General features: G+C 37.3%; 1 protein-coding gene across 1 annotated transcript; it reads right to left on the bottom strand.

The window, feature by feature from the left end:
• Positions 1–239: 239 nt before the first annotated feature.
• On the bottom strand, positions 240–29758 carry OTUD4 (OTU deubiquitinase 4). Its single transcript, XM_026698107.2, has 21 exons — positions 29100–29758; positions 26032–26115; positions 24712–24762; positions 22013–22059; positions 19665–19737; positions 19426–19507; positions 17586–17724; positions 15814–15853; positions 14151–14268; positions 13971–14035; positions 12937–13037; positions 11147–11271; positions 10896–11067; positions 8445–8604; positions 6522–6660; positions 6125–6180; positions 5964–6044; positions 4917–5046; positions 4193–4456; positions 3901–3941; positions 240–2618 (listed from the first exon to the last, which is right to left on the bottom strand). The coding sequence occupies exons 1-21, from the start codon at positions 29265–29267 to the stop codon at positions 1458–1460; spliced, it is 3297 nt and encodes a 1098-aa protein (XP_026553892.1). The 5' UTR covers positions 29268–29758; the 3' UTR covers positions 240–1457.
• Positions 29759–50481: the final 20723 nt, after the last annotated feature.

The following is a 50481-nucleotide window of genomic DNA, read 5'->3' as shown; positions in this document are numbered from 1 at the left end:
TTGGAACAAAGGACAGAAGAGCTAAATTTGTTGAATTTTCAATGCACAAATTATTTCAGCTGATGACAAAATCTTTGTTTTTCAAATGGTACTTTTTTTAACAAAATTTAAGATTTCTTTATGTCTTAGTGATATGAGCTGTAGGTTTAACTTTCAATTAGTTTCAGTCCAAAACTTAAATCACTTCTGGTTATATAGTACACATAGAAATAGATGCATAAGCCAACAGTTCAAATCTGTATCAGAAAGGGCAAATATTTAATTATGCAACATACGTATAAAGGGAATTTACCAAGTGTCACTCAATTCACCTGATTAAAAAAGTTATGGTAAAAGTATCACATTTTACACACACACACAGAGAGAGAGAGAGATATGTACACAGAGACACAACTCTACACAAATTGGTTTTGGACATAAAAATGAAATAAAGGTTTGCAATATTTTGCAATACCAAAGGAAAGCACACAGATTGTAATTAGAAATCACACACTATAATAACTATTTTTTTGAAAATCACTTTTATAAACCAACGCAAACATTCAACAACAAAAGAAAAAAGCTTCAACCCACAGTACAAGACAAATGCAGTTTAATCTATTTCATGCATTCCCCCCATAGTTCATTTAGGGAATTTTCAGTGCAAAACTATCTTAAAAGTTCATTTGTAACAGGTGTAAAATTATTTTGGAAATGCACGGAATCTACTTTTGTCTTATATACATATTTTCTCATAGGCACTATTAGTCATTCCTGCGTTAGGACTCCTTGGAAGAATTTGTCACCAACTGAGTATACTACCCACGTGATATACGGAGATTCTTGATTGTTTTTAAGTAGTTCAAGAAATACACATGCGCGCACACACACACACACAACCACTATGGATATAAAACAGTAAACCATCTTAAGACACAAAAATAGTGATTGCAAAAAAATTAAGGTATTTTAAGTAAAGCAAAATAAAGTCTCACATATTCAAGTTTCACAAGTTTTTTTGAGATGAAAAGCTTTGGATTGGAAGTATATCAAAAATAAGTAGTGATTTGAGAGTTCTCAGATTCAACATACCATATGCAATGCTATACATTGTATTTGGTGCATCATTCTTTATCATCAGATATGAAATAACCAGTTAAACTTTTCACTATATCTTCTTCCTTCTCTATCACAAACTTAAATCTTTATGGGAAAAATAAAACTCAAACAAAAACACAATTTTTATGTTTAAAACACAATCGTGTTTAGTCTTAAGAAATTAAAGCAAAATTAGTTTTTATCAATTACCAAATTAAAATACCTAACCACTTAAATTTCTGAAAGGCCCATCTTTCCTTTGACAAAACAAAAAAATACTCTGATCTTTAACAAAACAGAAATGTAAGCCTTGAGCATATATCTCAGCATTTATATGCATGCTGAATGTCTAGATTTTGATAGTAAGACAACTGTAGCCCTCAGTAACTATCTCCCATGTTTGACCTCCTCTCATTCCGATATGGCCTCCCTCTGAAATTACGGTGATAATGCGAGCCTTCCCCTCTATTTCGAGTAGGTGACCCCTTCCATGGTTCTTCATTTCTGGGATGTTGATATCTTCCTCTCCCAGGTAGATAGCTCCTTTCACTTCTAGGTCTTCTACCACCACCATAAGTTTGATTATAAAATTGTTTTGATCGGCCGCTTCTAAGCATATCAGATACTTCATGCTCATCTTCAGAGCTCTCTTCCCTTGCCCTTGGTACTTTACTTTCCTCCCCACTTGCTGATATAAATGCATTAGATTTGTTACTCTTTTCCTTATGGCCAAGAACATTTTTAAATTCAGATTTTGAAGCTGATGTTTGTCTCTTGATGTCCTGTGTTTCTGTAGGAAGGTGGTTTTGGAGTAGAAATTTTGTTTGGGTAGCAGGTGGGATAGGAGGACTGGTCTGCTGATCCTTAGGCACTCCGGCTGAGGTTTTATTTAGGATATTACATTCATTCTTGATGGCAGTTTTAGGGAGAGGTATGCCTTGGAGATTTCTTTCACCCTTGGTTTCCTGAAGTGGCTCGGCACATTCAACAACTGGAACTGAAGAAGTTTCCTCCACAGACAAGACCGTATCACCTCTCTTGGCCTCCTGTGCCACAACTTGCCTCAGTCCAGAATTTTCAATATAACCTGGAACAGGATATCCATACCAAAATTGAGGGAAAACTGATGCAAGTGGTACAGAACCTAAAAATGGAGGTTGCCCAAAAGGAGGTTGTGGAAATATATTTTTGCCTCCTAGGGACTCCTCATAACCAGTGTGTAATGCTTGTGCTGGATTCTCAGACTCTACGCAGACAAGTCCTTGACTTTCAGGCACTTGGGCAGCATGTATAAACAGGGGCATGGGTGAAGACATAGGATCAGTCTGCAGACTTTGTCCATTCATTCTGACGTCATTTGGTACATGGAATGGTCCATCTATTTGTTCATTTTCATTCTGAGTCAAAGTTATCTCCTGCATCCAAGGATGATGAGAATACATTGCAGCTGGCACCTTTGGATACATTCTACAGGCATTCAGGTAAGCTTGATGTAGAGGGTACAAATAGGAGTGCGGTGCCCACATGGGACAACTGTATGCCTGAAGAAATGCAACAAAGATGATTTTCATTACATTTTAAAAGTAGATTACATCAGATTATTATTTTATAAATTATTACATGCTTAATGCATTGTTTTATTCCATGCATAAAATAATGGTTCTGGGCTGAAGATGTGGTCTTATAAATAATTACTAGTACCCTTTATATTTGTTACAAATATACCAACTATTAATAAAAGCATCAAAAATCCAACAGCACATGCTCTCTATATGCAGAAAAGCCATGGGGGCTATGTTGAGAATATCCAAGTCATGAGGTTTCCATACAATTCACAGCAGTAGACCATGCTATATTCAATATAATATAAAACTAAAGCTTGACTCCTATTGGTTTCCTTAATACCGTTTTGAAATCTTCTCAACAACAATAAGGAAGTGGAAGAGTGTTGCTTTCTGCTGAGATGCTTTTTCAAAACTCTCCAGTCTAGCCTACAACCTTGATCTTTTCTGGAGGTCTCCCAAGTAAGCCCATATAACATTAGCCAGTTTCCAACATCAACTTTATTAACGTGTTCTAAGCATTAGTTTATTATTCTTCCATGGTAATATTTTTTTAAAATTATACATATATGTAAACTAGGGGTAGGCAACCATATGCCTTCAAAATGTTTCGAACTACAATTTCCATAATTAAATGCCCATGATGGATGGAACTAATGGAATTAGTCCCAAATATCCAGAAAGTAATAGTCATCTCCCCTGGGTTAAACAAAATCTAAGCAGCCTAGGATTATGCCACTGCCCTGAGCTAATGTTAAATAAACATGGATTAAAACAACTAGCTGTTTAAACCACTTTTTCCTACAAGATCTTACTTGGTAACTGTTGTAACCTTTTATTTGTAAAAGTGTATTTAAAATAAATCACTATTTTTATTGTAACATATATTGAAAATCTTTAATAAGCCAGAAGTATAACAAAACCTTGGGACATTTTTGTAGAATGCTGGCAAGCTGTTCTGTAGAGCCACTTTGGTATAGTGGTTAAGGTGTTGGCCTAGAAACCAAAAGACTATCTGTTCTGCACCTCCTTTATGCATGAAAGCTGACTGGTGACTGTGATAATCAGTCTTTCTTAGCCCACTTCGTCTCACTAAGTTGTGTGGGAAAAATAGGAGGCAGGAGCACTAAATATGTTCACAATCTTGGGTTTATAATGAGATTATAATAATTAGTTTGCCATACCCTCAGCTAATTATTCTAATTTACAATTTTTAAACAATACTGCACAATTTTACAAAAGAGAGAACGTTGATAGTTACCTTTATACCAAGATTGAAGAAAAATCTGAGGATATTTTTATCTTTACGAAAAGAAAAAAATATGGTTCAGTTTATGCATATAAATTAAAACATAGAAATTCAGCAATCAAAATGTTCATATTTCTAAAGCGTTACAGTTATATTTGATTCAGTAGTTCTTAATGAACTATTGAGACTCAATGAAACTACTACTAAATAGACAGCATTTCTTACTGTTGTCACTACTTAGACACACACACCACACCCCCTCCCCCACACATACTTCATTTGATAAGGAAGGGGCAACTCTTACCATTTGGTAGGTCTTCTCCTGTACCACACAAAGAATATGAAGGAATAATAACTCGTTCCCCCTTTTCATTAATTGGGAATCCAGGGTACAAGGGATCCTGATAAAGATTCAGTGTTTGAGGCATAGGTATTAAAGGCTGACTAACTGCTTGGAGTGTAACTGGAATGGCAGCAACTGGATTGGAGGTTGCCTGACTCAGAGTTGAATCTACTCCAGCGGTTGGTGTTGGTATCACAGATGATACAGGAATTTGGGATGGAACACCTAGGACATGAACAAAGAAAAACACAAACATGAATCTAAGCAACTGAAAAGAGAAGCTATTATTCTCAAATTGTCCAAGGCAGGCAGAGAAAAGTACAAATTCAATCAAAGCTATTATTGAAGATTGTTGTCAGAGCAGAGGGTGAAATGAAGTATAGCATGGTCAATACTTGGATTTTTCAGCTGTGAAATATTATGGCCTTTATGGATAATAATTTTTGTATTACTCTTATAGTTACTTTTATTATATACCGCTATGAATGCATGTGAAATGCAGACATATGTAAATATTAAGTAAGTGAATAAGAAATCCCAAAATCAAGCAAACTTACACACATACACACACGGACATGTAACTTTAATTTCACTTCTGAAAACTGAATATTGGTTAGTATAAAAATGCTAACAATCTTCTATTGTAAAACCAGTTTGGGAATAAAAGGGTTTTCCCCTTGCAAACCTGTTAGTCCATAGTCTGTTGATTCACTTGACCAAGCTGGCACAACAGCTGGTGCAGAAGGCACAGTGGGAGGCAAATGTATTTCAGGAACGGTTGAAGATGGGGTAGCATTCATAACTGATAAAGATTTCTGTAAAAATAATATGGACTTTAAATACTTTTTAAAAATCAATTTTAATATATTTTAAATTAAAACAATCTAATTCAGTGTTAAAATCTGAAAATTAATTTTGCCATTTTATAGTCCCATTCTTTGTTCAGTCCCTTTGAATTGAACCAGTCTTGCCTTTCTGGAAATATGCAGGGAACATGGGACAAAGTATACTTCATGCAAAATATCATTGACAACATTTGCATTCCATGATCAGTTGCATACACATCCTTTTGTAAGACAACTTAAGGCAAATTAACAGTACACATTACACAGTCCTATCATCTTTAGTGAGGACAACTCAGTTTGAAGTAGCTTAATATTCACTCTCTGTGCATGCTTCATTGCTCCACAAGAAAAATATAAAAAAAGAATTCTATTTGATTAGCCAATTTCTTGGAAATGTATATACAGGAAATGTACATGTAGCAGGAAAGAAATAAACCTTCACTATTACTATCCTTGAACAAGGTGATTGTATAAAGCTATAATAAATTGGCTTTCAGACCAAACAGAGAGCAGACCAAGTCAGTTGCTCTGCTTAACTGACTCCAAAGGTTTTCCAACATGGAACAACGCTGAATTTGTCAAATGTCAGAAATGCAATAAAGTTACACGGTTGACAGATGCCTGATGTTGTGGATCTTGGTACCCTTTATTAGACATACTGAATATCCTTAATTAAGGCACATATCTTTTGTGAACAATTCATATTCTACAGATTCTAGTAATTCTGACAGGATTGTTTCAATATATTTAATGGACTGTATTCAAGATTCCAACGGAAGGAATATGAATTTTAGTAATTTGCTTAAAACTCAAGTTTTGAGACAAACTTCAATTAAGGTAATCTTTCCTCTGAAACGGCCACAGAAATTTAAACATGCATCTCTTACCTGCTCAGCTGACGGTGAATGAATATTTCCATTGCTTGAGGGAGATGATATACCTCCAACAGCTACATCCTCCTTAGCGTCCTGCAAATTAGAAAGAACACTTGATTGTGTCCATTTTGCAAAAGAAATGACCAGGATGCATCACAGTGTTCCATGCTTACCTTAGACATTCTGGGATTTAGCTTCTGATTTGAGAGAATCTGCTCAAGATTAGACACTGCAATAATGTGTGAGAAAGCAGCAAAATTAACGAAATCACAGAATACCAGAAAGCAGGTACTGCAACTTTCAGATGTTATGAACTTCTATATCCTCTCTCGCCAATATAGCCAACAACACGGGAACCTAAAATCTAATAAACTAGGTGTATTTTCAGAGCACAGGATTATTCATCTATGTTCTGAAAATACACCAAGATTTTAGGGTCTCCAAGCCCTCCAATCTGTGCTATTCTTTTACTACGTTATCTCCTTTAATGAATAATATTCTAATATCTTTAATATGAAAATATATTGGTCATCAATCCAAAGAAAGCCCAATATCTGCCTTTGTTCATACCTTTCTTATCCTTTGCATGTTTATTTTTTATCACCTGTTCTTCCTTCAGGTTGCCGATTCTTCTCCCGTTAGGAACTTGGGATGTTTGCCATGCAGAGGTCTCATTAGTTTGTGTTGCTACTTGAGACACAGGTGTATTCTGAAATAAGTGAATATGAACCTGAGAGAGCTCCTAATTTTATATGAAAGTCCTGGTCACAAGAGCTACAAAGTCATTTAAATCAAAATTTAGGTTAATATATTCCCATAATAAATTTACCAAACTTCCGAGTAAGATAAGGTAATCTTAGCAAAATTAATTCTGAGTCTTCACTGTTTTTTTCCTCAAGAAAAATAACAGGATTCCTCAGATGTTGTGTTCTAATAATAGTGCTAAGAATTGCAGCCCTAAAAATTATCTTCTTGCTTTAATTTATATATTATTAAAATTCTTCGGTCTGTTTGCCATCTTCATTTGGGCAAAACGGTGCATCATAAGGCAACAACTTTTGAATCAAGGTATCTCAAAGGAAGTAAGTTAAAGAATGATTCCAAAATCTGTGACCCACTACTCCCATAGAATTGAAATTTCAAGGGTCTTCAGATTGGGCAAAGTTGTGGCTGCTTGCAACACGTCATATCACCGTCACATGTTCATGGTTTCCAACACTCCTCGCCAGCTTCCCACAAACAAAATCAATGGGAAAGCTGGCAGAAAGTCAGAACTTGCTCTAACTCCCATTACTCTACTACCTGCCCATAATCATTGCGCTTATCTGTTTAGGTAAGGAAACAACTCTGAAATAATGACCCAAGAAAGGATGGGTCATCCAGTATGCAGTTAAAATCCAAGTCAAGTAATCTTCCCCAAACTGAGAATGAATTATTAAACCTACACTCTCAAAATGAGTAAAAGTCCTTTTGAACTTCCTTATATTGAGTCCCAATCCAAAGCATTTGTTCCTGTTCTGAATATATAATCGCAAAGTTTAATTATCTGCACAATGGTCAAAACTCGAAGAGCTACAATTTTAAGTGCTCTTCTTCCTTAGCCTAGCAAACATTCTGCATCACAAAATTCCCCTCTGATTTTTAAAGCCAGACTGGGGAATATGAGGGAATACTATTTATTAAAACAAAAATACTACTTGGACAGACAAATATCATAAAATACTGAATGTGTCCAGCCTATGAACAAAATCAGGAAGATCAGGTTGTGGCTATGTTCCTTTACTATATTTAACCTCATTGTAATGAGGTAATTTCTATTCAAATTAATGGATCAGTTGAATCTTGTGAATTAGGTTTTTCTTTGTCCCTACAGTAGAAGTTATTAGTGTATGTATTCCTTAAATAGCACTATACCTATCCAAGCTCTTTTGTGTTTCTTAAACGAGAAAAAATGATAATAGCTAATGGCAGACCCATTTTTAGTTTAAGGAATGCAAAGTGTATTGTTGCCAGCACCCTTCTTGCTTATTTGTTTGTTTATCAAACTGATATCTCAATGTGCACTGGATCTGTCTAAGAGTCAGCACTGTTAATAATGAGACCAAGCCTTAACATGGATATTAGAGATGAGTGCAAGTCATTAATATGGGACAGCTGTCCAGTATAGTTACATGAGCTGTGCAGCTCTTAGATGCACTGGCCTCCAATATGTACCTAATTAAGTTGGATGTTGGTGCCAACATTGTCTGAAGGGCTCCCATGTTTTGAAAAGAAAACACTTTAAAATTTGGTTTATCTTATTAAACATCTTAGGATTTGGTGCAGAATGTCTGTACTATTCGAGTGCCATAGTATATAACAGATTCAACTGGCAAAGCAAAACATATCAGATAATATTTCGGTTGTGACTGTCTCTTTCATTATTCACTGGAACAGAATAATGTACTATAGTCGAGAATACACAGAGCCCAATGGCAAACCCAGCATACATACCAAAAGTGCAGGAAAAGCTTCTTCATCCTGGAACTGGATTTCATACAATGAATTAACTTCCTCTATAGCTTGTTTCTCTCTATGTTCCTCTGGAGAAAGACCAACATTACAATTCTTGTCTCGGTGGTCCAATTCTTGCACTGTCTCACAATCTGTTTTTCTGGGGGGGTCGGGGTGAGAATTACATCTATTAAAACTGCAACAGTTTCACCACCCCTTTAAAAAGTAAAGATTTCCTTTGTCCAGTAGGGTCTGACTCTCAGGGGGCAGGGTTCATCTCCCATTTCTTAGCCGAGGGAGACAGCTTTGTCTGAAGACACTTCCATGGCCATGTGGCCACCTTGACCATATGCCAAGATGCACTGAACGCTGTTACCTTCCCACCAAAGTGGTAACTATTCATCTACTCACTTGCTTTCAAATGCTAGTTAGGCAGGAGCTGGGGCAAGTGATGGAACTCTTCTGTCCTGCAGAGTTTGAACCTCAAACCCCAGCTGTTAGCTTTCCAGCTGACAAATTCAGCATCTTTAATCACTGAGTCATCAAACCCCTCCATTATCCTTTTACGGCATGTCAAATATTCATTTGGTCTTGTTTTTAGAAACCGGGCACTGCATATACAATGTGTAGTAGCCAAATGGTGCTTCATCTGATGTTGACTGCTTTGGCCTGCAACATTGCTGGATGAAAAGCTAATCCTACATTTCAAACTAATCTAAACTTTTTATCACTGGAAACTATCTTCATTTAAATATTACTGTTTTAGTTTCTCAACAGAAAATCCAAGGAGAATAATCCTATCAGAAAGTACATTAATGTATCAATATTGCAATATATGTTCATTCATAGATGGTGGCAATGACACAAAGCTCAGCAGTTCTGAAAGATGAATGGCTACAGAAATATACCAATTTTAAATGCTGACTTTCCATTTGTGCCAGCTTTTTTTGGTTAATCATCACCTCCTAGCCATATATTCTTACAAAAGTATACTGAGGTGACATTATGTATGGTTAGCTCTTGGAAAGACACAATGCCTGCCACAAAAAAATTACATTTAATTATTCCATTTGAGGACTGGCAGAATAAGGTTGGTGGGTATGTTTCAATGTCAAAAAATAACTTGATCTAAAAAAAATCCCATCTGGTATTAACTTTAACATAATTTGGAAATGATTAATTGACTATAATTTTGCATGTACTGATAGTTCTCAGTTAACAACCTTTGGTTAACGACCAAAGTTACAATGAGGCTGAACAAGTACTTATGACTGATTCTCAAAGTTCCAGGTGTCCAAGCATCCAGTCACATGACCACAAACTGGGCATTTAGCAAGCACTTCTACTTAATGACAATTGCAACATCCCACAGTCCCATGGTCACCATTTGCAACCTTCCCTGTGCGCTTCTACAAGCAAAGTCAACAGGGAAGCCAGCAGCAAATTTCACAAATCGCTCTGTAAGTCATTCACACACACACTCCACAACAGCACACACCCTCAGCCCTACTGTATCTCACAGGTGACCACACATTCTCCCCCTCCTCACAGTAACCATTTACCTGCCTGCCAATCTGTTTACAGGTCATCCAGGGCTCACTTACAATGTTCACTTAACAAAGGCAACGGAGAGTGACATCACTAAACTATGGGGTCATGTGGCATCACACTTTATAACTGCATCACTTGGCAACAGAAATCCAGTTCCAATTATTAAAGACCAACCATACAATTTTGCATAATCCAAGTTTAAGGTTTCTATTAACAAAATGTCTTCAATCTTTTGATTCTGTCTGATGTCTGTCAGGTGCAAACTACCATGAACATTCACTGAATTTAAAGCACTAAGGAGTTTATTGCTACCTATACACAAGAATCTGGTAAATTAACAGTCCAAGTTAAAGTGGTGCTAGAGAAGGATCAACAAAATTCATGGTGGAGGCTGGTCTCGGGGTCTCTTGTGGCTGCACAATTATCCCAAACTAATGACATGTTTAACCCCACTTTCCAGCTTAGCCTGCTCACCTCCTACATGTCATATACTTACTTCAGACAAGTAGCTTTGGATACTTTCATTTTTCTTCAAGTTTAGCTAGAAATTCTTGTTTCTTCTCATTGCAGTAAGTCCTATCATTTTGGCTGTTTTTGTTAATCTATGACTTTAATAACAGTCTTTATAAAGGGTCAAATTGAGATATGATTACACAGTTCTAATTTATTAGTAAAATAATAGAGGAATATTTCCCTTTGTCTTAGTATTTTGTAAGTTCCTATGAAGTTCTTACACTTTGTAAATAATTCCTTTTTCTTTTCTATCTTCACTCTTAAGTATTTTGAAAAAGAAATTCAAATTGAACCAAAATGAAATGAAATAAAGCATAGAAAGAGCAATTAGTAACTCCTATTTTAAAATGTCAAGTTGTAGCCAAAAAAGTATGAGATATTAGTCACCTTACAGCTTGCAGAGGGCTTCTGCCTTGAGTTTTGTGATGAGCAGAAGATTGTTGAGAAGACACCCCCAAACTGGGCAAGTGATGCTGTCTTGTGATTTGCGTTCGAGGAGATAAAACTGATGTGGTTTTTATTAGCTTGTTTGGATTTTTGGAACCTCTGCAATCTGTATCTGGGAGACACATTTTTCATCAATTACTCCAAAACAGATCAGCAATCAAGTCAGTAGAATTCAAGTTAAAAACACATACCAGTCTGAACATTTTGCCCATGCACTGAAGTGGCTTTCTTAATTTTCTTCCCTGGTACTGTGCTCCAGGTTTCCAAAGGAGTTGCCTGTGGAAGAGGTTTAATGTTTCTTAGCAGTACTGAATGCCTGATGGAAGAAAGAAGAAACAAAACCTCTGTAATAATTTCACTGTTGCACTGAAGGCATTAGTAAAACCAAACAGGCTGCTAACAGAACCTGTACACAATTATGGAACATAATTTTTAATTTCTCTGTATGTGTACTTAATTTACATTTCTATTGCACAACAGAGGTATAGCAGTTTATGGTCTAGATTAGGAACAGGAAACCCAAGCTCTGTTATGTTTAGTTGCATAACAGGGTTGTTTCTGTGGAAGAAAAATGGGAAGACGGAATGTTATATTTGCCATATTTGCAATGTTATATTTGCTGAATACCTGAAAGGTGGGGTATAAATCAAATAAGTAAATCACCTTCAAGTTGTTCATAGTATTATTTTAATACTTTAAGAAGAAGAAAGAATATTAAGGAATGTTAGATGATCAATAATTAAAACTGTCCCTTTTAAACAGAATTCATGTTTCTTTCAAATAGGCAAGAGGTATCCACTCCTCCTCCAGTGTTTCACTGTGTGACACAATGCCACTTCTTTCCAAACTGTGTTTACATTGCTACTACTAACTGCAAGAAGCGCAGTTAAATCCAGTGATGTTTTTACTTAACTTGGGCAACTGAAATACATTCCCATAAGATAAACAATCAGTGCCATTTCCCCTCCTGAATCTAATGGCTCCAATATTTGTTGACTTTAAAAACACATATTTTGATAGGTTTTTAACAAATCTATATTTAATAGTTTTTCGCAATACCTTTTACTATTTATTTCATTTGTACCCTTCCTTCACTGTTTTTATAAATAACTCAAGTGATGGACAAACCTAATACTCTTTCATCCTCCTATTTTCCCACAAAAGCCCTGAGAGGTGAGGTGAATTGAGAGAAAGTAACTGGTCCAAAATAACTGATTTGCTTTCACGCCTAAGGTAAGACTAATACAGTCTTTTGCTTCCCGATGCCTTAACCACTAGTTTTTAACATAGTTCCATCATTTCTTGCTAGACTGCAGTTTTATATCTGCTCTAGTAAATAGGGATGCAAATTACAGAACAATTTTTTAGCGACATAAAAATACTAAATAAATTACTAGAATTTCCCAATAATTGTGCATAAAAAGTATTTCTTTGAACATAATCAATTTAATTAATCATTTTAGTATCTCACATTTATTGTTAGATAATACTATCACATGCAATTATCAACACACTTTACTTCTAAGAGAATATAAATTTAGTAATTTCGTGTATTACTTAAATATTAGAGGGATTTTTAATGGAAATGACATGCCTCAAAAATACATAGTCCTTTCAAGAATCTAATTCAAAACATTCTAGCACTGAATATTATTTATATACAAAACTCCATCCTGCCTTTTTAATGCACCACTTACAAGTGTAATTATCTACAAATCTTTCATATTTCGCAAACCAGGAAAAATCTGACCGAACAGAAACCAACAATATTCCATTTTGGATAGCAAAATGTGTACACTTTAGAACATTACATAGTTCTATTACAGATTATGGAGGGGGATCTTGTGCGGTCATCAAAAATTTTAGGTCTGAGCTCCATAAATGCTTCTAAAATGTGAAGTAAGAGAATCTATTACTTAGATTACAAATTAGGCTATCTCACAGTATTTACTATTCCACCATTCATCCCAAGGTTACTTACTTAACACCAAGTTCTTCCACAAAAACAATAACTGGTCCATCTGCAGACTGGACTTCTTGAATGTGAGCATTGTAATACCTTCCACTGTGCTCTAAATATACCTATGGAGAAAGTAAAATAAATTGTATGCAAAGGAAATACAGGAAAGAGGTTCATAAATTAGGAAGTTTTTTCTAATCCATTCTAATTTTAGTGCCATACAGGTAATTGAATGATGTGGAACGGTGAGAAATTCAGGAGAGATTAAATAAAATATTTGTTTAATGATATAGCACTTTAAACTCTGGAATTGATTGCTGTAAGTTGTGCCAATCACTTTAATTTTTTAAAAAGAAAACAAAGCTAACAATGAATACATGTCATGATTGTACCAGATACAGAATGTCTTTCAAAAGCTGCCAAAAATATTCGTACTCTTTTTAGTCCCAAATTTGTCATGGAGTAATTTGAAACTAAACCAAACATATGGCATCTGCCGTTCTTTATTCCACAGTCCATAAGGCTTCTATGGAAAAAAACCCTCCTTTGACCCAATAGGTTTTTCCGATTTTAAGGCAATCCCAGTTCCTTACCAAGCACAACGGTTAGGAGGCATGTGAAAAAGGGGTCTTCTGAGTGGCTTCGGGCTATGGCATTTAGAAACTATACAATGCTCTGGATGCTCCAAAGTCACTATATCTGGGAGGACTGGGGGTCCTCAAGCAGGCAAAATGAATCAATGAAGATAATGAACAAATGGCTGAATCAGAAACAGAGCACAAGGCAATAAGCCAAAGTAGCACAATGAAATAAACAATGGGCTTATCAACATTTCATCCCAGAGAGGCAGTGCAAATTTAATGTAACAGCAACTTCTTCTATCCCTGAATCATCATGCCCAACCTTGCTCCAGACACATTTCCACCTTGCAAAGCTGCTCTTAGAAGCACATATCCCTGATGGAGGGAAAGTGGTAATCTAAGTGAAACACTATGCATGATGCTGAAAAATGAAAGAGCTGTTAAGCAGAGTTACTCAGATGTAATGCCACCTACTTTACATTTATCTCCAACAGAATACTGCATGCCAGCAGCAATAGAAAAATCTTCTTTTTGCTGATCTGCAAGCACAAAAAGAAAATGCATTATACTATACTCTTAGGCGAGCACAAAAAAAATACTCAGCTTCCTCTGTCTTTCTTCCCAGAGTAAGTGATTTCAGCACTAGCTCCTTACCTATTTTTGACTGCCGCCAGACTTCGTATTCAACATTGTGATAAACTAATGGATTAAGGGAATGAAGAACCTTTCCAGATAAGCTTGTAACATTATGAGATTTCCCATGTTTATGAAGCTATTATGCAAAAAGATAAAAAATACTTCGAAAAATAAATGATTCTATACAGGATATAAAAAGAATTTGAAGCAAATCCAAGCAATAGTATATCGATTATTAAATCAAAACCGTACAAACATACATACAAAATAAGAACATCTTCATGTAAAAAATTTCTAAGTATTATTCATGATTGTTAATAATACAATAGCCCAATATTTATGACTTGATAAGCATATAATGCAAAGCTTAGCAACTGCACAATTCACAAGACTTCACTGATTAGCAACTTCAATATTTCCTTTTCTGATTATATGTGGGTAAGCTATTTTTTTTCCCTTAAAGGCATATGAAGAAAAATGTGCATACCGCAAATGCTCAAAGCAATTTACAGCATAATCCTTTATATGCTGTTTCTACCATTTCATAGATTAGTACCTTTTAAAGTTTAACTCTTTAAATCTTTCACATTAATAGCATCAGCTGCAGTGTATTATTATTTCTCACTTAATAATGGACACAACTTCTGTTGCTAAGTGTGTGGTTGTGAAGTGTGATGTCGCATGACCATTCCACTTACCAGTGTCAGTTCCAGGAGGCCCCCATTATCAACTTTAAATGTGGACCACACAAATCGTTAAGTGAAACAGGACATGATTACGACTTAAAACTTCCTGCCAGATTCCCCATTTACTTGGCTTATGGGAAGCTCAGCAGGGAAGATTGCAAATCATGTTCCCCATGACCATGGGATACTGCAAAGGCTGGAGACCCAGGCTGATTGGATCAGCATCTGGATTGTGTGATCACAGGGACTCCGCAAGAGTTGGAACTTTTAAAGACCAGTCATACGTACCACTTGTTTCACACTGTCAAAAGTTTGAACAGACATTGAATGAGTGATTATTAAATGAGGACCATTTGTACATTCTTGTTCTAATGCCTTCCTATATTCTCAAGATTATACTTCTTTATCTACTTCCCAGATAAAGAATTCTGAAATGTTTTTATATTAATCAGCAGATCCATCTTGTGATATTCCCTGAATTGTATATTGCTCTTTATAATTTCTCTATGGGAGATTGTTTTCAGATATTGACTTTAAAAAATACTCAATTTATTGCTCTCTCCAGCAATGAATATTTTATATATAAATTTTAGAAATTATCATCTGCTTTCCTTTTTTATAATAGTTTTTTCTACGCCTTGTTAAGATGGATCTACTTCCCAAAGGAATGGGGCTTCTTTCCTAAGTCACACACAACATTGTATGACTAGAAGATGAAACTACAGAATTTATTTTATTTTATTATTTATTTTATTATTTTATTTATTTTTACTTGCCAGTAAGGCTCTTGGGCTCTGGGAGCTCTTTCTTACCTACTAAAGATAGTAAGAGTATACCAAGTAATTCTCCTAGAAGATAGATCGTAGCAACTGTGATTCCAAGTTACAGCAGATTGCAAAAATTCAAGAAGTTAATACGATCACCCAGAGTCACACTATATAAGAGGAACAGCCATAGACACTGAATAAATAGGTGAACAGACTGAAATAAAATACCTTCTTGTTGTTTGTATAACTTGTTATAGCCTCTTCACTTCTGGACAAAGGAAAAGATATACAACAGAAACATTTCAAAATCAAGTAAGAACTCTGTTTTCATATAAACAATCATTATTCATGTTTACTCTTATGAAAGAAGTAAACTCTGAGAAGCATAGGGATATAGTGCATTTCACTCTGAGCAGCTTCAATAGAACGATATTCTATTAAGTCAATACTAATCTACTGTCACTGTATTAAACATATATCAGACCAGTTTAATATTAACCTTAAATATTATTTTGGACAGGGACAACAGAGGAAGCTTATGCATCTCAGTGGTTCATCTCACCTATTCATATATAGCCCTCATACCATCAATTAGGCCCCCATCCCCACTCCCCACTGGCAATCTCAAGTTGTTGCTGGTTGTGTGGTAAAGTTCAGTAATCATTTAATCACATTTTTATAGTCACCCACAAAGTGATTCTATGTGGCATATTAATAAAACTTATATATATATATATATATATAATCACTTAAAAACACAATTTAAATTAAAATTGAAAACAAGTCAAAGATAAAATGGCAGCAAAATATAGAGTGCCTCGGCTAATTATCATATAATCACCCAACACTCTCCACTCTCTCCTAGTTCCTGTTTTGAGGGGCTTCCAAAACACCAAGAGGGTTGGAACCAGCCTCAATCTCAGGGGGATGAGAATTTTTAACTCTATCCAGCTCACAAGTTGTAATGCCTTTTTGTATTAACTCTGACACCAACAGAAGAGATACTGGAAATTAAAACAAAGAGGCAAAAATCTCTCATGTTATCTTCCTAAACTGCAATCTTTATATGTGACTTCTGAGTGTTGCACACTCAACACATTTGAAATTCCAACGCATTTGGAAGACAGTAAGTGAAAGGAAGCTATCTATAAGTCTAGCTTTAAGATCATATCCTATGCATGTGTAAACTGGGCAACTAAGGCCTATGGTGTCAGTAAAAACAAAAGGCAGTTGATTAGCTTGTAGTTCAGCATGTTCAATATCACCCTGTTTTAAAATGGAGCAGCAACCTATTTCTTATCTGCAAACTATTAAAATTCTGGCCATACCAAACATCAATGTGCAAGAGCTTAACTATCAATTCAAATGCCCTCTACAATACTATTGATGGGAAATATCAGAGCTCCTGCCTCACCCTCTGAGTCAAAGACACAAATTCTAATTTTATTTTGATATAATGTTGAGAGTGGGTACTTTGCACCAGTAACTGGGTTTTCAAATCAAATCGTATTTGTTGCTAAAATAATGCAAAATCAAATTGTATGTTTAATATGTATATGATCTTACATATTCTTTCTGTATATATCCAATATATCAAGTTATCAAGAACTATGGTTTATGGAGGCACCTAGGCTGTAGATATGAGATTGTATCCTTTATTGATGAGTAGAGTGAAATAAGGCCCTAAGGAACCATACAAAGCACAAGTATTATAAGAAGGTAGAATTAATCTCCTATACGTCATCCCTTCCTTTGACCAAGATTGATTTCTGTAACGATTTAGTTATATTATTTGGCTAATTTATATACAATGGTATTCCTCAATCTGACACCTTACAGATATCTTTGAGGAGAAATTCCCATAATAGTAAATGGGATAATGCATGTAGTTTTGAGGAAAACATACTACTTCCTCATACTGTTCACTTTTCTGTACATAACTGTAGAATAAGTTGTATCTGTCCTACCATCTTAACTTTTAAACACGCAGGTTTACTTACTCTAGATCTTCATCCTCTGAATCAGATTCTTCGCTGTTTCTTCTGCCATTCTTAATCAAATCAGCATGGTTCAGTTCTTCTAAGACTTTATTCACATCAACACCAAATACTTGTTCATACAGCAATTCATATAGAATAGCTAGTTAGGACACAAAACAAATACCAATAGGCATTTATCACAAACATGCTTTAGTTATTATTAAAATAAAAAAGCTCCAAAAGGGACTGATGACAAAACTGAGGACATTTTAAAATTAGGCAGCAAGTATAATTTTCCAGAGGTTAAGCAGCCAGCACCCTTTGAAAATTATTGCAGCAGTTGATTTAGGGAAGCAGCCAGACTTATACATATATTCTGTTAAGGAATCCAGAACTATATTTGTATAACATTTACATTTGATAGGAAAATTTATTCTTATTTTGATTTATAGTACATGCAATCTTTCTGTCCATAAGTCACTCAAGGGTGTTAATATTTTAATATAAAATGGAAATAAAAACAAAATAAAAATATTTAAAATTATTATTTGGACAATCAAAATATTTTACTTGATTGTAATTATTTGTATTTTATTTTAGATTATTAACTCCCTTGAATGATTGATGGGAATGCTGCAAATAAGTAAAATTGAAAATGAAGAAGCAGGTTTATCCTTTCCTAAAAAGGGAAACAGAGACAGCTAATTACTAACTGCAATTTACTAACTGCAATTCCCTATGAAATAACTCTATACCTCTGGGAATAATGCTTTTGTATAGGTTAGCAAAAACATTAACTTCAATTACTCTGATAAACTTCAGCCTATCTTCAGGACTTTTCATTTCCAAGTAGGCAAATTAACTTACGGTTGCAGCAGCAGATCTGAAACCTGGGGTATCAGATCAAATACTCAAAATATGAGTTTTATATCCTGTTCATCTGAAGCATTTCCACAGGTTTCAATTTCCAGTTACCCTATCATGCAGCATTTCCAGGAGCACTTTTTGAAGAACTGGAATTCTCCAGACAGTTCTTCAGCTCCCAACTTATATCCCAAACTAAGCATCTGTGGTGATTCTCAGTCATTCATGTCATGGTTGTCCCAAAGGTGCCTTTTCAAGAGGCAACTGAACTTTTTGGTTTTTTGAAAAAGCACATTTGGGATCCCAAACTGGGGGGGGTGGGGGGTGGCGGGGGGTGTTGGCTGTTCTACCATTACTTATAATCAATTTTACAACATCCACTTGCAAACACATTCATGTAGATAAAGCAAACAACCGAACACTACATCCATTTTTACACTATGTCCATTTTAGGTACGGTACACACATATACATATTTTACTAATAGCTGTGTTTAGATATTTAAACTACAATTTCAGCTACAATATAATTTATGTGGACAACTCAAATGCAGGAACTCATCTTAATATATATTTCATGGATACCTGCCACAAGGACTACTAGTGCACCCAATTCACTGTTATGTTAGTTTACAGAAAATAAGTTATTTTTGTTGCTGTTAATTTTGTCACCTATCTCACAGTGGGGGATACACTAGGCAGCTTACAACAATAAAAATGAGAAATGAAAAGAACTGTAAGCATAACAGTAATAAAATAATGGAACAGTGGAACCTTGGAGGGTAGAATGTTCCAGAGGGTGGGCGCTGTATCAGGGAAGGCACTTATACTGGATACCAATAGTCAGAGTTCTTCAACTCTATCAGCATTTACATTTTGGTTATATTTTTGCCTGTTAAAACAGCCGCACCACATATAGAAACATGCAACTATGTGAGGGATCTCTGATTCCTAACTATGATTACATTTCAAAGTTGATATATCATATTAATACTTACACTGACAAAGAGCAGCCTTGATTGTGTAGTCTATAGGATAGACAATATCATAATGATTGCCATTTGAAAAACACAGCAATATCTAAAAAAGAGCACAAAAATACTTAAGATATAATAGTTAACAAATTTACACACAAATTAAAGACTAGCACAATACTTCCTACATTACTTCTGCAAAAACCTCACAATTCTTCAAGTTATATGCATTTCAAGATATATTACAGTTGGATTCATCTTACCTTGTCGGGAAAGCCATTTTCAGTTATATAAGAAGGAGTGCAGTTTGGTTCCCGATATATTATAAAATCTTTTCTAGAAAATGTATAAGGGGAAATCACAAGTTTTATCATGAAATGGATAATAAATAAAAATAGAATAGACTGATCTTTATGAAACTGTGCATGAATCTTTGTTTAATGAGTTTATATAATTCAGGAAAAATATATTGTGAATTCTGCAATGGCAACACTATTAACTGCAAGACTCAGGTCAAGCCGCAGGAATTGGCAATGGCTCTTAGATGGAACAGGACTGCTTAAGAGAACCTGATATTCTCTCCACTCCTCCCTCATGACCAAAGTTTCACCCATATCTGCCTTAAAATACGTCTGCCTTAAAACTGTCAATTAAATAAGCTTCCTTGGATCTTTAGCACAGTAATACCCAATGCTAAATCTATTCTGCAAACTTCACCAAAGGACCTACCAAATGTGATCAACCCTCAAGAAGCCATGAACAAGCCTAGCAGCACTAATCACACACAACACTTTACATCATGCACATAATGCCTTAAGTTCCCTGATTTCTTAAACAGAATGTTAGAATATACAGGTAGTCCTCAACTTACAACCACAATAGGGCCTAAAATTTATGTTGCTAAATGAAACATTTGTTAAGTGACTTTTGCCCCATTTTACAGCTTTTCTTGTTACAGATAAGTGAATCATTACAGCTGGTAAGTCAAGGACTACCTATAATACATTATGTATTATATTCCACTTTGGTTTTATCCATTCATCTGTTTTCCAGGCAATGTTAGTAGCTTATATATTTGAGCAGTCTAATAAACAGACTAATCCGCTATAGCAGCATTTATATTGGAAAAAAGTTTGTTGATATGATTCTTCCTTTATTCCTACTCTTCTACCCTTGTTCTCCAAGGATCTGGTTGTGAGACCCTGTTTCTGAAGCTAAATCAGTTGGAATTGTTACTGTTTTATTAGTTTCCCTGCTGTACAGCAGCCTCCCTGTCTAAGCAGCTGAATGACATCCCAGAATTGGCAGTAGAGTTCCATAGGCTTCTGATCCTATGGAATCTTCCATTGCTGGGTTTGGTCTCAGAAGCAGCCTGAGTTCATGGCTACCCTGGGCCTATCTCACATCATCTTGAATCCGATTAGAGGCAGCGGTCACACACTAGATATGATTTTTTTGTCGGATTATTGGCAATGTGATCTGATGAGGGAATCTACCACTATTTTCTCCCCACTCTCCTTACATGGTGAGATCACATCCTGCTTTGAGATTCTCTTATGCCATCTGTCTCCACAAGGAGCCCAGACCCATTTGAGAAGTATGTCCCCAGCAACTGATGGACCCAAATGGGTACCAGAGGGATCTGAGGGATATCCCTGGGGCTTTACTACACAGTCCTGCCAAAGCTCTGGTTATGTCCTAGAACCAAAGAGTGGCCAAGGCTTTGGATAGGATAGCCCCTGTGCACCTTCTCCTGACCCACTGCTCCAGACTCTGCCCATGGTTCACATAGGAGCTACAGGTTTTTTAAAAGAGCTAAGAGACACCTAAAGTGCCGCTGGATGAAAAAAGGGATGAATCCACCCAGACACAATTTAAACATTGCTATTAAAGCCTACCAAATGTCATTAACAGTGGCAAAATGCCATTATTTCACCTCCCTTATTGCATCCATAGTGTGTGATCTGGCGACCTTGTTCAGGATCACCCAGTCCCTCCTGGGACAGAAGAGCTCCTAAAGGTAGTCTGAAATGACCATTTTCAGGGCCATGCAGAGGAAATTGTTGAAAACTAACGAAGTCGTTTGGATTCACTTGGAACCCATGCATGTTGCAGGTCTATGAGATGCATGGGGAAAGGTCTCAGCCAGTTATGGGGAAAAGTTTGATCCCACTGAACCTGCTGAAGTGGGATACAATTCTTGATACTATCAACCAACCTATTGATTAGATCCCTATCCCTCCTGCATGGTGAAAGCCTCCAGGATGATGACAGCCAGTTGGATTCAGACACTGACAAATTTTTCATTGCAGGAGGAGATGTTTCTGGAGTCTTTTAAGAAGGCCCTGTTCCACATGCTCCTCAAAAAAACATCTCTTATCCCACCAGTCTGGACAATTTCTATCCAGTCTCCACCTTCCCTGTTAGGGAATATGGTAGAGAAGGTGGTTGCCTGGCAGCTTTATGGGATCCTGGATGAAATGGATTATTCCACCACTACAAAATGAAATTGATCAATTTGTTTGTATTTTTCTAAAAGCTGCCACATTAAAAACATGCATTATATTGGTTTGAGCATTATTCTTTTGAACCTTAAATAATTATTTCTTACTTGAACATAAGAGAAAGGGCACTTATTTCAACTTGTCCAACCCATTCCTATAGTAGAAAGAGAAAAAAACATTTTAAGTAAATAATAAGTAACATGTAAATAATCAGTGAAAATCCCAAAGGTTATTTAAGAACCCTTAAATCACTAGTAAGCAGCAATAGTTAATACTTTGGTTTAACCTTTCTCAATTTCAAATTATAGGAATTATGACCCAAATTGTAATATAACATATCTTGATGGCTCCAGGTTGGAAAAAGTTTAATAAAGCCTCAACGAATGTGCATTTCTTACAACTCACCAATATTAAAAGTTTTTGTAATTCCACAAAAGTTTTCATGAATTTTTAATTCATTTAAAATCAGTTCTTTCCATTTTTAGCATATGCTCCTTATTCTTCCTGAAGCATGGCCGCCTGGTATACAAAATATCCTGTCCAAAAAGTCTTGATCCATAACCTTATAACCTTATTGAATCCTTCAATTCCTGCATGCTTTGCTTACACAGGCAGAATGTATCCTAGCTACCCTTATTTTTGCTCTCCTGTATACTGAGGGGTCCTATCCAACAATATAACCTGAGAACAGAACAGACTGCCTCTAAACAGTTTAACCAGAGAAAATAATCCCTGACTTCAAATTCCAAATACTACCTTTTTATGTGAAACAAGAATGGAAACTTGACAGTAAGGCTTAATGCATAATGAAAAGTATTAAAAACATTGGCCTTGTCTCCACTTCCAATGATGCTGCAGTTCAAATATGCGAAGGATCAGCTGCATTTTTATCCTTGCCCAGTATATAGAAAGAACTCAAGAGAAAGTCAAAAAAGACAAGAGAAAGAAAGACCAAGAGCAAAAAAGAGCAAGAGGCAATATACAAAAATGCCAAAACAGATATGCATTAAATATGCCCCCTCACAGCCTGGCACTGGAGACTTATTAATTACATTAATTTTAAAAACAGTATTCCAGACAGAACAATAGCTTATTTTGTTCTAGCACTAATGCCTTTTATTCTTCTGGCTTATCATTTCCTTTGAAGAGCCAACAGAAAAGAATTATCCCACCATCACCTCAAGGGAGAAGCTCAAAAAGTAGTAACTGAACTTCAATCATTCCAATTTCCATGAACACCAGAGCCAGATTAATATGCTCCCTAAGTGAGTATCACAAATGGACAACCACTCTTCCTATTTTAAATTTACAGAAGCAAATAAAAACTTCCCTACAAATTTTATTCCTCCAATCCCCAATTCTACTTGCAAAACTAGGTGGAGAAGCTATGGGTTGTTCAGTAGGTTGCATAGACAAATTACACGGTGAGGTACTTTAACGTCTCTACCACAACACATATTAAGGCCCGTGATTCTACACTCAGTCCTCAAAGACCTCCTGCAAGGCTTTGAGAATGGAGGCAATAGCACTAGCAATAACACAGACTTATATACCGCTTCACAATGCTTAACAACTCTCTCTAAGCAGTTTACCGAGTCAGCATATTGCCCCCATCGAGTTGGGTCATTTTACCAACCTCGGAAAGATGGAAGGCTGAGTCAACCTTGAGCCTGGTACGATTTGAACTGCCAAATTGCAGGCAGCCGGCAGGCAGCCAAAGTAGCCTGCAGTACTGCATTCTAACCACTGCACCACACAGCCATCCTCAGATTAGAGGAAAAGCTGTTCTATATGAAGGAACTGCCACCCAGAATATCTACTGGACTCCTCTGTTCACCTACTAGATAGATGGGACTTAGTTAAGTGCTCTCTGACCATCCAGATCACACACAAAAACACTATATAGGAAATATGGTCTTGTTAGATTCCCAGGAATTATTAGGCAGGAGTTTTATCCTGAGAATAGATTCCTATACTCATTGCCTTCCTTTGACTTATTATTTCTAATCTTTCAGCAAAAACAGTTTATTCACTAAGTCATTTTAAGTTTCTGACAAGAGAAAAGATATGCCAAAACCCATTTTACTGCTTAAGGAACTATATCTCCAGGAATCACTGATTCCTTAAGTTTTCATATGTACTATTCATTATTTTTGTGTATTGTGTGAGGTTTGTCTTTCTTTTGCTTTATGCAAGCCATAATAAACAAATGGGTATAAACAAATCTCTATTTGCAATAAATGTGCATTTTCTGTATAACTTCAAATCTCTCCAAAACACTTGAAGTAATGGGTACAAATAGTCCTTGATTTACAATAATTCATGCATGCCTGTTTGAAGTTGCAACGGCACTGAAAAAAGTGACATGATCATTTTTCACATTGATGTTGCAGCATTCCTATGGCCACATGATCAAAATTCAGATGTGTGGCAACTGACTCATGACAGTTGCAGGGTCTTGGGATCATGTGATCACCTTTTGCAAACTTCTGACAAGCCAGATTCACTTAACAATTGTTGCTAATTTAACAACTGCAATGATTCACTTAACACTGGCACATAGTAACAAAGGCTGTAAAATGGGGCAAAATTCACTTAACAACTGTCTTGCTTAGCAATAGAAATTTTGGGCTCAGTTATGATCGTAAGTCAAGGACTACCAGTAGTTACCTGTACATTTACTTTTAACCATTATTTGAAAAACTGTTACATGTAATATCCAAAGAAAGTTCATTTGCAAGATTCAGTCCTTAAGACAATGAGATAGCTCAAATGTTATATATGAGGTTAATTTGACAGTACATACCTGTGGATTTTCCAGGCGCTTCAGATATTCCTCAAATGACCCCTCTATAAACTGTAAAGCATGAAAATGAAAAAGTATTAATAGCACTGTGAAACATCCAGCTTTACTCCTAAGTAAAGTTAACAAGGCTCACTTTTGTAAAAAGATTTGATCAAGGATCCTTACTTCTAATCTTCAAATTGTGGAGACTTACAATTTACTCATAAGTAAAACTCCAGAAATTATAGATATAGCTTCTGAGTAGCATCTAGGAATGCACCAGGTCATATACTAACTTCCTTTCCATAATTGCAAGTGGGTAACTCGGGGAGACATTGGGACACTGTGGAAAAAGCTCCAGGCTATTTATAAACTTAGTGACTTTCAGATGTAAATGGACTTCAAATCCCAGGAATTCACTACGGCTAAGAATTCTATGAGATGAAGCTGCATCGCTGCAAGTTCTCAATGTTTATAAATGCTTTACCACAGAAATTTCAAAATTTTGAAATAATGCATATATCTTGGATGCATCCAGTTCTCATGCTTCTATATGCCAAAGTAAATACATTTATCATATTAACACACAGACGTATATAATTATATTGTCAGAATGTTAACCATTTGTACACCCAAAGCATTCTTAAAACCTAATGAGTCATGCACATGTATATAGTATGTAGGAAAGTTTTACTGAACTGCCTGATATTGATGTGGTACATATCACATTGAACTGGATTTCACCTATCATAGTTAAATAAACCATGGTTAAATGAGAAGAGTTTACCCAACATACGAAACCATAAAACATGGTTTAGCAACTACAGTACACTAAACCAAAAAACAGCAAACAGACCGTGGATTTTTCGTGGATATGAAAAACTTCATATCCGGAGTTAGTTTCTTCCCATAAAGCAGGGGTGTCAGTCAAACTGGCAGCCTGGATGCATCATGCACAGGCCACGCCCATCTCAGCTCCGCAAAGGCAAAAAAAATCACAATGTCACCTGACATCACATGACACAATCAAGTTTGACACCCATGTCATAAAGGAAAACAAAAAAATTGATCATCATGATATGGTAATAAATGATTTATTTAGTTTTTTATATTTTAGCTTCTGTCCATTATAAATCACATCATTTGACACAAGGAATAATCAAGAAGTGATCTATTCAAACACCACCCATAGATCCTCTTAGTTGGAATAAAATGACTGCTTATGGCAAGTCATAAGCAAAATTGACCATGCTTTTTCTCAGAGCATAATCGTAGAAAAATTAGATGAGCTTAAAAGGTTCAGAACGGCTTTATTAGTTATCCATAATATAATGTTTTTACCGCTTCAAATTTCTCTCTGTTTTTCCTCAGATAATTTATACAGGCCATCCTAACATCAAGATGCTGCGACTGCGAGTGGAAAACCTGGAAAAAAGTTATTTAAAAAAAGAGTTCCAAACTTATGTATATTTACTTACAATTTAAAATCTAAAAGATTAAAGTTGTTAAATTAGAGCTAGAATTCAGCTTTAATTTATAAATTAAATTGCTTTTACCAATTTTAAAATAAGCTGTCAGAAATGATTATCTTTATTTAAAATAACATATCCAGAAGAAACCATCTGAGTCCAATTTATATTTTGGAAATGATATTTTTATTAGACCAATAGTTGTTTCATTTATCTAGGAAATTAAAAAATAAATGATCTCTTATCCTTCAGAACTGAGGCTATCTATTCAACCACCATATAAGTTAGCGACAGTTATTTCCAGTGAAGCGAAGTAAAAGACCTAATTCAAAGAAACCATGGACTCCTCTCAAACCTGTTATCATTCCACGTAACTAGTCACAGGAATAGCTAGACATAGATATATATTAAATCAATTTTAGCACTTCTCAGATAAATATATGACAGGATTATTAAAATACGAAGTACAATACAGTAATGCAAAATCTTAAGAAACCAATATCTGAAATTTTAAAGTTCAAGGACCGGATGAAGGTGAAGGCACTTAAAAGCTACTTCTTTACAGAATAGAAAGCATGTTGATACATGTTTTGCTTGAATAATGAATCTATGAGCCAGTATTGAGACAGACTGGTATTTAAATGGCTTTGTGTGTGTTTTCAAAGCTGCAGGATATTGTTTTATCAAAGCCCTAAAGACTGCATCTGAACTAAAAAAAACTCCAGCGTCACAATAATGGACAGATTTACTGTTACTTGCTTTTTTGAATATCCTGTCTGATGAACAGTTTTGAAGATCATCAATTTAGATACTCTTTAAGGTCCTGGAAAAAACTTGTGGGTTTTTATTTTGACAGATCAACACTTGTACTGACTAGATTTTATAATCATTTGTTCCTGTAGTCCTCAATGTACAACTATAACTGAGACCAGAATTTCCATGGTTCAAGCAAGATTGTTAAGTATCAATTTTATGACCTTTTTTTGCTACAATAAAGTGAATCACCGCAGCTGTTAAGTAAATTATGTAGTCATTAAGCAAATTGGGTTTCCCCCATGTTTTGCTTGTCAGAAGCTGGCTAGGAAGATTGCAACTGGCAATTACATGATCCTGGGATATTGCAATCATTGTAAATACATGATGGTTGCCAAGTCACATAATCATATGGCTGTGGGGATGCTACGACCTTTGTAAGTGCATAAAGCCAGTTGTAAGTTGCTTTTTTCAGTGCCACTGTAATTTCAAAAAGTTGCTAAATTAATGGTTGTTAGTCCGAGGACTACCTGTATATCAAATCCCTGGCCTGCATTATTTTACAGCCATTTGGAATGCAGCTATTTCCAAAGAATTAGCTATGTTGGCCCATTATAGCAAAATCTGAATCTGTGGCATCAAGGAGCTGGCTGTATCCACAGTCATCCTGATAACTGAGCCAAAAAATTCTATCTAACCATAAACTAGTAACATCCGCTAAAATTTAGTATAATCTGATTGGCTAGATTGTGGTTTAGTGTTGGGTTAACCTGGAAACAACATTTCTCCCTTAGAAACATTTCTTTTATTGACATTTGAGAAGGATCCAGAACTAGCTGACTCACTCTATTGCAGGCTATATAATGATAGGCAATATAATGACATTCACCTATTTGGGACAACTCCCATAATTTCTGTTCACTGACCCTATGCTGGGTTTACAGACTTGGAATTCAAAGCAACTGGAGGAAACACAATTGCTTACCTCATAAATTCCACAAAGGATATGCAAATCAATCCAAGAACTTCCTGATGAATATTAACTTTTTTGGGGAACAATCCTAAAGTATCTCACACCTAATAATTCCTCTCTGATCATCAAGTACCACTTTCATGTCAGAATCCAATGTTAGGTGGGGGGAAATGAAAGTATATCAATATTCTGGAAAAGCTTCCCATTCCTGTCTTTTTTTAAAGTGCCTAGTCATTAGGGTTACAGGAAGCTAGCCTAAATTAAAGCAGCCCTTGGGGCATCTATTTATTCAAAAGGCCAGACATCCTGCAGGCTGCATTTAAATGCCAGTTGAGACCCACAAATACCCTGCAAGTCTGCTGAGCCACAGGAAAAAGAAAGCCAATCCATTTCAGTGAGTTTTGAATTTTAATAGGAAAGATTAAAAACTTTGGATCCTTTGCAGTTTTTCTTGTTTTGCATCTCATCCACACCATATGTATGCCCAATGAAATTATTAAGACTTAAATGGGCCAGAGTGCAAAATACCAAAATAATCTCTTCTCCTCCTCACCTCCCTTTTTTTCTGGGCCAACAAAAATATTTTTTTTTCCAACAGGAAACAAACTTAAACGCCAAAATAACTTTCTGGATGCAAAAGTGAGATTTCAGTCTCCCTAGAACAGGGGCCTCCAAACTTGGCCGCTTTAAGCCTGGAGGACTTCAACTCCTGGCTGGGGAATTCTGGGGGTTGGTAGCCCTCCAGGCTTAAAGCGGCTAAGGTTGGAGGCCCCTGCCCTAAAAACTAGAGTCGCTGCCATAAGGGAGGCCTGGAGGCGGAGTTTCCATCCCGAATTTTCTTTCCCAGGTGGGTTTTTTCCCCTCATAAAGCCGCTGTACTTTAACTGCTCCCCTTTCGCCCTGGAGGGAGCCCGAATCGGAAAGCTTCCGAAGTGGCTGCCGTTTGTGAGAGCCCACAGCGGGCCCCGCACAGCCAACGAGACCTCCTCCTTGCCCGGCCCAGGGGAATTTCGATCCGCTGCGGCCTACGGCGAACCAGGGGCTGGCTTGCTCCCCTCATCGATTTGCCGCCGTTGATTCTCTTCCCCCGCCCCCAAGCCTCTCGTCTCCGGAGAGCGACGGGAATAGTATGAAACAAGTTGGGAGAGGAGCCCGACGAGGCGTCCTCCACCTCTCACTCCGGCCCTCTGACCCGAGCCGGGGCTGCTTTTTACCTGCTCGGCCACCGCTCGGAAGAGGCACGAGCCGTCCTTCGCCACCCGCTTGCGGTACAATCCCCGAGACCGCAAGGAGTCGTCCATGGCAGCCTCGGCAGGGCTCGCCACGCCGTTGCCCAGGCGGTTCTGCTGCTGCTCCTCCTTGCAGCCGGTCGCCGCCTCCATGTTTGTTTATTGCTCCAGAAGCGGCAGGGAAAAGTCTTTCTCCCTTCCCCGCCTGCTCCTTAGTTAGCCCCACATGGCTGAAAAAGAAACTAGATGGCTATACAACACAGGGCGACCGGCATGGAAAGCGATCCGCCGGGAAAAGCTCTCCGAAAGCGAGAGGCGCCGGGCTCACGTTTGCACCTCGCATGTGGGACTCTTGCAAGAGGCGCCGCTTGAACCGCAGACCTGCTGCTTTTTGTTGTCCGGCCTCCTCCTCTGGACACCCGCCGGGCCTCTAACCCCCACTAACCCCAGCGCGCCCTCCCTCCCTCCCCAGTTCAGCTCCCGCCGGCGGCAGCTTTGGCGCGTCCCGGAGCTTCCCCCTCGGAAACGAAACCTGTGGCGTTTCCACTGAAACGGGCAGCCCTTCAAAAGTTTGTTTTCACTTTCAGAGCCAGACCGGCACTCGGAAGGTATGCTGGGAGTTGTAGTTCGACTCCAGCAGGAAGTGGCGGTGGGGGGGAGGGCGATGACTCCGCCTATTTCTTCCCGCCTTGTCTGGCGGGCTTCCTACCGAGGGCGAAGCGGGAGCTGCCGAGTTGTTTGGTGACCTTGGTGTTTGCTGTGATTACGTCCGTCTGATTGATTAGAAGACGGGTCTGAAAAGAGGTGTTTGCTTGTGTACACACCGCGGAGCTTTACATATCCTGCAGTTGCCTTTCCGTAACGTGCACAACTAAGGGTAACTGAACTGTTTGGCTCAGGGGTCCCCAAACTTGGCAACTTAAAGACTTGTGGACTTCAACTCTCAGAATTCGAATTCTGAGAGTTGAAGTCCACAAGTCTTTAAGTTGCCAAGTTTGGGGATCTCTGGTTTAGCTCCAAAGTAAAAAAAAAACAAGGGTCCCGTTCAGTGTTTCTTGACCTTGGCCGTTTGAAGATAAGTGGATTTCATATCCACGCATCTTCAAGTGGTCATGGTTGACAGACACTGATCCAAATACACAGAAGACATTGAATAAAAAAAACAGCTCAGAGCTGTCTTCGTACATTTTTCCCTCCTTCCATTCAGTGGTGTTTTGATTCTGAGAGGTTGCCTGACAAATCCCTGCAGTTTTCTTGGCAAGTGTAACAAGAGGCTAATAGTTGAATATTTAAAATTGTAGTTTTCTTAAGTTTCTTAAGTTATTTTCTGCTCTTGAAAGCATATGTCAAAATTCATCTCGGTTTGTCAGGGATAAATCGAAAGAAGTATTCTTGCTACCTTGAGTTGTATATGGAAAAAAAGGATAAAAGCCTAATAAGTGTATACTGTATAATACTGTATAATAGTCATGGTTATATAATTTATAGCCTAACCTAGGCAATGTACTTAAGTCTGCTGATTGAAAGTATGCCCAAGTGTGTGTAATGGGGCTTCCCTCAAAATATTTCCTATCCTCCTCCTCCTCTATCTTCTATATATATAAAAGCGAAATATTATTCGTGCATCATCACAAAATCTCCAGAACCGTAAAGCCCCCAAACTTTGGCACATATGTTCCTCTTGACTTCTAGGTGCTCACTAAGAAAGGATTTTTTTAAATGACCGTCAGAGCATTAGCATTTTATATATTATTAACACACTCTGATGCTAAGGAGTTCTACTTCCATCTCCCCATCTGAATAGAAATCTGTTCCAAATGCAAAACACAAGTAGAGGAGAGGAGTTTCAGTTTTAGTTTCACAGCACCAAGCAGCTTTAGTACAGAACAGTTGAGCTAAGCCATGCCCAGACTCCTTGCTGCCTCTTTCTTGCTCACACAGCAAATACTACAATCTCAAATACTCAATGGGGTCATCACTCAGCCCAGTTTAATTCAAATTTCTGTAATCAGTTTTTAAAATTCTGTATGCATTGACTTCAGTGTAGAAATTTTAATTTTAACAGTTCCTTTTTTCTTGTGACTAATTTGTTCACATCTGGCTTGATAAAATGTTTTGAAGAGCTTATAAAAGCTATCCAGTGGCCTAGCACTCAATTTTTTTCATATGGCTATTTTTTATGATACTGTACTATAATTTCTATAATACTTTATAGACCCTAGATGGCACCAAAGTCCTACAGACTAGAGCAAAAGATAAGAAACAGAGTTTAAACTCTAAATTTAAGAGGTCTTTAAGACAATATTATGTTTTGGTCCTGTTATTTAATAAAACCTCAAATATATTGATAGTTATTAATTAAAATTTCATTTGATTCTTGTTTAATGTTTATATGTACATATTTTAAAATGCTCAAACGAAAATAAAACATGCTATATCATAAATGTACAATACCAAAATAGCAGAACTTAGTAATCATACATAAATTCTGTATGTCATCAATATCTCAACCTTGGAAACTTTAAGATGTGTGGCTTGAAATTCCGGGAGTTGAAGTCCACAGAGTTGCCAAATTTGAGAAATACTGACATAGAGCAATAAGGCAAGCAACCTTTAAAGCCATGATCTGCACTTCAGGGTAGGATCCTTTTTTTTTTTTGCTTTTAAGGAAATTTCTAAGAGTTACAGGTATTATATCAAAATAATTTTGCACAAAACTTGTTTTGATGTCCAGTTTGATGGTTCCATCTGCTGACTGCAAAACTAAATTGCCTTCAGGACTTGAACTGTAATTCTTGAGCCTGACTACGTGCGTCTATTCTTTTTCCAATCTAAAACCAGCTTAGGATCATGCCTACACAATATTTGATTTTACTTTGTATTTGCCTCATACTTTTCTAATGTCACTGTATTTTCTTTTACTTCGCTATGCACTGTGCCATGCTACAATATGCTTTAATAAGTGGTAATGTTTTAGCTATATTCTAGTTATATTATGCCAAAGAAGCAAATGAAATGCCCAATCCAATAAAGTCAATTAATGGTTTATTGCTAAGCAGTCAATCTTCAGTAAAGTGAGACAACAAAGGGGTTAATAGTAAATAGCTGTGATTCATTTTTTGTTTTATTGTTAGCTTGACCAGACAGGAAACACAATAAGATGGACTAATTCTACATTATTGTAAGGCAATACATTACATTAATACATTAAAAGAATCTCGCAAGTCTGGAAGGACACATCTATCGCTGTCCCTTTTTAACTACCTGATATATTTCTAAGATTTTTTCTTTGACCATTACTCAGTTACAGGGTTTTCCCACTTTTATCTGATTGTTCCTAGACGGCATCTCTTCCCTCACCCCTTCCAAGATCATTCATATATTGTCTATGTATGTATCTATGTAATTTTTCCCATGTATCCTTTTTATACATCACACTGGAAACAACTGAGAAAATGGCAAACCAGAAGTCTCTGTAAATATGTTAGTATACATTTAGGCTTAAATTGTTTGCAGAGATATTAATATAATTATGCTGTAAGGCATCCAGAAAGTATCCATGATATCAATCACTCCGAGATATTATCTCTCCAATTGATTTATTAGAAACAGATCTGGCATGTCAAAAGGAATTTTCCAAGTGAAATTTTTTTTGCGCATTACACAGAATCCACCTTCTCTCCTCCCTTCTCTCCTCCCACTTCTACACTTCATAAATCACGAGAACCAATTAACTGCGACTGGAAATTCTTAATATGACACACAGAATAACCTTGAACTTTTCAACTCCTCTAACTCTCTAAAAAAAATGTAGCAGCTGAATTTCAAAGCTGACAGGCGTCCCCCCTTGAAAACTCCTCCTCCTAAAAGAAAAGAAAAAACACATACAGGGGTTAATACATTGTCCTTAACCTCCTGTCCCCCCTCCTGAGGACCCTTCGGTTTGTGGGGAAAATCCTCATGGAATTGGTTAACCAATTGATCAGCATGAACATCCCAACTCTTTACCCAACTAGCATCTGAGAAGGGGTATCTTTTCCATAAAACCAAATATTGCAATCGACCACAGGGTAATCTAGAATCGAGAATTTTTTGAATCTCATAATGTGTTTCCCCATGTACCATTAATGGTTTAGGGGGAGCGATTGGCAGTGGTCTTATCATTGATATAGTAGCTGGTTTTAGTAAACTACAATGGAACACTGGATGAATTTTCCGCAATAGTCTAGGAAGACTTAAATGGACAGTGACTGGATTGATTATCTTTGAAATTGGAAACGGACCCAAGAATTTTGGACCCAGTTTTTTACTGGGCAGTTTCAACCTAAGATACTTGGTTGACAAATATACTTTGTCCCCTACTTTAAAACGTGATTGAAGGGATCTATGTTTATCCACCTGTTTTTTATAATTTTTTGCAGCTTCGGTCAAAGCTTTTTTTTGTATCTTCCCATCCTTTAATGAGTTCATTCTGTTAGGGACATGGATGAGGGAGGTTGTCTAGGTAACTCTGGCATCAGGACAAAATCCATTCCAGTGTTGATTTGGAATGGAGTTAATCCTGTGCTGCTATGTACTGCATTATGTAAGCAACCTCTGCAAAAGGTAATAACTCAGCCCAATTTTCTTGTTGATAATTTACATAGCATCTAATGTATTGTTTATTAGCTCTCTCTGCTGCTCCGTTACAAGCAGGATGGAAAGCTGAGGATAACCCTTGATATGAACCAATAGATTTCAGAAATTCCTTCCAAAATTTTGCAGTAAATTGTACCCCTCTGTCTGATATTATTCTACGAGGTACTCTATGTAGTCTATAGGTATGTTTCATGACCAGCTTTGCAAGTTTTTTCACAGATGGAAGTCCTTTGCAGGCTATAAAATGGGCCTGTTTAGAGAATAAGTCAATTATAGTCCAAATGATTGTATTCCCTTCACTCTTTGGTAATTCAACAATAAAGTCCATTGCAATCTCTTCCCAAGGTTGGGTTGGTTCAGCAACTTGTTGCAGGAGGCCAGGGGTTTTTCCAGTTCTGTGTTTCATTGTGGCACAAATTGAGCAACTTTTTACATAGTCCTCGACATCCGGTTTCATTTTTGGCCACCAGAACTGTCTTCTCAGTAAATGTAGGGTTTTTAGGAATTGGAAGTGGCCTCCCAGCTGGGAGTCGTGGCTACGCTTTAGTACCAGTAGTCTTAGGGTTGTGGGTACATAAAGCTTAGTCCCTTTCCAAGCTAGTCCATCATTTATTGTCAACTCGGTTTGATGGTCCGGGAACCAAGGGTCGGTCAATAGGGCCATTTTCAATTCTGTAGTCAGCTTATCTTCCAGGTGTTTGGAGTTGCGGTTGGCTTGGGCTCAAGTGGTCAGTTGGCCTGCCAATTGAGCGTCTGAAATTAAGGCTTGTACTATTTCCTCTTAGTGGCTGTCAAACTGAGGTTTTCTGGACAGAGAGTCCGCCAGTATGTTTTTTCCTCCAGGGATACATTTAATGTTAAAGTTGAATCGCTTGAAATATTGGGCCCAGTGGACTTGTTTCGTCGATAATCTCCTTGGGGTCTTTAGAGCCTCAAGGTTCTTATGAAAATGCCTCCAAGTCAACAAAGCCCATCATACGGCGAATGCTTCTTTCTCCCAGACCGCCCACCTTTGCTATGTGTCTGTCAGCTTTTTAGACACATATGGGCAAGGCATCAGTTGGCTTTGAGAGTCCTTTTGCAGCAAAACAGTTTGTTGGGTATATGAATACTCCAACTGGTTTGGGTGAATAAATATATGAACCTAGGATTAAGTGCTATGTAGCTTTAAGCACAAGAAACTGCAATGTCATTGTGGGTGCGGTTGCAGGCAGCCATATAGGTAGGAGGGGAAACGTAATAGCCCCGGCTTCTGGATGCAACTGTCTGAGTCCGCCTTCTGGATGCACCTGGTTACTGTTCCAGGTCTGTTGCCTACTGTTGTTGGAACGTCTATCTGCTTACCTTGGAGGCTACTGTGCCAGATACCAAATTCAACTGAACACAAGGACTGTTTACTGGTGAGCTGTGGATTCAGCGTTAGTACTTGAGAGAAAGGTATCATATGGAGAAGATTACAAGCAGATAAAGACATTGTATTTACTGTTTAATGGACTTGATAACTGGATTGATAAACTGGATACTTACATATGGACTGAATGACTATTCTTAATCTCTGTATGAATTAAATACCTATTTAAAACCACAAACAGTGTATTTGTCTCAAGTGTGTGTATACTCATGGGCCCAGCCTCTCTCTCATTTGGCTGCCTGGCTTGACTGCTGCTGCACACTCTGCTAGGGGGTTTATCCCCAAACACTAACACAGTTGCCACCACTACATCACTTGCATCCATTTGGACAATAAAAGGCTTGGTCGTGTCTGGGTGCTGGAGGATGGGTTCAACTGTGAAAAGGCATTTTAAGGCCTCGAAAGCTTTCTGACAGTCCATAGTCCAAGCTAGGGGTTGACTTGGCTTTGGTTTGGTGGGCAATCGGCCCGTTTTTAACATCTCCGTCAACGGGAGGTCAACTTCAGCAAAGGACGGAATGAATTGTCTATAGAAGTTGGCAAACCCCAAGAAACTTTGAAGTTGTTTTCGAGTTCTGGGGGGTTGCCAGTCCAGCACCGTTTTCACCTTTCCGGGGTCCATTTCAATCCCCAGGTTGGATATTCGGTAGCCTAAGTAGTCCAACAACTCTTTGTGAAATTCGCATTTTGAGAGTTTCACATATAATTTGGCGGCTAGAAGTTTTTCTAGAACTTGTCGAACTAATTGAACATGTTTTTCCATGGTTTTGCAACATACAGAATAACCTTGAACTTTTTAACTCCTCTAACTCTCTAAAAAATGTGGCAACTGAATTTCAAAGTTGACATATGCAAGTTGAAATACTGAGAAGTATATTTTTACAGTAATGCTTATTAAGCAGAGTATGTGCCAATGGAAATCTAGATCCACTTCATTACAAAAAGTATTTGTAAATTAGCACCAAAAATTAATTAACTTATCCACTTAGTGACATGGCATTATTAGTGACATAGTATTATTTCTCAATGTTTTCTCAATAAAATTTTCAGTGACATTCCTATTGTAATTGTTCAACATGTTGCAATAGCCATCCTTAAAATTGCATATAATATAAAATAGGGTTATGAACCAATTGCAACACTAAATGGAGATACCTAGGAGTAACCAGTTAACTAATAACAACAGCAACTATACAGCCTATGCATACCTGCTTAGGTGTTGGGGGTTTGTGTGGAAAGGCCATGCATAAATTGCACCCATAGCTAACTGGTGGATTTCAGAGGTCTAATTTTAAAAAGTAATAAAAAGCAACATTGTAATCTGTCTAGACCAGCCATGCCAAAATTTACAACAAGAAAAGTTCAAAGAATGTAAAGAATTAAATGTATATTTTTTTCCTCTTCATTCACCACCAACTTGACTATCTTTCCCCAACCTGGGATATTCCAGATGTATTGGACGTCCAATCCTACATTTCCTCACCAGAATAGACAATTACATGCTTACTAGACATTGTAAGAGCTTCAAGTCCAGAGTGGGAAAGGCTTAACTAGTTTTTGTTTCTGTTCTCATTGTTATTTTGTCTACTTGAATTGAAGCCTGAAAGGACTGTTTTCTACTAATTATACATGAATAAAATATTATAACAAGATGTATTCATAGCCACCTCTGGTTCTTACTTTGTTTTAATTTCTATTTCTGTTCTAACAACTTATGATACTAGCTCACATTTATAGACTTGACTTTGTGGCCTCAATGACCATAGTAACAACCTTTTAAATTAGTATCTTAAAACCATTTCACACAGAAAGTTAGAAAGGCAACTGAGAAACTAACATTTGTTATCAGTGGCCCATAAAAGAACCACATGAATAGAGAAATATTTATAACCTGTTTTTTTAATTAGAAGAAAGGAATTTCTCAGTTCTTCTTCAAAACCAGTTCTTCTTCAGTATAAAAGATTTAACACAGTAGGACCTTAGTGGAGCAGGTCAGGAAAAGTATGCAGAGTAATAAGGGAGAACTACTTTCTGCGTTCATTGCTGGAGTGACTTCCAAAGTCACAAAAAGTATAAGCTTTCAAGATCTCCAAATTTCTTAATTGCACAAAATGTTATAAAACATTTTGGGAGGAGCAAAGCATAAAGGAGAAAATAAATAGGAGTTCCATCGGAACACTGTATGGCAGGTGAGAACTCACTGTAGTACCCAGCAAGCAAAACAACTGGAGAGCTAGTATCGGGGGTGGGTTTCAAACATTTTTGCAACAGGTTCTCTGCCCGGTTGCTGGGTGGGCATGGCCATAGTGGCTGTAGCCTAGTTGGCTTCCCGCACCACGGGGGGGGGGGATTTTTCCCTTTCCTTGAGTCTCCGGGAGAGCGAAAACAGCCTCCCCGGGCTCCAGAGGCTCTCTGGAAGCCCGAAACAGGCCCATTTCTGGCCTTTCCGAACTTCTGGGAGACCCGTTTTTCACCCTCCCTGAGCCTCCCCATGCGCCCTGCACTTACCTGCATCCAAAATGGGCCATGTGGGGACTCCTAGGAGGGGCGGGGTGGGCAGGGCCAGCCAGGAGTGGGATTTGGGGATTCTCCGAACTGCTCAAAATCTCAGCTAAGGGCTCTCCCGAACCCCTGCGAGCTCCCAGCAGCCCACCCCTGGCTAGTACCTATGTGAACAGTTCAGGCAGAGTGGATATTCACAAGTGTTTATTACAAGATGCCTGCGCAACATGCAGGGGAGAAAAAGGACGAAAAATGGCACAAGACTAACTATATGTCATACCCTGCCATATATTGTATATCAAAAACATTTTGGAAGCAATAGAATGCAACTTCTGATCTGCAATTGGGCATTGCCCACCACTCAGAGCCTACCATATCAGGACAAATCATGTATTACAAAGATTGCTTGGAAGTGGGAGCAACTTCTAACATAATTTACTGGATTCTCTGCATGGATTGTCCCTGTGACAATGTAAAACAGACAACGAGGAAGCTCACCACCAGATTGCAAGAAAAAGTGGTTAGATGTGGGGACCCGAACTCATTGGTATCCTCAGTGTTCAATACATTATTGGTATACTGTAATGAACAAGGACGTACATTCAATTTTGCAGTTACTAAGATTATTGGACAAGCAGGGACAAAAATAGCCAGGGAAATTATTGAAGTCTAGAAATCAGACCCATTGTCCGTCAACAGGGAGTGCTGATTTACCCCCAGCTTATCCAATACTTAATTAAAGGAAACAACAACCAATGACTTAATAGCTGACCATCAACATCCCAATTAACAACTAAAAGCCACACACAACCAGGCACCGCATAAATACTATACATGGAACAGCCCAGCGCATGTATTCTGGAGAGAAAGAAGTTCCCTGAAGATGGGCTCAAGAATGAGTCCAAGCTTGGAAGATTAAAACTCTGGTCCCAGTGACCAACTCAGATTGGACCCTACAATATTATCCTGGGACATGTCTATTTTCCTTCATTCGATAAAGGAGAAAGCTTGATTTCAGGCTGGAGTAGGTATCATCAAGACTTTCCCCAAATTATGGTTTCCAGATTTGGACTGCAATTCTATAATTCCCAGGCAGAGTCATACTGGTAGAGAAACCTGGGAGTTGCAGTCTAACACTTCCAGAGTATACCAGCTTTAAGTATCTATCTATTGCAGCTTAAAATGAAATATAGGGGGAGATTCATACATGGAAATTAAATGTATTCATATGTTGATGTCAGTTCTATTTATGAAATTTTACTGTCATTTAAGCTGAGATATGCAGAAATATCCTTAATGTTAAACATGCAATTGGCTCAGGCAGAAAATCTTGAATGGCTGGTACCTCTCTACTACTGCTACTAATTGTTATTATTGTTATTGTTGTTGTTATTATTATTATTATTATTAGGAAGTGGGACACCTGTTTGTGAAATTTTCTCCCTGAACTTACCAAGCTAGCTTTACTTCCTTTGCTTTTAACAAAAATTTTTTTTTTAACAAACGTGAACTGGAAATGCAACAAAGTGGAGTTGGTTGGCTTTCTGTAGAGATGACTGAATCTGCCAAGGATTTCCAGTAACTGTGGCCCTTTCCTTTGTGAAGTCTTGGCTACCCCTTCCAAAGACTTTAACATTTGTTACAAAATTGAAATGTATTAAATACATGATTGGATACTACTGATAGCAACAAAATTTAATGACAATAATACCAAAAATAGTTTTCTGTTAGGCCTCAATTCAACACATTCTGGCTGGCCCTCAGACGAAAAAATTTACGCGAGCTAACTGACTGGTTACAGCTATGCTTTAGCATGATCTGTACAAATATTGTTTGTGGTTTCTTGAATTATTCCTGATCTGTTTCTGTGTCCTGACAAAATTTCTAAGTTCAAGGCTAGAGAAGCTAAGAGAAGAGAAACAAATACAAGAATTACTCACACTAGCCATGCGTATTTTACGGCTCTGCAATATTGCTTTATAAAAATGGCTCAGTATGACATATTAGCTCAGGGAAATGGATCTTGCATGCTGGCTTATTTCTAGTACTTATTTAGAGCCTTCAATAAATCTTTTTAAACTGTGGAATTATTGGTTTGATACAGTATTACCAGTTTGATTTTAAATATTGGTTTTTATAGAATTAGAGCTGATATGCACAAAAATTGTCTTTAGATTCTTTACTCGTTTTCGATTTTTAATGGAGCAGAAATGGCATCACAGACCTTTATATATAAGCACAGCCTGCAGAAGGAAAAGATAAAATAACTTGGAACTGATTTTCAATAGGTGTTTTCCCTATCTGTTGCATGAGAGGCACAGAAAGATGATGTAATGATGATATCAGTTGCACCATTCTCTCCCTGATGAATAACCTATCACACCATGGATGATCTCATTTTCCATTACTAGAATTGCATCTGTAATCCACAAGACACTGATTAAAGTTTGAAGGATTTAATAGTGCATGATCCCAGTTTGTGTAGCTAACAGTTAGTTTTTCAATAGCCAAATTGCCATGTATATGAGCAAGATAACTATGTGTTTTGATATGCTGATAGGGATAGGATGAAAGCAATCACATGTTTTCATTTGCCTGTAATCTTGTAAGAAAGTCACACTTTAAGGTACATCTTTTATCTCTCACTCTTTTGAGAAATCAAATCTAGGACTATTGTGTATGTATATCTAAAGATGAAATTCTCTGCCATCACTTTAGCTATAGCTGTGTGATGACATAAGAGGAAAGGTGAAGCTTCCATTTCAAACTAAGGATAGATTTCTATTTCTGTTCCGTTTTTCATTTTCCAGGAAGACATTGCTTAGCCTTAAACGCACTAAGGCAGTCTCAACTTTAACAACTTTAAAATGTGTGGACTTCAACTCCTAGAATTTTGGCTGGGGAATTCTGGGAGTTGAAGTCCACACATCTTAAAGTCATCAAGGTTGAGAAATACTGCATTAGGGTTTTGTTTTTTTAAATTTCTGCATTCTAACAATTCACACTACATTAACATTTTAATATTTAAACCTAACCCCAAATCAAACTGATATGACATGTGACTGAAAAGCAAATGCCTCAAGTATAAGTAATTTTAAAGGTAGAACCTTTTTTTTTGTAAAACCAAACTCTTTTCCTGCAGTAGCTATTGATATAAAAATGCAGTATGCTTTTTTTACTCTACAACTTTTCTTTTTTCTTTTTCTTTCTTTTCTTTTTTTCTCTTTTGTTTGTTTTACTTTTCAGTTTGTTTTGTCCCCTTCCCAAACTTGTAGTCATTTAAGATAGTTTCCCAGCTAGAAAACACTTTGTTCCAGTTGCTAAGCTACCAAAGAGCTTCTGACCCATTCTAAGTTCCTTTTCCTTGTTCCCTGCTTCCAGTAGGTCTGCATGCAATATTCAAAACTGTTCCAGATATAAAATTTAGTAAACCTAGTTCTGATCATTGCGATATATGGTTTTATGTTGTAAACCACCTAGAGTTGTTGATATAAGTGGCAAATAAATTTCATAGATAAATAAAATTTGATTGTCCCACAATACACAACGCTGATGTTAAAACAGGCCTATGATCGGCTTCTTTCTTTCCCCCAAACCTCTTTCTGACAATGTCAGCTTCTGAAGTTCAACTGATGTTCTTCCTCAATGCATAAACTGGAAGTGTTGCTTCCTGCTTCATGCACTTTCCAACTAGTCTTACTTGAATCCACTTAAAGAAATAATTCCTGGGACTTAACAAATTTGTGGTTTGCTTAAGGGTGCAACTGACTGGCACTTATCCAAACAAATTAAAAGGTTCTCTGTACACCACTTTGTTGTGTTTCTTTCAAGCTTTTCTTCTTACCATGCCTGGCACCTCTTTCTTTGAAAGCTGCCAAAATTGTTTATCTTACCTGTTTCTGTGTGCTAATTAATTCTTCACACATTCCAGGAACATAGCCCACAAGGATGAATTCAGTCTTAATGATGTGATTCTGGTGTGGGAAAAAGCTATTATGACTCTCCTCATTATTAGTCACTGAACAGCCCAGCTCACAGTTTAGCTTCCTTAAAGTTGTGTCACATTTTGTAAAGTTGTGCCACATGAAACAACTACCCAGGAAAGAAATAAGCATTTTTTTAAAAAAAAATTGTATACAGTATATGTACTAAACAAAAAATTGGACACATTTGGTTTTCCTTCTTAACATGAGCTTAAAAAGTAAAATGTCTTCTTCATACTGAGGTTGATGGGTTTCCATGTAATTATTTATTATTTCAGTTTATATGCCACTACATTTCCAAATACTTTAAATCAGTCATAGTTAATCACATATAGTAATATAAAAATATAGACGGCAGTCTATCTGGTCCACAGCCAAATATGGTTAATTTTTACCTTGAATATCAGTGAACCTAATGGTTAGTGAAAGTTGGACTTTGAAGAAGCAAGATAAGAGTATTGGTGTTTTTGAGTACCATGACTAGCTGAGAAAACAAACACATGGATCATCAAACAATTAATACAGAATTTTATATTGCTTGTTTGATAATCCATGTATTGAGCTACAAATGACCAGACTCAAATTATTTTGTTTTGGACTCATGTAAAGACTTAGCTCTCTAGAGAAGGCAGTAATGCTGGGAAAAGTAGAAGGAAAGATCCATTCAAACTTTGTCTCTGATTGTCTGTAATCTTCAGTAAATTTTGTTTATACAAATATTCAACCACTTTTTCCCAGGAAATTTCTTAACTTTTATATAAAGCAGTATAATGATGATTATTTTTACATATTTGCATTATCTGTTTTATAGTATTTCTTTTGTGTAACTTTAATATCACTTTCTTTTCTGAACATGAACACATACTAGCTAAAATGTATAAACTTTTGTTGAAATCACAAACAGAGGAAAAACTGATAAAATAATGTAGGATAAAGTGGGCTAAGCATTTTGCTCATTATATACAGATGGACCTATGGGAAAATATGTAATTAAAAGGGTTGAAATGTACATTGTGTTATGATCTTAAACAGAATTTTAGTAAAGTGAAGTATCATTGGTATATGACATCAGATAAATTTTCTAGAATGTATAAGGCACTTCAAATGTATGTTGACATTAAGGGACATTTTATCATGCTTGGCGGATATATAAAAACAGCTTAAAATGGATTCAAATACGTACTTTGTTACAGATTTTAAAGATTAATATTCAATTGAAACCAGAAATTTCCTTTTAAGACTAAAAGATAAACAGAAAGAAGCTATGGAAGATTATTTCAGCATATGATTACTGCAGCAAGATTATTATATGCACAGAGATGGAAAGATCCCACACTACCCATTATGGAGGAATTGGTGGTGAAGCTTGCAAATCCTACTCAGATTGGTAAATTAACTCCTCTGATCAGGGAAAAGACATTTACATTTATTGGTAACTGGAAACCTCTTATCAACTTTTTGTGTAAAAATGAAAAAATAAAGAAACATGATGGATAGCCTCGGCTACAGTAGCAATGAGATGCACTGTTGGAAGAGATGAAGGACCAGATTGGCACAGATTATCATGAAGAAAATCTATCTGGTTGCTAAGAGTCAACACCAGTTTGATGGCACATAATCAATTACTGTGATCAGCAGCATCCTCTGAGCAGAGGATAGGGGATCAAAACAGATGAGATGGCAGTGATAGCAGAGTTTAAAGCCCCACCCATTGTGCATGCAATGCTGATAACATGTACAAAAGAGCACACTGCCACAACTACCATCTTGTCCTGTGCACTCCAGTTGATACCATTGCTTCTCTTGAGATACAGATCAATAACGCTGCTTTCTTACTTTTTAGTTATGTGTTCTATATATGTTTGACTTTACCCAGCTATGTATTTATGGGTAGGTAACCTTTAGCCTGATGTGACATAAATGTAAATTTTGCTTGTAGATATTTCTAAAGTAACATATGATGCATTACATAGTTTTATAATCTTGCTAAAATGTAAATCTTGGAGCTATATCAAATATTTGGAAACCAAAATGTTTTCCATTGTACCTCTTTAGAAAATTTTAGTGATGATGGTATATCAGAAGTTATGTTACATACATATATCCTACCTATAGACAAAAAACCTTGATTAGGCTCACAGGGCTGCTACAAAAGTTGATACCAAATTTTATTTTTAAGTGTAGGGAAATGGAAAATTATTAAATACATGGGGGAATTACTGTAGAATTGTTTGGTGTTTGGTGTGTTGTGTTTGTGTTCCACTCCTAGTGACTTCATGGACGATTCTATGCTGTCTTCTTGGCAACATCTTCAGTAGTGGTTTGCCACTGCCTTTTTCCTAAGATTGAGAGATTGGCCCCAAATCAGCCAACTGCCTTCATGCCTAAGGCAGGACTGAACTCCTAATTATAATTGATTACTTTGATTTACATTAATTTTGAGTGTTTTACTGATTTTTTTGGGAATGCCACTCAATTTCTTTCAGTGCTCATGCCGCTCAAAGAGTAAATTTGGCTATTGCCCCATATAAAGTTGTACATCCCTGTTGTGTAGCAAATCAAATTTGCACACATGTACTCATTGTACACCAGAGTAATTAATCTGGATAATTATGACCTTCTTGTTCAGGAAATTGCTTAGGGATTTAGAACTCTTGACTTAATACATGGGTGTGGACCAGTAAACTTCCATACAGTTAGTCAGTTCAGTCCCAAGCTTCCATTTGTGGCCCAATAACAAATTCTGTTGTGTCTGGTTTATCCATTGTTATGGCTTATCATTATGTGTGAATCTGGCAACTTTTGCCTGTTCCCCAAAGTAAGAAGCCTCCTCAAATCAAACTTGTCTTTTCCCTATTGCCTCTGTGCAGTTTTCTTGGCAGTATTATGGAAGTAATTTCCTTTGCCGACTTTGGGATGTTTTTCAGATTACTAATCCACAATAGTTCTCTAATTCCCAGGTGGTTCCTACTAACCTGATCCAAAAGCTATGATTTTAAAAAATCCTGGCTTAGCATTGTTATGAAGTCAGCCATTGTGTCTGACAAATGGCTGCAATTAGAGTATAATATATTGAGGAAGTCATACCTTTCTTTGAGTTCCTTAATCATAAGTGCTGTTTTGGACCCCTATCCATATATATTTATCTCTTGCCTTCATGAAGGGATTGGAATGTATTATTTTTCGTTTGTTTCATCTCTACAATTCTACAGTATGTATTCAGTTCTGTACTTGGTGACAGTGGAGCACAGGAAGAATCAAAAGAATTAAGAGCATTAAAAAAAACTCCTTGCATGTTTTCTTTTTCCTCAGTGCGCAATGGACACAGTCAAAATGATGCAGCCAGATATATTTTATTTGGATTGATATTCTGCTTACTCTGGTACTCAATATGGCTATTCCAATAGCATTTGTAAAAAAAAAAAATCCTTGAGTTGATCTTTACCCCAATGATTTTGTTAATGACTTCATTGAAGTTTGAGACTTAAAAAAACCCAACATGTGTTAGTTATCCCAAAATTTATTTTGCAGGTTGTGCAGCCTGTATATTCAAATGATTCTCCTCATGTGGCAACCCCACGCACAACCTCCCATATATAATGTATTCCTCTCTTTTTCCTCTGGTAATTACTTAGGGGCAGAGTTGACCTTATTATCAGTTTGTGAATTTGTAGGGGAGTACTAACAGCAATAGAGCTAATAGAAAATGTTTTATAGGCAACCTTTCTTCCCAATCACAGCATAGGAAAGGCATAGATCTCATCATTATATTTAAATATTAAAACACAAATAGAAGGAAGGAAATAGCTTTGGAACCTATTATATACATTCTGGAACAGGAAAATTCTTGATACATAAATTAGTGCCCCACTAATTAGGGATATGTGGGAATCACACATGGCAGGAAATCATAGTGGGGGAAAATGCAGAAGATATACTACACATAACTTGCTTATGACATAGTGGTTGCAAATTACATAATTTGTATAATTGGCCTGATGATACCATGACACTCGGTGTGTCATCATGCTTCTACCAGACATATATTTCACCAGTAGGAATAATTCTGGGGAAGATGCTTGTTTAGCTAACTATTGGGTTTTATCCTGCCAAATCTGAGCAGACTCCTGACAGCTTATAGAATAATAATTAAAACATTCACAGTATATCATAAATATCTGTAATATAAGTTAAAATAAAAACAATAAAACATCCATAACAGAGTGTCTATAAATAAAACATTCATGATTAAGAATGCATGCTGAAATTACCAGTAATAACAATTAAAATCTGTAATAACACTTTTATTCAAACATTAACAACATTAGCATGCTGAAAAGTCCTTTATTCCATACATATAAAAAAGTAAAAGTGTCCCTGTGGGTTTTGAATGACTTTAGGGGTATTCCTGATCCATGTATCTTAAGGTTAAGCCACACAGCCAGCATTGTCTGGAGATATTTCCAAGGTCCTTTCTCCAGCATGACATCAAGTTGTAGCACAAAGCATATGGTGAAACATGGAATGCTGTTAATAATAAATGTATTAAAAGCATAACTTAAACAACTTCTTTAAAAATGGCATTCCATTCTCAAAAATCTTTCAGAACAGCTTAGCCTTTACTGCTTTTGTAGAAAGCCATCAGAGTTGGGACTAATTGGATGTCTGTGGAGGGACTGTTCCAGTGGTGGTATTCTACCAGTTCAGCCTGGTTCTGCTGAGCCAATAGCGGCAATGAGCAGTGGAGGCCGAACCGTTTCTCTCCACCACTTTGCTGTTAGGCCCGGCCACCCGCCCAGGCTCCCATACTCACCTTTATCATCTGAATTTGAAGCGCAGCTGCTTTGCGCGGCACAGCAGAGTGCCACGCGGCAGCTGCTGAAGCAACCAGGAGAGTGCAGGCTTGCAGGAGGTGAGTTAGAACGCGTCTGCGTCTGCGCCTGCGCAAGCACCTCTGCGCCTATGCAAAGTGCGCGTTTAGCACATGCACGCAAAGTGTGTGCATGCCTGCAAAGCGCACCTACCAAGCCACACCCACTGAACTGGTGGTAACAATATTTGAATCCCACCACTGGACTGTTCCATGATTCAATAAGATCCCTTTCAAGATTGCAGTCTCCTTACGTCACGAGCAAGCAGAATTGTTAAAAGACTTATCCCACGATGGCTGTGCCAGTTGGAGGAAATAGTCATCTTCGGGATTATTTAACTTTCAATCAGCCAGATAGGCCCTTATAGATCAAAATCAGTTATTTGATCTACTCTCAGAAACCTGCTGGTGAGGACTCAACTACAAATGTCATTTGTTTGCAGGGGTTAACATCAATCAGCAAATGTCCACCTCATTTTGAACCAACTGTAGTTTCTGGTTGCCTTTAAAGCATGTAAAAGCAAATTGCAGTAGTCTAAGCATGTAATAATGAGGGAGTTACTGTTGTTGGGTTAGACTTCCTCAAAAGAAACTAAATAAGATTTCCCTAGACCAGTGGTGGAATTCATTTTTTTTTACTACTGGTTCTGTGGGTGTGGCTTGGTGGGTGTGGCAGGGGAAGGATACTGTAAAATCTCCATTCTCTCCCCACCCCACCCAGTTCTCTCAGAACCTGCTGAATACCCCCTCTGCCCTAGACAGGAATATCATTAGTTATGCTGAGGAAGTCAGAGAAAAAACATTTTGTTACATAAGTTAACACATTCTGAAGATTCAGGTAGCTGTGAATTTTATACTATATACTATTGCTGTATTGTCTGTTTTCTTAAATTAAGAATAGTGATGTCCCAGATTAGTCAGAGAGAACAATCAGAGAACTAGGTGATCAAAAAATTAAGTGCCCCTGAGCTTATAATATTTCTGCACATGAACAAATATTAGCTCTTCATATATATTACAGGGTGCCTGCCCAAACTGGAGACAATACAAGATGTTGGAAGCATCTGTAGTATCCCCTATTTTTGTTGACTAAAGCAGCATCATGCTGTCATGAGACAGTTCTTATGTACATGCATGCAACATTTTGCTATGTTATACAAAAATGGCATTGTTGGTTTCAAACCAGCATAATGCTGCTTTTATCATTTGATACCCTCTGGATGGGAGTGAGATTAGCCATTTAGTACTTTCTGTACAATCTAATGATTACCAGGCTCCTTGCTGCTAGGAGTACTTGCTGCCCATAAGAAGTGAGAATATAGAATTGTTTTGCATTCAGCAATTACACTGCAATACCTATTTCATGCTATCTATGGATATTCCTGCCCACAGCATATCTCAAGTAGGATATAAATTTGCTGTCCCACATTTCTCTATGAAGATGCATTTGAACAATATGCAAAACCATTGAGCTGGGATTGCTCCTTTCCAGCTGCAGTGAGATTATCATCCCACTTTATGTCTACCGCCTCTGATCTTCTCATTAACGCATGCCCTCTACCTCCGCTTTTTCTACTGTAGCTTACCGTCCTCATAACTTAATGGGAAACTTTGTTTGAGAAATGCTATTGCAGGAAGAATATCTTGGAATTCTATTCTTTCAAAAATTGCTGTGGGCCAGAATATCTACCCCCAAAAAGAGAATAACAGATGATAAGTGACTATGGTTTGCTGTATATTGCTGTGTCTTGCAATTAGTACTAAGCTACATCTACCGGTAGCTGATTAATACTAAGATGTAGCTAGCATATTATATTAATGCACACCATGGCTGGATTTTCATGGGGTTTTGAAATATTTATTATTTGATGCCCACCTGAAATGTAAAACCCTGGCTAGTAATAGTTAAAAATTATACAAAAAGTATGTAGCAAAAAAACCAAAACCCACAGATTATCCGCACCAAGATAAAAACCAACAACAACCCAATGCCTTGCTAGATAGGCCATAATAACCTGGCTCACACTTCAAACATGATTCCAACAGAAGAGAATATTTGCAATCAAACATGATTACATCACTGATTAGTACAATAGGCAAATCAACCATATCCCATGCTTGTGGGACTTGTGTAAAAAAATCCACCTAAAACTCCATAGGGATACTTTAAAATAGCTCCCTGAGTCTCTTCAAGACAAGTGGGTATATGGCTGACATGGGGGCAAGCTTATCTCTGAAAGCTTCCACAGCCCACCATTCACAAGGGACATGGTGGACCCAGCATTCAGAGGCCTTCCAGAAATTTGTGACAGGAAAAAAAGCATAGTACTGAACTTGTAGGAAACAGAGGAATTAAGGAAGAACTAACACAAGGGCAGGGAAGATGATTGCCAATGGTTTAAAGGCCCTACATTCACATGAAAACTAAGCCCAGGAAAATGGTGGAGAAGGTGATAATTTTCTGAAATAGACGATCTCACTTACTGCAGAAGTATGGTTAAAGCTGATGAAACAACAGCACTTGATTTTAAAAGTTTAAAAAATGGTTTTTTTTCTTAGTAGTGATAGCAGGAAGACATATACCCTGCAGTAGACATGAGAAGACTTTTGTATTGTGAAAATTTCCATAATGTATGACATTTGCTGGCAGACTAAAATGGATGTCAGGAAAATATTGTAGAAGCTGGCTAGCATGATAAATTATGCTTTCTTCAGTGCTGTAGATGGTATAGTATTCTCCATTGCACTCTAGCTAAAATGTACTTTGTTACATTTATGGCTTCTTTGACCTGTATAAAGATCCAACTGCTGTGATACCGAGGAAGATAAAATAAATCCACAATTCCAGAAAGCATGGAAATATCTAAACCTGGAAATCTATGTGTTTTTTTTCTAGCATTTTCCCCACAAGTGTAAGGTCCATTTTTTTTTTCAGATCAATCAGATGTTGGTTCATTTGTTGTGACAGAAACTGTAGGCAAGACTAGAACTGAGTCTCCTGGTTTCTAGCCTGGTGTCCTAACCAGGGGTCAGCTTCAAGGGATTCTCTGCCCGGTTCCTGGGTGGGCGTGGCCATGGCCTAGTCAGCCTCCTGCACCATGGCCGGGGAGAGGTTATTTTTGCCCTTCTCGGGCTCTGGAGGCTTCTTCAAGCCTCTGGGAGGGCAAAAATGTCCTCCCCAGGCTCCAGTAGCCTATTTTTCGCCCTCCCCGAGCCTTCGTGCATGCCCTGCACTTACCTACATCCAAAACGGGCCACGTGGGGACTCCTGGAAGGGGAGGGGCAAGGTGGGCGGGGCCAGCCAGGAGCAGGATTTGAATCTTAGGGAGGGGTTCTCCTGAACCCCTGTGAACCCCCAGCAGCCCACCCCCGGTCTTAACCAAACTGGCTTTCTGGACGTTTTTTTTACATGATTATTTATTGATTTAAATTTATTATAGCCACCCATTCCATAAAACTTTGGGTGGCTAACAAAACTAATAAAAACAGTTAAAACCAAACCACCATAGGCAGTCAGGAGTAAAACAATGATAGTAATGACAAACCAGATCAGGGCTTGGGATCAGAGCCAGATTTAAGAGCTTTGCAGAACCCATGGATAGATGGCACTATTCATGTATCTGGAGAGATGCTCTTCCAGAGGGTGGGGGCCACAGTGGAGAAGGTATGTTTTCTCAGTCTCATAAGATGACAAGATGATAAAAAATGAGTCATGATGGATTGCATGAAACACTTATGATACAGACTTTACTTAAAGTTGTAAGTCTAAATGAGTCTGAATACATATGATCAAAGCAAAACATTTTCTACCAATATGAGACAGGATGTTATTCATTAAAAACTCGTAGGACTAAACTATGTGGACTAGCTTGTGCAACAAACCCAGTCTTGTTACATTTTCATATTTGATTATTTTGTTATAAAACATGCATTTGATGTCAGAATGAGAGACATTTCTGAAGG

Source organism: Pseudonaja textilis, chromosome 6, assembly GCF_049901715.1.
Source record: "Pseudonaja textilis isolate UNSWEBS1 chromosome 6, rPseTex1.2, whole genome shotgun sequence".
Lineage (NCBI taxonomy): Eukaryota > Metazoa > Chordata > Lepidosauria > Squamata > Elapidae > Pseudonaja > Pseudonaja textilis.
This window is presented reverse-complemented; position numbering and strand designations above follow the sequence as displayed.

Excerpts from the sequence above, each read along its gene's own strand:
- OTUD4 (XM_026698107.2), bottom strand. The coding sequence starts at position 29,267 with ATGGAGGCGGCGACCGGCTGCAAGGAGGAGCAGCAGCAGAACCGCCTG. Across the intron at positions 3,942-4,192 it reads AGGAGAAGACCTACCAAATG|ATAAAAATATCCTCAGATTT; the intron begins GTAAGAGTTGCC and ends CTTTTCGTAAAG. Across the intron at positions 2,619-3,900 it reads TCTTCAATCTTGGTATAAAG|GCATACAGTTGTCCCATGTG; the intron begins GTAACTATCAAC and ends GCATTTCTTCAG.